Below are 56,109 nucleotides of genomic sequence, written 5' to 3'. Positions count from 1 at the left end.
AGAAGGGCCTAAGTGAGGTCAGGGGAAGAGACTGAGTAAAGGAAGGATGGGGAGAGGGTTAATCCAAATTTAAGAGGGTATGAATAAGCCATATATAAACCTGCTTTTTTGGACAATGGCATACCCAGAAGCCATAGATTTTTACTAGGAACATTTCAGTGCCAGGAATGGGATACCTTCCAGTGAGTTGTTGGCCAGGGAGATCCCTGATGCCCCCAAAACATTATACACCATTGCCAAGGCTCTTGGTTTCCCACCAGGAATAGATGGTAAGACCCTATTTCTGAAGACTCCATGCTTGGGCTGCAAGGTCACTGAGAAATCCTGCTGGAGCTGAGCTGAAAACCTCTGAGTAGACCAGCTGACAGGAAGCTGGAAAAAGCTGCATACAGAGAGAGAAGTCATCAGTGGAGATAACAACAGTGGACACTGCAAGCCTTAAGTTTGGCCAGCCAGGTCAAATAAGCCAATGGGTGCAATAGTGTCCGGTCTGTTATGGGGGAAACCAACTGCTCTCTAATTGGATTAGAGGCCCACTCCACAGGAGGGAATGCATGCCTGGTACTAAAAACCTGTGACAGGGGAGGTCATGAACCCTAAGGGTGTAATGCCTGTTGGTATCTGGCTCAATGCATGTATTATACTCACTAAATTGCCAGTAAGCACTTTTCTTAATGTTAATACCCATATATTAATGCTACCCTCACTTTTGGTTACAGAAGCTTCTCTTTTCAGATGGTAGTTTATCTAGGATAACTCAACAGGCACCATGGTGCTGAGAAGAAGTGATAGAGGAGTGCCCAGCACTGAAACATTTCTATCACACTTTCCAAGGCTCAGGGTCCATTGAGGAAGAGGTGGTGGAAAGAATGTAAGAGCCAAAGGAAGGGTAGAACTCTGTATAGTGTATCCTTCCAGACACAAAATGGCCTGGATATTCATGAGCTCACAGTGCCTGAAACTACCCACATAAGACCCTCATAATAGGATGAAAAGATGATGACATCAAAGTAAAAGAGAGACTAATTGAGAGGGGGAGGAGGTATGATGGAGAGTGGAGCTGCAAAGGGGAAAGTAAGCAGGAGGGATTTATCATGGCTTATTGTCTGTAATTATGAAAGTTGTCAATAAACATTTTTTTTTGGTCCTTGAGTTTCTTTTTTTTTTAATTTTTATTAACATTTTCCATGATTATAAAATATATCCCATGGTAATTCCCTCCCTCCCCACCCCCACACTTTCCCATTTGAAATTCCATTCTCCATCATATTACCTCCCCATTACAATCATTGTAATTACATATATACAATATCAACCTATTAAGTATCCTCCTCCCTTCCTTTCTCCACCCTTTATGTCTCCTTTTCAACTTACTGGCCTCTGCTACTAAGTATTTTCATTCTCACGCAGAAGCCCAGTCATCTGTAGCTAGGATCCACATATGAGAGAGAACATGTGGCGCTTGGCTTTCTGGGCCTGGGTTACCTCACTTAGTATAATCCTTTCCAGGTCCATCCATTTTTCTGCAAATTTCATAACTTCATTTTTCTTTACCGCTGAGTAGAACTCCATTGTATAAATGTGCCACATCTTCATTATCCACTCATCTGTTGAGGGACATCTAGGCTGGTTCCATTTCCCAGCTATTATAAATTGAGCAGCAATAAACATGGTTGAGCATGTACTTCTAAGGAAATGAGATGAGTCCTTTGGATATATGCCTAGGAGTGCTATAGCTGGGTCATATGGTAGATCAATCTCTAGCTGTTTTAGGAACCTCCACACTGTTTTCCACAATGGCTGGACCAGATTGCATTCCCACCAGCAGTGCAGAAGGGTTCCTTTTTTTCCACATCCCCGCCAACATTTATGATCATTTGTTTTCATGATGGTGGCCAATCTGACAGGAGTGAGATGGAATCTCAATGTAGTTTTAATCTGCATTCCCCTGATGACTAGTGACGTAGAACATTTTTTTAGATGCTTATATGCCATTCGTATTTCTTCCTTTGAGAACTCTCTATTTAGCTCCATAGCCCATTTTTTGATTGGCTTGTTTGATTCCTTATTATTTAACTTTTTGAGTTCTTTGTATATCCTAGATATTAATCCTCTATCAGATATATAGCTGGCGAAGATTTTTTCCCATTCTGTAGGTTGCCTCTTTGCTTTTTTCACTGTGTCCTTTGCGGTGCAAAGTCTTTGTAATTTCATTAGGTCCCAGTGGTTAATCTGTGGTTTTATTGCCTGAGCAATTGGGGTTGTATTCAGAAAGTCTTTGCCAAGACCAATATGTTGAAAGGTTTCCCCTACTTTTTCCTCTAGCAGTTTCAAAGTTTCCGGTCTGATGTTAAGGTCTTTAATCCATTTGGACTTAATTCTTGTGCATGGCGAGAGAGAAGAATCTATTTTCATCCTTCTGCAGATATATATCCAGTTTTCAAAACACCATTTGCTGAAGAGGCTGTCTCTTCTCCAATGAGTATTTTTGGCATTTTTATCGAATATCAGGTGGCAACATTTTTTTTTAAAAGATCCTTGCTATGGATCTGAACCTAACCAGGAGACACATTTCAACTAAATTTACACTTCTAAGTTTATGAACATGCCCAGGCCAGGCTGTCTTGGGGCAACTGGCTTAGGATCCTTCTCAGCTGCTCAGATTGGGAGTTTTTTCTTTGTCCTCTTACATTCTTCCTTAAATTAAATCTTTGCAATTTACTCTTCATGTCCATGTTTTTAGTTCTTTGCTAAATGGACAAGGACTTGAGTTGGAGCTGTAATCTCACTAAGAACTAGCATCACTAACAACCAGCTCAGCATAAGCAAATGGACCATTGACCAAATCAAGGAGGTTTGAGTCTCAGAACTTAATATACACCCAAGGAGACAACATGGACACTTGGGCACAAGGGGCTCATGCTGGTTCCTGGGCACCAACAGGGCAACTCCTGCAGTGAAAGTAGATAGTCGATAGTCCCTGGAGCTCTGCACTTGGGTGCCATAAGTGTCAGTGTGAAAACACAGCTCTCAGGGCTGGAGAGATGGCTCTGTGGTTAAAGGCACTTGCTTGCAAAGCCTGATGGCCTGTGTTTAATTCTCCGGTACCCAGATAAGGCCAAATACACAAAGGGGCGCACATGGCTGGAGTTTTTTTGCGGAGGCAGCAGGCTCTGGTTTGCCCTTTCTCATTCTCTCCTCTCTCTCTTGTTCTCTCTCAAAGAAGTAAGTAAATAGAATGGATTTTAAAAATAAACATAGCTCTTGGGCTGGAGAGATGGTTCAGCTATTAATGCACTTGCTATAAAGCCTTAGGATCTGGGTTTGATTCCCCAGTACCTACATAAAGCTAGATGTAACAAGGTAACACATCCTTCTGGAGTTCGTTTGCAGTGGCTAGAGGCCCTGGCATACCCATTCTATCAGCCTCTTTCTTTCTCTCAAATAAATAAATAGATAAACCATTTTTAAAAACCTTATAGCTCAAAGAATATAAATTTATTCTGGAGCCAAATATGTATGACCATGAGCTAGGAACACAGATTTAGGTTATCCCAAATTCCATGTTCCAACATGTAAACAGTTTTTTGAAGGTTTTTTGTTTGTTTGTTTGTTTTGCTTTTTAAATATTTATTTACTTGTTTGAGAAAGAGGCAGATGAAAGAGAGAGAGAGAAACAGAGAAAGAATGGGCAGTGCCTCCAGACACTCACTGCAAGCAAACTACAGACGCATGTGCCACCTTGTGCATCTGGCTTACATGGGTAGTGAGGAATCAAACCTGGGTCCTTAGGCTTCTCAGGCAAACACTAAGTCATCTCTCCAGCCCCTTTTGAAGATTTTAATAATAAAACAAAGAAAATTATAAATTGAGGCACTTTACACTGGTAGAAACATTAGGTGGGTCACAGCTAAGTGAGGAAATTTCTGCTGAAGGCCTCAGATGCTGCTATCTGATGACATTTTTAGCCTCTGAGTTGGTAGAAGCTAGGGGACCTGTATGTACATTCCAGAAGGACTTACGTAATAGTCATCAAGATGTTAGCGCACAGAGATAGGCTAGAAATGGCTATTCAGGGCCTAGGACAGTACAAGATCATTTGGGTTTGCAGCTGCAATATCCCAACCTCTGTAATCATTGAATCCGTGATGACAATCAACTCTGTAGGGTGTTTACTGGAGGAGCAGCTCTCTCCCTGAACTTCAGTAAACACAGCCACGACTTCCTCCTGCCTCCCGGCTGCACAGCGCTGCAGGGGATGCTGGGAGGTGGAATGTTAACTGCAGCTTTCCTGAGATGCCACATATGCTGAGCTGGACTTCTCTGTAACGCAGTTGTCTTTGAGTCACCCATGCTCCTGTAAGTGGTCCCAATAAACTCACTGGTTCAATAAGTTAGTCTTGGGTGGAATCACACCTCAGGTCTGCCATTGGTGCCCAAGGTGGGATGAAGAGATGGCCGCTTATGTTTGTCCAGAAAAGTTAAGACAGTAGTTTGTGTCTAAACAGAAGCTTCTGGAAGGAGAAGTGGGGAGGGGTGAGAAGGAGGACGAGAGCTGATAGGACTCACATTAGCAGACCTGGGGCAGGGGTGGACGGTGCTCAGCATAAGGTCACAGCCGCTTGCCCCTGTTTGCATGACATCCAAACGAGGCAGGCTTGGCTCTGGCTGCTGCACAGGTGTCCTGTGTCATTTCCTTCCTGTGCTGACCAGAGGCATGGTCACCAGCTTCAGACTATGAGGTATTTTCCCCTTTTTCATTTCCTGCCACTGTTTTGAAGCTGAGAGGAAGAGAGAGAAAGAGAGAGAGTCTTGGATCTTGGAGCTGATAACCATGCATTTACTATGAGGACTGATGTCACATATTTATAAGGAAGCATAGCCCACAATTATTAACCTTGATAGCTGAGGAGAGCCAATGTCCTGGAAGGGTAGAAAGAATGTGGGAGATTTTCATTTTGAAGCTATACACAAGTTGCTTTCTACTGCATTGCTCATTGCTCAGAAAGGTGGTTTTGTGTGTGTGTGTGTGGTGTGGGGTGGTGGGGAGAAAGAGATTTTTGTTTGCTTTTTCAAAGTAGGGACTCATTCTAACCCAGGCTGACCTGGAACTCACTTTGTAGCTCCAGGCTGGCAATTGAACCATCCATCTTCAGAACTTTTTCATTATCTCAAGCTAAAACTCATTAAACTGTAACTTTTCACTTCTCACTTCCATCCCTAGGTAACCAGCATCCCACTTTCTGCTCCTATGAATATAACTTCTCCAAATATCTTGGGTAAATGGAATCCTTCATAATTTGTCCCCATGGATCTGGCTTATTTCACTTACCATGACTCCTCCCTGGTATATGTCAGGATTTCCTTCCTTTTGTAGGCTTTTTACTGAAACCATCATATGTATACACAACGTGTCCTGATCATAATCCCCTCCTACCACCCTTCCCTGTCCTCCCTCTTATATCCCTCCCTACACGAAACCCCTTCTTTTGAATTAGTCTCTCTTCTATTTTGATATGTTATGTGAAACTTTTCCTTGTGGAGACATGAACCTCTATTCACCCCAGATAGGGCACAGATGGGAGAACAAAGCACAATTACACCAAAACCAATTCTGGAGAACCATTGAGTTTATTGGGGGTACTTACAGAGCATGGGTGAGGGTGGGTGAAGGAGCATCACAATCCCAAAACAGCCCTAACCTGGAGAAGTCTCACCCCAACATGAATGACAACCTTCCCACAGCTGCTTAGATGGGGCTCGCTGTCCCTTGACCTTTTACCCTTTACTAACTGAGGTCCCAAGATGTCATGCATCATTGCATACAGCTGGCACAGGGGGTAACTGGGATCTCAGGTGAGTAATCTATGCCCTTCCTTACATGGGGAAAATGTTAACAGGTCCAATCTTGAAAGTGTCTTGTGAGTTGTCCCAGCTGCTTCTGATAAAACTGGCAATAGCTGTTTACTGTTTTTAATTCAGTGGGAATTTGCCATACAATATAATGTCATCATTCCCCTCCCTCCCCACATTATGCAGGTCTTGTGGAGACAGGGTAGCCTCTGTAAGGTAATGAATGCAATGGCCACTTCGTGTCTGGGAGACAGCGTTGTGAGCACTCCTCCCCTTCCTTTGGCTCTTACATTATCTCTACCACCTCTTTTGCAATGGTCCCTAAGCCTTGGAGGGTGTGATAGAAATGTATCAGGGCTGAACATTCCACCATCATTTCTCAGCACCTTGGTGAGTTTTTACTCTCCTCAGTGGTTACCACCATCTGAAAAGAGAAGCTTCTCTATAAAAGTGAGAGTAGCATCAATATATGGACATAAATATAAATATTTATCAGGCATATTGTTAGGCATAATATATCCTTTTGGCCAGATAACAGTAGCAGCTTCTCCCTAGGGCTTATGGCCTCCAACAGCCCTAGGCTTTTGACTAGGTCTTCAGTACCAGGCAGGAATTCCCTCCTGTGGACTGGCCTCAAATCGAATTAGAAAGCAGTTGGTTTCCCCCATAAGAGATATGCCACCATTGTACCAGCAGCCACATTTTGTCTGGCTGGCCAGCTATTTATTTTGTAGGGTCCACTGATGGTTAAGCTGTTAATGACTTTTCCCCCACAGCATGCTAGATATCTCTTTCCAGCATTCTGACATCTAGTCAACAAGGAGGAGGCTTTCAGCTCAGCTCCAGCTTGATCTCTTAGGAGCCTACAGCTGAAGCATATGGTGTCTTCAGCAATAAGGTCTTACCATCTAGTTGTCATAGGCAACCAAGAGCCTTAGCAATAGCCTGTGTTGTTTTAGAGGCATCAGGGACCTCCATGGCCAACAATTTGCTGGGAGTTCTTCCACCCTTGGCACTGAAATTTTTCTGTAATAATCTATGGCTTCTGGATGCAGCATTATCCTTCTCACAGGATACTTCTGCCCATATACATATACACACACACATACACATGTGCACACACACACATGCACATGCACACGCCAAGCAACTTAAGGGAAGGCAGGCTTATTTTGGGTTTCATGTCAAGGGAATACAGCCTGTCATGACAGTGGGGACACAAGGCAGCCAGTCACATTCAGTCTGCATGCAGGAAACAGAGAGGTGAATGCTGGGTTCATCTTACTTTCTCCTCTTTTGTTCAGTCCAGGATACCAGCCCATGGGATGCTGCTGCCCATAGTTAGGGTGGGTCTTCCCAGCTTAATAAACCAAATCTAGAAAAATCCCTCAAACATGCCCAGAGATTTGTCTTCTATGTTATTCTAGATCCTGTGAACATTAACCATCCCAGCCCCTAAATAAGTAAACCAATAAGAAAAGTAGGGCTGGAGAGGCGCCTTAATGGTTAAGGTGTTTGTCTGCAAAGCCTAAGGACCCAGGTTCGATTTCCCAGGACCCATGTAAGCCAGATACACAAGGTGGCGCATGTGTCTGGAGTTTGTTTGCAGTGGCTAGAGGCCCTGGTGTGCCCACTCTCTCTCTTCCTCTCTCTCTCTCTCTCTCTCTCTCTCTCTCTTTCTCTTTCTGCTTCCTTTTCTCTCTCTCTCAAATAAATAAATAAAAATTTTAAAAATACATATTTATTTATTTAAAAAAAGAAAGAAGCAGGGCGTGGTGGCGCACGCCTTTAATTCCAGTACTTGGGAGGCAGAGGTAGGAGGATGGCCGTGAGTTCAAGGCCACCCTGAGACTCCATAGCAAATTCCAGGTCACCCTGGGCTAGTGTGAGACCCTACCTCGAAAAACCAAAAAAAAAAAAAAAAAGAAAAAGAAAGAAAGAAAGAAAGAAAAGCAGTCACATCTGCAGTTGACCAAGCCAAACCCTTGGGAATTATATTTCTCATTCCTTCCAGCTCCTTTTCAAATCAAGAATCTGCCCCTTCAGGTAAGGGTTAACCCTTAAGATTACATAAACCTACCTTGTCAGTCACTGCCATAAGCAAATCTTCATCATTTTTTCACCTGAATTGCTGAAGAAACCCATTTTTCTTTCTTTTTGACCTCCACTAACCCATTCTCTATCTAAATCAGAATGACATGGCTAAAGGGAGCCGCATCAATCACTTTCACATGCACACTTTTGCAAAGCTGTTCCTCTGCATACATGGGTTTGGCATTGATGGGATCAATCAACTTCCACTAGAAACTTTTTTTTTTTTTAACTTGTTGGAAGGTTGGGAGATTGCTCAGTGGTTAAGAGCACTTTCTGTGCAAGAACAAAGGCCTGATGCTACCCAAGTTTGATTCCCCAGCACCCAGGCAAACGTCTTGCCATGGCCACACGTCTCTAACCACAGTTCTGTGGGGACAAAGATGGGAGATTCACTGGGGTTTCCTGATAGAAAAAATCAGCGAAGATGGCAGCTCTGGGTTGAGAGACTCCATCTTAAGTAAATACTCAGATAAATGGTGGAAGAAGACACTTGGAATTCTCTGGCTTCCACATGTGTGTGCACACATGTGTGCCTATACTATATACACACTGCATCACATATCACACATACTCCACACACACACACACACACACACACCAAAATTAAAAATAAAAAAGTTGTAGGGGCTGGGGAGCACATACATCTGGAGTTTGTTTACAGTGTCTGGAGGCCCTGGCGCACCCATTTTCTCTTTGTCTCTCTTCTCTCTCTGTTTACAAATAAATAAAATTAAAATTAAAATTAATATTTTTAAAAATGTACCTGACATCATCAACACCTGGCTTGGCAGGTTAGGCAAGCAAGTGCCTTTAACCTCTGAGCCATCTCCTCTTCTGTGGACAGACTTTCAACTGGCCAACTGTAGTGGGGAAAATTGGGGCTAGACAAGACTGACTACAGATTTCAATTTGAAAGAAACAAGAAAGCATGGTTCTAAAGTACGGAGGCACATTTATTTGAACGACTTCCTCTTTGACCTGAAGGAAGCACATATTTCCAAATAATTTTGAACAGTACTATCCTTTTCAAGGCTCACGTATATGAGGCTTCCCAATGCATGTAAAAGGCTAATGTTTGTTTATTTTTGCTCATAAAAAGCTGGTCTCATCATCTCCAAGTCACCTGATATTTTGGTCTCCTGTACCTTTTGTAACTTCCCCTGAATAAGAGGAAATATGGTTGCCAGTTATGTTTAATTTAGTTTAAACAAATCAAAGCAGAGATTTCTATTTCCTGCCTTGCAATAGTGGACGGCAGGCAGCTTCAAAGGGCAAATAACTGTGTTCGTGCATGATTGGGCCTCTGTTGTATCAGATAATAAACAGTTCAAAGTGTTGCATTGTACAGAAGCAAGTAAAACAATGTCAGCTCACGTTTTCTCTAGAAGTTGACCCCCAGTGTTGGGTTTGTCTTGAACCAGTTCATAGATTAAATTTAGATGTTCAGAGAATATATATTTATATAATGCCACAGTGTTTGCTTATCCGGTTTTCTCTAGCTCAGCTAAACTTGTTCTCTGAAATGTTTATCACAGATGCTAGGCAATGGTCAGAAGAGGTCTTCAACTTTATCCTTGGCCTAAACTGGCAGGTTGGGTTTTATGATTGTTTCTTTTGCTTTTGATATGTGTATATACACATAAGCTGTTCTATCTTTTTGATTATTAGAGACCTCTTTTTTTTTCTTTTTTTTTTTGTTGTTTTTTCAAGGTAGGGTCTCACTCTAGCCCAAGATGGCCTGGAATTCACTATGGAGTCTCAGAGTGGCCTCGAACTCACAGCAATCCTCCTACCTCTGCCTCCCAAGTGCTGGGATTAAAGGTGTGCTCCACCACGCCTGGCTAGAGACTTCTTTTTAAGCTTGTTTATTTATTTGAGAGAGAGAGAGAGAGAGAAAGAAAGAGAGAGAGAAGCAGATAGAGAGAGGATGGGCATGCCAGGGCCTCTAGCCATTGCAAAGAAAGTCTAGACATGTATACCACCTTGTGCATTTGGCTTACATAGGTACTGTGGAATTGACCCAAGTCCTTAGGTTTCAAAGGCTAGTGCCTTAAACATGAAGCCATCTCTCCAGCCCCTAAGAAAGACTTCTTAATTTATTTCCTTTTTGTGTGTATGTGTTTGAGGGGTGTGTGCATGTATATATCCTTGTTCACATGTATGTGCATGTAGAGGCCAGATGTTGGTGTCAGGTGTCTTCCATGATTACTCTCCACTTAATTTACTGAGATAGGCTCTCTCACTTGATCCCAGAGCTCACTGATTTGTCCAGTCCAGCTAAACAGCTTGCTTCTAGGAACCCCAGCTCTGCCTCCTGAGCATTCGGGTGCCACACCTGCCTAGCGCTTACTGGCTGTTGCGGGTTTGAACTCAGGTTCTTACGCTCACACAGCAAGTGCTTTCCTAACTAGCCATTGTCCCAAATCCCGGTTATAAAAATGTTTTATATTTTTATTGATCTATTTGAGAGACAGCACGAAAGTGAATATGAAGCCGGGTGTGGTGGCCCACACCTTTAATCCCAGCACTTGGGAGGCAGAGGTAGGAGGATCGCCATGAGTTCAAGGCCACCCTGAGGTGACATAGTGAATTCCAGGTCAGCCGGAGCTAGAGCAAGATCCTACCTCGAAAAATCAATAAAATAAAATGAAAGAAAGAAAGAAAAAAGCAAACTGAATGTGAGTATGTGCACCATGGAACTCCTCAGTGCAAAGGAATTCTCGACGCCTGGGCCACGTTGCGCGCTTGGGCTGAGTGAGCAGAGGCGCTCTCGTCGGTTTCGCCTTTCGAGACAGGCTCTCATGTAGCCACACTAGCTTCAAACTCACTGTGTTTCTGAGGCTGTCCTTTAATTCTTTTTAGGTTTTTCAAAGGAGGGTCTCACTGTAGCCCAGGCTGACCCGGAATTCACTATGTAGTCTCAGGGTGGCCTCGAACTCACAGCAATCCTCCTACCTCTGCCTCCCAAGTGCTGGGATTAAAGGGGTGCGCCACCACACCCAGCTTGAGGCTGGCCTTTAACTCCTAATCTTTCTGCCTCTACCTCCCAAGTGTTGGTGTTATAGGCATGTGCCACCATGCCTGGCTAGCAGCTTGTTATATAGGTTAGTGTGAAGAAAAAAATGCTAAATCAAAACCAAAATCCTTTTTTTGGTGCCATCTTTTCTTGCAGATGCATCAGGTTTCAGAAATCTTGTTTAGATTGACAGCTTATTTCTTACATGCCTTTCTCCAGAATTATGTTCCTGATACCATGGGTAGCTGTGGGGTTTCAGAATCAGGGTTTCTCAGTGCTAGATTGTTCCACTGAAGATGTTAAGGCACCTGGATTATTGAAATAAGTTCATTTAATCAGTGGCAGTGAAGCAGGTACCAGAGACACACAATTCTACTCTGCTGCCAGCCATAGCCTGAAGAGCTGTGAACAGAGACCTCTATTAAAGTAAAGTGTAAATATTTTTTGCAGGGACGAATTCATTATAGCCCAGGCTGACCCTAGAACCCAGTCTGTAGCCCAGACTGGCCTTTCACTCATAGTGATCCTCCTACCTCAAATTCCTGAGTGGAGAGATTACAGCCATGAGCTACTATGTCTGGTGAAAACCATATTGATTTTGCCACAAAAAAGAATTTCAGAGAAGTCAGTATAAAGCAGAGTGGGAGTTTATTGAGATGAGATTTTCTAAAACTATTTTTAACTATGGGCTAGAGAGATGGCCTAGCAGTTAATGCACTTTCCTGCAAAGCCTAAGGACCCATGTTCTATTCTCCAGATCCCACATTAGCCAGATGCACAAAGGTGAGGCAAGCACAAGGTCACACATGCCCACTAGGTGGTGAAAGTGTCTGAAGTTAGATATCAGGGGCTGAGGTCTTGGAATGCCAATTCTCTCTCTTTCTCTTGCTGTCTCATAAAATAAAATAAATATTTTAAATTATTTATATGCAAGAAGAGACAGAGAGAAGACAGAGAGAGAATGGGCATGCCAGGGCCTCCAGCCACTTCAACCAAATTTCAGATGCATGCACCACTTTGTGCCTCTGACTTTACATGGGTACTGGGGAATAGAACCTAGATCATCAGTCTTTGTAGGCAAGCACCTTTACTGCTGAGCTATCTCTCCAGCCCTGAAATGAGATTTTTTTTTTTTTTTTTGAGATAGAGTCTTGCTGTAGCCCAGGCTGGCCTGGAATTCACTGTGTAGTCTCAAGGTGGCCCCGAACTCAAGACCATCCTCCTACCTCTGCCTTCTGAGTGCTGAGATTAAAGGTGTGTGCTAACACACCCCACAGGTGATGAGATTTTTTATGAGCTCATAAACTTTAATAAAAATACTCTTATGACAAAATTTATGATACTAAAATTAATGGTTTTCACTTCTTTAATGGGAGACATCTTGATGAAAATTTAGTAATCCTAACTCTTCTGACCTTGCTTCAAAGTTATCCATAAAGGGACTTGGTTCCAATTTTATTTCATCATCAGGACAAACTGCTACAAGCCACGCTGATTTCCGAGACTCAGAACACTCAGAAGGGATGGTGTGAGAGTCACAGTGAATCGCCCTTGGTGTAGAGTCTACCTCAGTTTGAAAGAGGACTGTGTCCTCTGAGATAACTGTTTTCCTGATGCCGCGTTTATGAGTAGGGTATACAAAATGGTACAAATATGTTTGTATCCGAGATAAGAGTTTTTCCTTAATTTTTGTTTATTCTTATTCATTTGAGAGTGACAGACAGAGAGAGAAAGAGGCAGGGAGAGAGAGAATAGGTGCGCCAGGAACTCCAGCCACTGCAAATGAACTCCAGATGCATGCGCCACCTTGTACCTCTGGCTAACGTGGGTCCTGGGGAATCGAGCCTTGAACCGAAGTCCTTAGGCTTCACAGGCAAGCGCTTAACCACTAAGCCATCTCTCCAGCCCAGAGATGAGATTTTTTTAAAACATGTATTTATAAGTTAGTAGAAAGAGAAGTCCTTAGGAAAAAGATAGTACATACCCAAGTGTAGGCATGGGCATCTTATGAAAGAGTTGCATTTATATCCATGGTTTATGTGGCTTCTGAAATTATACCTCAAAGGATTTCTAAGGAAGTGAGTGAAATGAGATCATTGTGTGGTCCCTGAGGCACGCTGCATGGAGTACAGCTGAAGGTAAAGCCGTGAGTCACAAGGGTAATGGAGAAATGAAGATGCTTTTACTCTGCCATTGAAGTTTATAGTCTTGTTTGTGAGTTTCTCAGGAAATTACTGGCTGTCCTACAGCTGGGAAAGGAGTAAGGTTATTTGTACTTCTATCTTAAGCATGGTTCATTGCTGTTTTAACCTTATTTGAGATATCTCTGTATAAAAGGGTTATTATGTCTATGTAAGTAATCTAGAAATTTTGTTGATTGTGTTAAATCCTTCACTCCAAGCCGTTGACAGGCTTCACCTAGATTCCAGGGTGAGGGACTCTTCCCCCTCCCCAACTCCCCTTAGTTTTCCCTGTCTTTCTCTATTGCCTCAATTTATTTTAGGAACACTTCCTTGAGCTCTGTGGGGGTACTCAGCCTTCTTCTTTCTTTCTTTCTCTCTCTTTCTTTCTTTCTTTTTGAGAAGATAATTTTCTTATTGAAAGACATTCTAACAACATTGGCTGAATGGGGATAAAAGAAACTGAATAAATTAAATTATTCATTTGAGCTCAAACATGGGAAGAGATATGAGATAGATCTAACATTCCCTGCTTTATCCAAGCAGGTTGCTGTGGTACCATATAGTCTGTGTCACTTAATTTCTTTAAATTTATTTTCATTGGTTATAGAAATACTTAGTATGTAAAGACCACATGTTGGTACCATCCTTTCCCTCATCCCTGCCCCATTTCTGAAGGGGTCCTCCTCATTGGGGGTGCAGGTAATCTCCATGGGGATTGTGGATTGTGCATTCTGGGGTCAGAGTCAGTTATGGGGGAAAAGAATGTCTCTGTGCAAAATGTCCCAACTTGTGGCTCTAACAATCTTTCTGACCCCTCTCCTGCAAAAGTCCCTGAGCCATGTTGGGTTCGTTTTAAGTCTACTTCAGTGACGGGCTCTTAGGAGCCTCTGGATCTCTGCTTTGGTAGGTGTTGAATGTCCTCAGTGCCTGTCTCCATCATCCTTGTTCTAATACCAGATTCACTAAGAAAGCAGCACTATTTTTGCTTGTTTGTTTTGTTTTTCAGAGTAGGGTTTCACTCTGGCCCAGGCTGACCTGGAATTCACTATGTAGTCTCAGGGTGGCCTCGAACTCACAGCGACCCTCCTACCTCTGCCTCTCGAGTGCTGGGATTAACGACTTGCACTACCACATCCAGCAAAAGCGGCACTCTTGCTCATTTCCAAGTTTCTCAATCTTCTTGCTCACCTCTGTTCATGCCCTGTCTCCTCTGGGCCATGAGGTCCACTTCATCCCCTGTGCACTCAGCTAGTCAGTGTTAGCTGCTAGCATTTGAGAAGAGAGGGAAGAACTGTGGGCATGTGGTTTTCCTGGGGATTTCTTCTGTGGGGATTCTGGGATTTGAACAACATGTAGGTAGCAGCTTAGCTGGGAAGGACAAGTGTGAAGGGCAGGGATGAAGGAGACTAGACCCAGGTCAGCGTTAGATTCTAGGCAAACTGCCCCCTCTGTATGGGTGTGATAGGCACTGCCTCAATGTGCCCAAGTCTGTGATTTTGGAACCCTTATTGTTAAAGCTCCCTCCTATCAATAAAGGGAACAAAATCCAGTCTTCCATCACCAGCTCCAGGCAGGTAACTGACATTCCAAGTCTCATTTTCCTAAAGGAGGCTCAGCCAGTGCTCCAGCTGCCCAGATCAGGTAGGCTTAGATCACAGGTACCTATCTTCCTCCTCACATCCCACACATCCCATGCAAGACCCCTCCTCCACAGTGCAAGTTTCCTCCTCCTCTCCTCAAGAAGCCTTATTGCCACCACCCTTCGTTTACTAGGCATTCTGATAATTCTTTCCTTTTACTTTGGATACTACCATTCTCTTGCCTGGTATTAAATAAATTTTGTGGCCTTCACAAACAGTTCATCTTGGAGTTTTTAATTCTTAAATTTGAACCTTACAATCAGTACTAGTGGTATGTACAGGAAAGATTAAGTTGGGGCATACGCTAGCCAGGACCTGGGATTCCAGACACACCTACTGTTCCTTGGCTGGTTGTAGAGTGAAGAGGGGTTCAGCAGGTCAGGGTCAGGTCTGAGCATGGGTGTCCAGTATCGCAGTGCTGGATGCTTGGGCTCAGCTGCACATGTGGCACCCTCCTCTCAGGAGCACAGTATAGCGGGGACTCGAAACTGCCATCCACCCTTACATGAGAGACACAGAGGCTGTTGCCATCCTGGATGAAGGTTGCAACTTCCACGAACCATTGGGTTGCTTCACTGGCCCAAGCTAAGATTATGTCCTTATCCCAGAGTGGTGGGGCAGGGCGGGTCCGCCCTGACTACTCTGGACCATGGCAGTGTGGCCAGTTCTTGTTCCTGCTTACAGAAAGTATGTTGGCTTTAAGCAGGGCTCTCTTATCTTTCACCCATCTTCGCCCAGTTTCTGTGAGAGTTCTAATTCCCTGTTTTCACTCTTTGAAAGTGCTGATAAGATGGGAACAGAGTAAATCAACTGCAAAGCTGCATGTTTCCTGGCTTGGGAAGAATAAAAAAACAATAACCTTGGAAATGCTTCCAGATTATTCCACCCCAAGGTAAATTCTTTTATTAAAAATTAAGGTAACTGCTACAGCTATCTTCTTGTTCTTGGGACAAAACACCTGACCAGAAGCCACTCATGGGAAGAAAAGGTTTATTTCGGTTTGCAGTTTCAAGGTGACTTTTGTCATGGCAGGGAACAACAGATAGCAAGGCATCACATCTTGTCATATCAGCTGGAGGAAGCAGCAAGAGTGAGCTAAGCCCTGACAAGGGAATTGGCTATATAGTCCCCAAGCCCACTTCCCCAGTGACATATTTCCTCCAGCCAGGTACCGCCTCCCAAAGCTTCCTCCAGCTGGGGACTAAGTATGAGCCTTAAGGCTCACAAACACATAAGACTGTAGGGAACACATTTTACATTCAAACCATTACATTCTTCCCTTGTCTCCCATAGACTCACTCACGACCATCTCATGATGCAAAATGCATTCAGTCCTTTTTTTTTTTTTTTTCTGAGATAAGGTCTCACTCTAGTTCAGATTGACATGGAACTTATTCTGTAGTCCCAGGCTGGCCTTGAGCTAACAGTGATCCTCCTACTGGGATTAAAGGTATGTGCCACCACACCTGGCCATTCAGTCCAATTTTAAAAGTCTCTATACATCCAGGGATGGTATATGCTTTAATCCCAGCTCAGGAAGCAGACATAAAAGGATTACCATGAGTTTGAGGCCAGCTGAGGGCTACAGAGTGAGTTCCAAGTCAGCCTGGGATAAAGTGAGACCCTGCCTTGGCAAAAAAAAAAAAAAAAGTACCATAGAATTTACCAGTCCCAGTATTGTTCAGAAGTCCAAAGTCTCATCTGAGACCCAAGGCAGTCTTTCAACTATGAGCTCTGTAAAATCAAACCACGAGTTACACATTTTCAGCGTATAATGGCACGGAGTAAGTAGTTCCATTACAAAACAAAGGCATAACAAGGGAGGAAAGACTAGACCAATGTGTGAGACAGAAAACGGGCAGGGCAAACATCAAATCCTGCAGCTCCATGTCTGGCACCTGGGACATGTGAGGTTCTCTGGGCTCCAAAAGGCTCCTTAAGTTTCATCACTGCAGGGAACAATAATCTGTCCCTTTAACTCTGCATTCCCCTCCATCTGTGCTACTTACAGCCTAGGCAGAATCTACTCTGAGCTGCAGCTTTCCTGGACAGCCATTCCATAGTCCCAGCATCTTCAAAATTCTGGGGTCTCTATGGCAACCTAGGCTGCATTTTCACAGCCCCATACAATAGGTCCATAGGATCCGAGACCACCTGAGTTGGCCTCTCCAGGACTCCAGGACTCATGTAACTTGCTGGGTGTGGCCATGCACAGCTGTAACCCCAATCTTGCGGGGAGAAGAGAATGGAGAATATCTGGGGTTCACAAAAACCACAGCTCTGGGATTAGCTGGGTGTGGTGGCACATGCCTTTAATCGCAGCACTAGGGAAGCAGAGGTAGGAGGATCACCGTGAGTTCGGGGACACCCTGAGACTACATAGTTAATTCCAGGTCAGCCTCGAAAAACCAAAACAAACAAACAAACCAACAAACCCAGAGCTCTGGGTTCAAAGAGACTCTCTCAAGGAAATGCACAGATGGACAACAGAGGAACAATACCTGATGTTCTCTTCTGCGTGCCACATGTGTATAGGTGCATGTATCTACACATACATGTGCACATAGCACACACACACACACACACACACACACACACACACACACACACACACACACACCGTACAACCCACAATTACTACAAATGCAAAAAATAATATTCTGGGTTTTTCTTTTTTTGAGGCAGGGTCTCACCCTAATCTAGGCTGACCTGGAACTCTATAGCCTCAAACTCATAGTGATTCACAGACCTCAGTCCCAGGAGTCCAGGGAGTGTGAGATTAAAGGCACAGACACCATGTCTAATTTAAAAAAAAAACAACCATAACATAACTAGGGGCTGGAGAGATTGCTCAGTGGTTAAGGTGCTTGCCTGCAATACCTAACGATCCAGGTTTGATTCTCCAGTACCCATATAAAGTCAAATGCACAAAGTGGCACATGCATCTAGAGTTCGTTTGTAGAGTTAGAGCCCCTGATGTGCCCATATTCATTTTCTCTCTTGTTGGGCCCTAAAAGACCCAGGCGTGAGGTCTAGTGGAACTTCCTGAGCCTAGCTAAAGTTCGGTGACCTGTCTCTGGCCAGCTAGGACTCGGCAAGATGCCTAATGGCTTCTGGCCTGCCACCTCCGCGTGGCAATTGTAATTACCATTTCAGTAGTTAAAGGTTACTATTGGCCCTTACCTCTTCCCCCATCCTAAAATCCCCGCCTTTGTCCCCAACATGATATAGGCAACTGCTCAGAGTAATAAAGCGAGTTGTTTCTGCGAGTTCCTGCATTGAAAAGACTCCCGACTCAGTGTGGTTTTTCTCCGGTGGCCGGGAGAGGTTTCTGAGTCATCTGACGTTCATCATCCCCTCAACCCCTAGGGAGGAATCAGCCAGCCAGCACTACCTGACCGGGAAGGAGCTTGGCACTCTCTTTCTCCTTCTCTCCTTGCAAATAAGTGGATAAAACTTAACATATATATATATATATATATATATATGCATATATTTTAGACGGGCATGGTGGTGCATGCCTTTAATCCCAGCACTCAGGAGGCAGAGGTGGGAGGACTGCCATGAGTTGGAGACTACCCTGAGACCACATAGTGAATTCCAGGTCAGCTTGGGCTAAAGCGAGACTCTACCTCAAAACAAACAAACAACAACCCCCCCTTCCCAAAAAAACACATATCTTGACTCTCATGTGCAACCGTTGTGACCAATAGTTTATCTCTTATAATCTTATCCAATGGATCTCTGGAACCAACTTTCAATTTCATTTAGGAAAAAGAGAGAATAAAAGTCTCTTAGCAGTCTTTTGAGTCTTCAGAGCCATTAAAATTTGTATATACGGGATCTGGGGAGATGACTAATTGGGTAAAGTGCTTACTCTACAAGCACAAGGACCTGAGTTTGTATCCCTAGCACCCATGTAAAAAAAACAAACAAACTGGATGTGGTATGTATGTCTATAATCTCAGCACTTTTGGGAGATGGAAACAGGAAGATGCTTGGGCTCACCGTTGGCTTGATTAGCTACATTGGTGAGGTCTCAGGATCCCTCTCCTTTGCTCTTCCTTCTGGTCTTATTCTGACCCAGACTTTCTCTACTGACATTGGAGTCTGCAGAGCTCTGGTTCCTCTCTGCTCCCCTGCTGGACTGGGGTTCCAGGCACATATGGCCACTCCCAGCTACTTACATGGGATCAGGAGATTTGAACTCTGTAAGACTCAGGCTTCCTCAGGACCTCATACAGGAAGCTTGTGCAGGAAGCCAGGAAGCACCCTGAGTCATCTCTCCAGCCCATATCCTGGCTTTTTCTCGTGCCTCACTGGGAAGCGGCCCTCAAGGAACTCAGGAGCAGTGTTACCCCTTTGTGGGTTCCTAGTCTTGTTGAAAAGTTTATGAAATTCCAACTTCAGTGCCCATAAATGAAGCTTTATTGGGACAGTCACACCTTCTGTTTTCCTATAGAACAGGCCTGCTGGGTCTGCAAACTGAAGTTGTGTTGTGAGTTAGATTATGCAGCCTGTAGACCTGAAAATAATTACTGCCTCTCCCTTTCTGGGTGGGTGGAGGCTTGGTGAGCCCAGGCACAGAGCTTCTTGCCTTCTTTGATGACAGTAGCTAGAGTGCATCTCAGACAGCTGGCTCAAACCTTTATGTTAACCAGAGAAAGAAGGGTGGGTTCTGGGAGGGGCAGTTGGCAGGATTTCTAGGGAGGGCTTTGGTCAGATGCTGCTGAAGTGTGCTGCTCCTGACATTGTCCTGGCTGAGATGTGTAGAGCTCATCTGCCTACTTACCAGGAGGATGCTCTGCTGTGGACACCCAGGCTGGCGCTTGCATGATGCTGGGAGATCACTTCTTGTGCCCCCAGAGAGTCATTCCCCTCCTCCACTGACCTTTCTGTGCTGGTAGCTGCATTGTGTGATGATGGCATTGCATAATGCAATTGGAAGACTGGAGAGGTGGCTTAGCGGTTAAGGGCTTGCCTGTGAAGCCTAAGGACCCCAGTTTGAGGCTCGATTCCCCAGGACCCACGTTAGCCAGATGCATAAGGGGGTGCATGCATCTGGAGTTTGTTTGCAGTGGCTGGAGGCCTCTCTCTCTCTCTCTGTCACTCTGAAATAAATCAATAAAAATAAACAAAAAATTAATAAAAAACAATTGGAAGAGTACTATCTTCCCAATGTGGCAGTCTGACATTTCTTTCTTTAAATATATATATATATATATATATATATATATATATATATATATATATATATATATATATATACATATATATTTTACTTATTTAAGAGAGAGTGCAATCAAATCTGGGTCCTTAGTCTTCACAGGTAAGCGCCTTAACCACTAAGCCATCTCTCCAGCCCTAGTTTAGCATTTCTATGGGAAATAGCACTCCCTCCCCTCAAGACAATCTGAGAGTCTCTTTAGCCTGTCACAGCTGTCTCTTCCCAAAGAAAGCAGGTCTCTGTGGAAGGGCCAGGACAAAGTGGCACTTTCTTTTTTTTTTTTTTTTTTTAATTTTTAAATTTATTTATTTGACAGACAAAGAGGGAGGGAGAGAGAAAGAGAAAATGGGTGTGCCAGGGCCTCTAGCCACTGCAAATGAATTCCAAACACTTGCACCCTCTTGTACATCTGGCTAATGTGGGTCCTGGAGAATCGAACCTGAGTCCTTTGGCTTTGTAGGCAAACGCCTTAATCACTAAGCCATCCCTCCTGCCCTAAATTTATTTTTATTTGAGACAGAGAGATGGAGAGAGAAAAAGAGAGAGAGAGAGAATGTGGTTGCATCAGGGCCTCTAGCCACTGCAAATGAATTCCAGATACTTTGTGCACTTGGCTTATGTGGAACCTGGAGAATTAAACCTGGGTCCTTGGGCTAAGCAGGCAAGCACCTTAACCACTAAGCCATCTATCTCTCCAGCCCCCAGAGTGGCATTTTCTGACTGCCCTTTATGGTCAGGTGAGAAGAAACGATAAGAATGTTGACAGGAGTGGAAGGGTTTATAAGGACAATTTTTTTTTTCAAGGTAAGGTTTCACTTTAGTCCAGATTGACCTGGAATTCACTATTTATTCTCAGGGTGGCCTTGAACTTATGACGATCCTCCTACCTCTGCCTCCCAAGTGCTGGGATAAAAGGTGTGAACCACCATGCCCAACTAAGGACAATTTTTTTATTTGCTTGTGGTAAGATACACAGAACATAATATTACTCCTGACATTTTTCAACTTTTTTACTGACAATTTTTTTTGCGGGGAGGTGTTTCAAGGTAGGGTTTCACTCTAGTCCAGGCTGACCTGGAATTCATTATGTGGTCTCAGGCTGGCTTGAAACTCACAGTGATCCTCTTACCTCTGCCTCCCAAGTGCTGGGATTAAAGGCATGTGCCACCATGCCTGGCTCTGACAATTAAAAAAAAAAAATTATCTGGGTGTGGTGGCTGTGAATTCACTGTGAGTTCAAGGCCACCCTGAGACTACATAGTGAATTCCAGGTCAGCCTGGACTAGAGTGAAACCCTACTTTGAAAAAAAAATATTCGTTTGCAAAACAGATAGAAAGAGAATGAGCCCGAGCCTGGGTCAGGGCCTCTGTCGCTGAAAACCAATTCCAGACGCATGGGCCACTTTGGGTCTTGGGGGATCCAACCCGGACCACCAGGCTTTATAAGCAGCTGACAGGTGAACCATCTCCCCAGCCCACGGACAGTTTTTGTATATGTACAAAATGTATTTTGATCATAGTACCCTCCCATCATTTTCTCTGGCTCCCACATTCCCGTGCTCCTTCCATTGAAACCCTTCCTCCTTCCAGCAAGTCCCTCTACTATTTTGGTGGTTACTTTATTTTTGCCTTCCTTTATCGTCCATGACAGTGTTTGATGGTCCCAATACCACACATTCAAGAAGCAGCAGTCTTGAGCTCTCCTCTGCATGCTTATGTTCTTTCCAGTATCTCTTCTGCAATGTTCCCTGAGCCATGGAGGTTGTAATGGACATGTCTCATTTAGTGATGGGAGTTTAACAGCCTTTTCTTCTTAGCACTTTGATGAGTCTGAGCCTCACCAGTAGTCACTGCCATCCCAGTGTAGCATTTTCCAGGTCAATTTATTTCCCTGCAAATTTCATTATTCCGTTTTTTTCTTTACAGCTGAATAAAATTCTATTGTGTAAATGTACCACATCTTCCTTATGGATTCCTCAGTTGATAGGCATCTAAGTTGATTCCATTTCCTGGCTTGCTCTTTGAATGTTATTGGAGTTGAAGCCAACTGATTAAGAGGGTTTCCTTTGTGGTATTTTAAATAGATGTAGTTCTTAACTGTTGATTTTATATTCTGATTCTTCTATAGGTTCAGAATTGTAGGGTGGAATTTTTGAAGCAAATTCCTTAAACCAAGTAAGGCGTATTGGTCTTAAATCTGTTTTGTTGCACTGCTTTTTAAAAATTTCAAAAAAAAAAAAATAAACACATTGGCCTCATTTTGTATCCAGTAGGCATTTTATTCTATATTATTTCTTTAAGCAAGTGCCTTTCACCGGTTAGCCATCTCGCCAGTCCTTCCTGTATTTCTTCAGTGCTCACTAGTCAGCTCTGAGGTGCAGGCTACGTCCTGGACTGAGCAGCTGATGCAAACTGAGCTTCCAAGTAACAACTCGGACCCTCCAGCTTTTCCCCCAGATGAACTTCTGCCAAAGTGCACGCCCGTGGCAGCTCCACCTCCACTGCCTTATTTCAGATGCTGGACCCAAAAGGGGGCTGTGGGCACATGATGCCCCCTGACAATTTTTTAAATTAAAAAAATTAATTTTTATTTATTTATTTGAGAGAGAGAGAGAAAGAGGAAGAGAGAATGTGCACTGCAAACAAACTCCAGACACATGTGCCACCTTGTGCATCTGGCTTACCTGGGTCCTGGGGAATCAAACTTGGGCCCTTTGACTTTGCAGGCAAGCGCCTTAACTGCTAAGCCATGTCTCCGGCCTCCCTTGCCATTCCTTAAACATACATCTCAGAGGAACTGAGCCCATTCACGCTAAGGGCTAACATTACCACCCATCTCCTGAACTCTTAATCCTGGAAAACTGAAACTGCTCCCAATAAAAGCAATGTCACCCAGTTCCTCACTCAGCCCAGTCACTGAAAGCCATTATTCAACTTTGTAGATACTGTCTAGATGTGAACTCTAACAGTACTTGGATTTTTTTGTGACTGGCTTATTTCACTTACCATAATGTCCTTAAGGCTCATCCATGTTGTATTCAGATATCAGAAATTTACTCCTTTTAAAGGTTAAGTAACACTCCTATAAACTCACCCCATCTTTCCTTACCCATTTATCCATTAACAGCTTCTATCTTTGAGCTATTGTGGATAATATTGCTAAGAACAAAGGAAGATGGTAGTCTGGTCCCCCTGCCGCCTGCACCGCCGCCGCCGCCTCGCCAGGACCACCGCCGCCTCCTGCCCTGCCGCCACCGCCGCCTCGGGACCGGCTGTATGATTAGGCCACAATCTTCAATGAGTAGACATATTCCTCAGTTCTGTGGTGTTCTTGGTCACACATTTATGGAGTTTCTGAAGGGCAGTGGAGATTACTGCCAGGCACAGCACGACCTCTATGCAGACAAGTGAACTGTAGAGATACATTACTACTCCACCAAGAAGCCCCCATAAGAGTGGTTAGCCTGGACACAGCAGTGTTGAAGTGAGATCCACAGCTTTAACAAGAGCTCAGACCTGGATGGGGTAAACCTCAGTGCACTTCTTTGTATTGCCTCAGTATTACTGGATTGAAGAGTTGCTGCTTCTTGTTAGGAGGTTCATTTCATTTCCCATTTCTCTCAGCTCCATACTCAAAAGCACTGAGAAGTTCAAGTGGAGTATATTGAAGTAGACTTCAGTTTTTTTTTGTTGTTGTTTTTTGTTTTTTGCTCCATTTCTGAATTCAGTTTTTCTTTTTAATTCTTTCATAACCCTATTGGGTGTTTTTCTGGTTTTGTTTTTTAAACTAAATTAACATGGCTCGAATGAACCGCCCTGCTCCTGTGGAAGTCACATACAAGAACATGAGATTCCTTATTACTCACAATCCAACCAATGCAACCTTAAATAAATTTATAGAGGAACTTAAGAAGTATGGAATGACCACAATAGTAAGAGTATGTGAAGCAACTTATGACACTGCTCTTGTGGAGAAAGAAGGCATTCGTGTTCTTGATTGGCCTTTTGATGATGGTGCACCACCTTCCAACCAGATTGTTGATGACTGGTTAAGTCTTGTAAAAATCAAGTTTCGTGAAGAACCTGGTTGTTGTATTGTTGTGCATTGTGTTGCAGGACTTGGGAGAGCTCCAGTGCTTGTTGCCCTAGCATTAATTGAAGGTGGTATGAAATATGAAGATGCAGTACAATTCATAAGACAAAAGCGGCGTGGTGCTTTCAACAGCAAGCAACTTTTGTATTTGGAGAAGTATCGTCCTAAAATGCGGCTGCGCTTCAAAGACTCCAATGGTCATAGAAACAACTGTTGTATCCAATAAAACTGGGGTGCCTGATGCTATTGCCTTGGATGTGGAACTTCAGACAAGACCTGTTTTGTCATACATAATTAGCCAACATTTTGGCTTGGTGAATAATTCTAATGAAGTCCATAGGAGTGTTTTCCCAGGCTATACGCTTGACAGAATTGCAAACTCTAAGTTTGGGTTATGATCAACTTATTTGGACACTTAGCAAAAGATTCTTGCTGGTTAGCATTTAAAATGTGATTATTATTTGTACCAATTGACCTTTCCTAAAATCATGTGGCCATGGGTGTCTTTAAATGTTCCCTGCGGCAGAATCTTGTCAGTACATAAGACATGTAGGACAATTAGTTGCCAAAGCGTTCAGCACAACATTGTACATTTTTAGTTTCACACAGAACCAACGTTCAGGAGCTAAGGACACTAGACCCTGGGTGGTTCATTCCTTCAGTCATTTCAAATGTAGGGTCTATATAGATAGTTTTCTGCTCACTTTATGTTTACATTTCCCACACATCAGATTTGCTCAAGTGTTGATTTTTTTTTTTAACCAACTCTTTTGGTGATTATTTAATGTCATTCTGTCTTTTATGCTGTTATGGAAAAACCTCCATTTTGAAAATCTGCAATGTTGAAGAAGCACATGTCTTTAATGTCTCCAGACAAACAAAAAGCCTTATAGTTAATTTAATGTTTGCACTCTGAGGTGCACATGAACAGGGAGGGCCTGAAGAAAGAATGGGAGAGAGGCTGTTCAATATCTCAGTCAGATGTTGCCTTTGTCTTGTATAGCAGAGAATGTGCTCTTTAACTTAGTAAATGTTTATAAAGGTAGAGATGCTTTGTTGTAAGCAATTCTTAATCAAAATTTCTGAAATGCTTAATTTTTTCCATATTTAACAAAAGTTCTTTACCAGCTTTTTTTTTTGTTTGAATTATGATTTTCCTCTTTCCAAACTTGCAAAAAAGTGGGGTCTGCTAACGAACTGAGCAGACATCTAATATTTTATATGCCTTTTGAGCTATGTAACTTAATAATTGGATACTTGATAATTTGTTTTATTATGTAATTGATAAAATGGTGACGTGTTTTAATGTGAGTTCAACCATATATTTATACTCTCTAGGAATGTGTGGCTGTAGTTCTGTGGGAGAAATAATTTGTCAGTGTTCACCAGCTTGTAAAAACTTAGTGCAAGAGCTTAAACATCTAAATAAATAATGAAATGCATTTATCATTTAAAAAAAAAAAGAACAAAGGAACACAAATATATCTTCAAGTCCCTGGTTTCAGAGTGGTTTTTTTTTTTTTTTTTCCTCCAATGTCAGGTATGGAATCCAGGGCCTTGTGAATGCTAGGCAATTGTTCTATCACTGAGCTACATCAGTAGCCCAATGCTTTCCATTCTTTTGGATATACATCCAAAGGAGGAGCTTTGGGTTATATAGTAGATCTATTTTGAGCCCAGGCTGGCCTAATACTCCCTACACAGCCAAAGGCGTCCGAGCTTCTAACCCCGCCTTTGTAGGAGAGGTGTGCTGCCACTCCTGGCCTGTGTGGCACAGAGGCTCTAATGCCGGCTATTTGTGCATGCCAGGCAAGTACTCAGCCAGGTGGGCTGTATCCCAGCTCCTGTTTGGCCTTTTCAGGAACAGCCAAGCTATTCTGCACCGTGGCTGTACCACTTTACCATCCCACCACTAGTGTGCAAGGGTTCTGATTTCCTTGTGCCCTCCGAGCACTGGCAAGTTTTTGTTTTGCTGATACTAGCCACGCTCATGAACGAGAGGGGCTTTATTCTATTTCCCTCTGCCTTAGATGACAGGTCATGTTTACACGCTGCTCTTGTCCCCATTGAGGGGTGCTGCCGCAGATGAGTACGCTCACGGAGCTCACATGTCATTGAGAACTGGAATAGTTCCAGGGTACTGGAAAGTTCTTTCTCACCCTTTCCCAGCAGCCCCTCCCCATGCATCTCCAAATTACTGTCACACAGAAGAACAGTGCCCATCTTTGCCCTCCATGACCTCCACAGCGAGGACAGGAAGACGTTACATAAATCAGTGCCACTTCCTCCCATGGCGGTCTTCCTCAAGGGGCCTGGGGAGCAGAGGCTCTGCGTTTGCAAATGTATCCCAAATGTGCTACTTCTCTTTGCACAGGGCTTTGTCCAGCCCAGGCTTCTGCCAAAGGCCCACTGTGTTGCCTTTGGAAGGCCCAGCACAGGATGTGTCCTGTGCTCCATGACAGTTGGCTGATAGCAGGCCAGGTGCTTCCTGGAGGCCAGGAGCGCTGGGGTCCCGTTGACAATGCATCAGCTGTGTTTACAGGGCCTTTTCTGTTACAAGGCTGATTGCTCTGTTGACCTGTTCCCAGCCTCTCCCCCACCCCAGCTGCTACAAGGTGGTCTATGCTCAAACCCTGTCTGCAGATACAAACCTGTCACCTTTCACCTTCTAACTGGAGAACTAGGGAAGCCATCCCATTTAACCTAAAAGCTGCACTGTCCCCTCTCAGGTTAGTGTGACCAGATTAGGGAGAGCACTGTTGTGGGGTGAGTCTCCCCTTGACCTTGGACTTACTGAATGACAGCAGATCTGTCTGCCATCAGAGCTTCATTCTTCTCTTTAATCTTCAGAATATAATTATTTCTGCATGGTATGTGGGACAGAGCAGTGAGCTTGCCAGATAATGGGGAAAGAGTCAAGTGATGATGATCCATGCATAAATATTTACCAAAAGGCAGGGAGGGGCCCGGGTGGGGGCGGTCGCTCTGAGGAAGGCACACCCAAAGGATGGGAAGGGTTTAGTTAGTGACATAAATGAAGCACTGAGTCTGAGACAATCAGAATGTGGCCTGTCACCACGGTGACAAACGTGGAAGGACCCGCCAAGGTAGTCCTACACCAGCAACAAGGCTCCAAAGTGGCAGCGTTACCCCTGGCTCCACTCTTCCCAGTGGGCTAGGAGGCCTGACGACAGTGGCATGGCTCATACCTAAGGACAATGATGTGGCCAGCTTCCGGGGATAGCAAGGGCAGAAGGGACACAGAAAAGCCCACTGCTAGAAACAGTGACATCTCGTTAGATCCCATGGCTTAGATGTCGACGTCAGAGCTTCAGTGTCTTAGTCAGGAAAAGACCATTTTCTATTTTACTTCTCTCCCCGAAAAAATTATCTCTCTCTCTTTTTTTTTTTTTTTTTTTTTTTTTGCTTTTTCGAGGTAGGGTCTCACTCTAGCCCAGGGTGCCCTGGAATTCACTCTGTATTCTCAAGGTGCTCAGAGTGGCCTTGAACTCACCACGATCCTCCTACCTCTGCCTCCTGAGTGCTGGGATAAAAGGAGTGTGCCACCATGCCCAGCTCCCTAAAAATTTCTTACATTAGTGTGTTTGGTTTGCTGAGTGGCTCCTTTTCTCAGGATGTCAGGTCAGATCATGTCTGCCACTCTGAGGGGCGTTGGTCACCTCTGCCATGTTCAAGCTGCAGAACCTCAGTGTGTCTTGCTTCTGGACTTGGTTGGCACTCTGTGTGCTGAGTTTGTGCCTTGGTGGTCGTCTCCACCTAGTTCCACACAGCATCCTTCTGGGGCCAGCACCTCACACCCAAGCCTTTGGCTATAGCTCATGGATTCATCACACATCCCTTAGAGTTTAGACTTTCAGAGCCAGGGATGGTAAATGGAAGGAAGCTGAAGTGAATAAAACCTGGTTGGAATACAGAGAACAATGAACTGTTGGAGTTCTGTTTTGACCCAACTCATCTTTTTCTTTAAAAAAAAATTCAGGGGCTTGGGGAGATGGCTTAGTGGTTGAGACATTTGCCAACAAAGCCAAAGGACCCAGGTTTGGTTCTCCAGTACCCATGTAAAGCCAGATGTACAAGGTGGTGCATGCATCTGCAGTGGCTAGAGACCCTGTTGCAACCATTCGCTGTATCTGACCCCTCCCCTCGTAAATAAATAAATAAAATATTTTTTAAAAATTTCAGGCCCAGTACTTGGGAGATGGAAGTAGAATTTCCCTGGATTCTAGGCCAGCTTGAGGCTATAGAATAGTTCCAGGTCAGTCTGGACTAGAGTGAGACCCTTCCTGTAAAAAACAAAACAAAAGAAAATTTGGTTGTGACGTCAGATATGGTGGTACCTATCTGTAAGCCCAGCACTTGAGAGGTAGAGGCAAGAGGAGCAGAAGTTCACGTCCATCTTCAGCTACCTAGCCGGTCTGAGGTCTGTTTTGAGACCCCATCTCAACAGAACAAAACCCAACAACAGTAACAAACAACAAAATTTATTTTTATTTTATTTTATTTTTGTGGTTTTTCGAGGTACACTCTCTTTCTGGCCCAGGCTGACCTGGAATTCACTATGTAGTATCCTGAAACTCATGGTGATCCTTCTACCTCTGCTTCCTAAGTGCTGGGATTACAGGTGTGTGTCATCATGCCTGACTATTTTTTTTTTTCCCAACAAAATTTTAATTGTGGGCTGGGGCTGAGATTGTTTCAGTGGATAAAGTGCTTGCTTCACAAGTCTAAGTACCAGAATTCATATTTCCAGACTCCCCATAAAATGGTTTTAACTATAGTGTCTGTAATCCCAGTGTGCAACTAGAGAAAGAAGGGAGGCAGAGATAGGAGAACCATCGAGAAGCTCCAGGGACAGCTAGCCTGGCCAATACAGAGCAGTTAACAATGAGAGATCTTGCCTCAAACAAACAAGGTAGAATGCAAGAATCAATACCCCCTGAACTTTATGTACATGCATGTGCAAACCCATGCTCCCACATACACACACACAAACACCACACACATAAATACCAAATTTTTAAAACTTTTTATTGACAACTTCCATACATATAGACAATATACCATGGCCAAAATCCTCTCCCACTACCCTTCCTTTTTCCTCTCCCAAATCCCCCTTCACTGAATTCTTTCTTCTTTCCAACTAGTCTCTTTCCTTTCTTCTTCTTTTTTTTTTTTTTCAAGGTAGGGTCTCACTCTAGCCCAGGCTGACCTAGAATTTACTATGTAGTCTCAGGGTGGCCTCAAACTCATGGTAATCCACCTGCCTCTGCCTTCCAAGTGCTGGGATTAAATGTGTGCACCACCATGCACGGCCATCTCTTTCCTATTTTGCTGTCATCATTTCCCCCCTCCTGTGATGCAGCTCTTGTGTAGGAAGCACCAGCCACTGTGAGGTCATCAATACCATGGCCACTTTGTGTCTGGAAAACAGCATTGTAAGCACTCCTCCACTTCCTTTGGTTCTGAAATTCTTTCTGCCATCTCTTCCCTAATGGTCCCTGGGCCTTGGAGGGTGTGATAGAGATGTCTCACCTAGTGCTGAACACTCCACTGTCACTTCTCTCAGCACTTTGGTAAATTTTAAGTCTCCCCAGTGGTCACAGCCATCTGAAATGAGACGCATCTTTAGCCAAAAGTGAGAGCAGCATTAATGTATGGGCATACACATAAATATTTAGAGGGCCGTTTGGTGGGCATAATAGATCCATTTAGCCAGACAACAGTGGTAGTTTCCTCCCTAGAGCTTATGACCTCCCCAGTCATAGACTTTTCACTAAGTTTCAGTACCAGGAAGGAATTCCCTCCCACAGAGCAGGCCTCAAGTCCAATCACAGAGCAGATGGTTTCTCCCATAACAGACATGGCTCCATTGCACCAATTGCTATATTTGGCCTGACTGACCAGCCATAGAACTTTCAGGGCCCACTGTTGGAGGCCTTGACCATTTTTAAGTGCATGTGTCATTCATGGGTACATTTCTGTTATACCAATAATCACCAGAACTTTCCCTCTCATGCCAATAGTAGGCATCTTTTAGAAAATGAAAGGAAGGGTTGGAGAGATGGCTTAGCGGTTAAGTGCTTGCCTGTGAAGCCTAAGGACCCCGGTTCGAGGCTCGGTTCCCCAGGTCCCACGTTAGCCAGATGCACAAGGGGGCGCACGTGTCTGGAGTTCGTTTGCAGAGGCTGGAAGCCCTGGCGCGCCCATTCTCTCTCTGTCCCTCTATCTGTCTTTCTCTCTGTGTCTGTCGCTCTCAAATAAATAAATAAATAAATAAATAAATAATTTTAAAAAAAAGAAAATGAACAGAGCAACACTCTATTATTTATAAATATATATATGTATAATATAATACATATATTTATTTATATATTATATATACTTATATATATATATAATATTCTATTATATGTTGTTCTACTATTTAAAAAAATGGTTTCTAGGACTGGAGAGATAGCTCAGTGGTTAAAGACACTTGCAAACTTGATGGCCTGTGTTTGATTCCCCAGTACCCACATGAAGCCTGAAGCACAAAGTGTTATGTACATCTGGAGTTCATTTGCAGTGGTAGGAAGTCCTGGCGTGCTCATTCTCTCTCTCTCTCTCTCTCTCTCTCTCTGTCTGCCTCTTTCTCAAGTATATAAATAAATTTTTAAAAAAATCTGAAAAGGTCGGGTCCAGGTAAGGGAGTCTTGTTGCTTAGCGCCCAAGACATGTCTTTGCTTTCAGAATATGCATTGCGCAAGTCTCGGCTGAGTGCCCGGCTCTTTGGTGAAGTGGCCAGGCCTACTGATTCGAAGTCCATGAAAGTGGTGAAGCTATTCAGTGAACAGCCCTTGGCCAAGAGGAATGAGACTTACGACTGGTATCCAAATCACAGCACTTACTATGCACTCATGAGCACACTCCATTTTTTTGGCCTCTACAGAGATGAGCATCAGGATTTTAAGAATGAGCAAAGGCATCTAAAGAAACTCCGTGGAAAGGGGAAACCAGGAAAAAGAGAAGGGAAAAGAGCCACCAAAAAAAAAAAAATAATGTCAGCTCGTCAAGAAAGAAAATTTCCTGCTCAGTGACTAAGAGAAGAAAGCATATATATTGGCTTTTCATCTATTAGAAGTATGTGACCTTCCTCAGTGACCACCATCCCCATGTTGAAATCCAGTTCATTTAAACTGGGACTGGTTTATTGAACGCATTCTAATTCTGCAGAAATAACTTGGCCTTGGTTTTGTATCCTGAGATTTACCTAACTCTTCAGTGGAATGAATGAACGATTGTTTAGTGACTTGTTTGAAGTCAGAATGGGATGTAGGCGGAGGGGAAGGAAAGCCTCATGAAGTGAGTGTCGTCCGCTCTCTCCCGTGCTCCATGGCTTCCCTCCTCACCCAGCCTGAACCTCTCCTTTCATTCTGTCATTGAACCATGGTCTTCACCACCAAGCTCACACATGTGGCCACCTCCGCCTGCTCCCATGAGAACCCAAATGGGATCAAAAGCTGTTCTGGGAAAGAAGAGTGTGGATACCCACCATGTATAAGAGACTGGAGCTATGGTGTACAGTGCTTAACAGAAACCATCTTTAGCTCTGGAACTGTCAGTTTTGTAGAAGAGACTGATATAAATATAATATTAAATGGTACAGAGAGAAAAGCTGCACTTAGTTGGTTTTGGTCTTTTCAAGGCAGCTTCTCAACTGTAGCCCAGGCTGGCCTGGAATTCACTATGTAGTCTCAGGGTGGTCTCGAACTCACAGCGCTCCTCCTACCTCTGTCTCCCGAGTGCTGGGATTAAAGGTGTGTGGTACCATAAAAAAGAAAAAAATCTTCCAGGTTGGAGAGATGGCTTAGTGGTTAAGCACTTGCCTGTGAAGTCTAAGGACCCCCCGTCCAAGGCTTGATTCCCCAGTACCCACATTAGCCAGATGCACAAGGTGGAGCATGCATCTGGAGTTCCTTTGCAGTGGCTGGAGGCCCTGGTGCTACCATTCTTTCTTTCTTTTTTCTCTCTCTCTCTCCCTCTTTGTCTGTCTGTTTCTCTCAAATAAATAAAATAAAAATAAACAAAAAACAAAAAAATTTAAAACAAACCATCTTCCAAAACAGGTGTGGTGGCACACACTTTTAATCCAAGCACTCAGGAGGCCAGGGTAGGAGGGCCATCCTGAGACTTCATAGTGAATTCCAGGTCAGCCTGGAGTTGAGTGAGGCCCTACCTTGAAAACATAAAACCAAGCCAGGCATGGTGGTGCATGCCTTTAATCTCAGCACTTGGGAGGCAGAGGTAGGAGGATCACCTTGAGTCCGAGGCCACCCTGAGAGCACATAGTGAATTCCAGGTCAGCCTGAGCTAGAGTAAGACCCTACCTTGAAAAACCAAAACCAAAACAAACAAAAAACCCAAACAAATAAAAAAAAAATCTTCCAAAAGTCCTATTTTTTTACGTTGTGTCCTTCCCTCTCAATAGTCATTTCCCCCCTCTCCATGTTTACCATGGTGGCCTTGATGGGCAGGGTGCAGGGCTGGTGATGGCCACCCAAGTAGACAGACATTGGTCTGTTTAGGTTAATAAATGTGAAAGATTTTGAAACTCATGGGTGGTATCAATACCTTTTGTTCTGTGGTGTTCCCTCCATATCCATACATTGAGGGAGCAATACAGTGAGACAGTGGCTTTGGCATGTCTGGCATCTTAGAAGCCATGCTCTTTCTTTATATGAGCTCTTTCCTAGCATTGGAGTTACAGGATGGAAAAGCTTGGATATCCGTGGTGAGTGGGTGCTGAAATCAATCTCTTATGACTACTCTACTATTCTATTATTTTATTATATACTGTAGTTTTTTGGTTGTTTGTTTGTTTGTTTCTTGAGGTAGTGTTTCACTCTAGCTCGGGCTCACCTGGAACTAACTCTGTAGTTCCTGGCTGGCCTCAAACTCAGAGCTATCCTCATACCTTTGCCTCCCAAGTGCTGGGATTAAAGGTGTATACCACCATACCTGGATGCTGTATACTTTAAAAAAATTACTTATTTATTTATGAGAGAGAGTTTGGGTACTGCAAACTTGCCACTGCAAACAAATTCCAGGCACATGTGCCATTTTGTGTATCTGGCTTGACATGGGTACTGGGGAATTAAACTTGGGCCAGTCAGCTTTTCAAGCAAGTGCCTTTAGCCACTGAGCCTTACTGATACTTTTGATTGCTTCCTTTACTTATCTTTTATAATTATTTTATCTCTATTTGGTATGTGTGCATGTTCATATGAGTATGCAGGTGCACACATGCCACAGTGTGCATGTGGAGGTCCTCACCCTAGGCATGTTAGGGTTACAGAAGTCCACCATTCCTAATTTATTTTTTTCAAGGTAGGGTCACACTATAGCTCAGGCTGGCCTCGAACTCATGGTGATCCTCCTACCTCTGCCTCCCTAGTGCTGGGATTAAAGGGGTGTCATCATACCCGGCTCACCATTCCTACTTTTATGTAAGGTCCGAGGATCAAAACCCAGGTACTCAGACGTGAATGGCAAATGCTTTATCCACTGAGCAATCCTCCCAGTTCATTTCTTTTCTTTTCTTTCCTTATTTGTTTATTCATTTATTTATGCAAGAGAGAGAGAGATGCTCCAGGACCTCCAGCCACTGCAAAGGAACTCCAGACACATGTACCACCTTGTGCATCTGGCTTACATGGGTCCTGTGGAATCGAACCTGGGTCCTTAGGCTTCACAAGCAACATCTTAACTGCTAAGCCACCTCTCCAGCTTGTCTTCTTTCACAAGGGCAATGCAGAGTGAAGGGAGCTCGGAATAGTCACAGCAGACTCAGCCATGTGATATATCTCCAGCCACAGTCCTGCAGCTCCAGCACTTTCCCAGCCTGGGCAGCCTCCAGCATCTGCAATCTGTGGCCCACAGATTGCCACTGGTCTGGGCTTTTAAAAAAGTGTATATTCTTCCACTGACTCCTTCCATTCTATTACACTCTTTTCTCAGAGTGAGATTGACCTTTCACTGATGGAAATGGATGTGACACTTAGAAAAAATTCTTCTCCACCATTGGCCACTGTCATTTAAAGAGAGGGAAGGGTGTGCTTACACCTGGAAATCAATGGTTTCACTTACACTTCTGTGATTTGGATCTTGAGTGTCACCCAAAGGGTACATGTTGAAGGCTTGGTCACCTGCACCTGGTGCTAGTAGGTGGTGGAGGAAATTTTCACACATAGAGCATAGGGAAAGGAAGTCAAAACATGGGTGCATGCCCTTATTGAGGATATCAGGATCCTGGACCCTTCCTTACCCTCTGTTTTTGGATCCCAGCCACCATGAGGTGAGCAGTGTCCTCACCGTGAGCTGTCCTCGTGACAGCTGGGCTGCCACAAGCACAAAGCACCAGGACCCAGTGACCATGGTCTGGAACTGTAAGCCCAAATGAGCCTTTCCTTATATGTTGTTTATCCCAGGTATTTTGTCACAGAGACACAAAATTGACTTACCTTGACATAATGTCCTTCTCCCTTTTCTTTTCCTACTTTACTATATGGACTGGGAGAGGGCAGATGGCATAACATCTTGCCCAGGGCCATCCTTTCATGGGATGACTGCATCAGCAGCAGCATTGTCACAGTGGCTGGCACACATCAGGACAACAGGCTCAAGGCAACTGAGAAGCACTTGGCTTAGGAGGCCATTGTTGTAATAAGGTGCTTTCCAAATACATTAGCAGGAAGTCACTCCCCAGCTGCCGGATGGCTGCCTTGATGGCAGCAGTCTGGGATGAACACTACGCGCTGTCTTTGCCCCATTCCTCAAGGAGCATGTGTCATTTTAAAGAAGGAGATAGTATCATTTAACCTACAAGTAAGAAAGCAAGGAGGAACTATCTTGTTATTTTAAATACTGTTCAGATGTAATGTGTGCTTTGGAATCCATGACATCACTGATTACCATGACTTGATTTTTATTGTAGTTTAAAAATGTATCATAAGGGCTGGAGAAATGACTCAGCAGCTAAAGGCACGTGCTTAAAAAGCATAGTGAATTCCAGGTTAGCCTGGGCTAGATGAAGACCCTATGTTGAAAAAAAGTGTATCATAAAATTTGCTATCCTGGGCTGGAGAGATGGTTTAGTGGTTAAGGCATTTGCCTGCAAAGCCAAAGAACCTGGGTTTGATTCTTCAGTACCCACATAAGCCAGACACACAAGGTGGCGCATGCATCTGGAGTTCATTTGCAGTGGCTGGAGGCCCCAGAGTGCCCATTCTCTCCCTCCCTTTCTCTCTGCCTCTTTCTTTCTCTGAAATAAATAAACAAATTAAAAAAAACCCCATCTTTAAAAAGAATGCTATCCTAAGCCTTGTACATATATAGTTCTATAGTGGTAAATGTATTTGTGACCTTGTCAAGGAGATCTCTAAGACCCTTTTATCTTGCAGAACAGAAATGAAATGCCCAACAGATAATCCTTCTTTGTCCTCTCCCTGTCTATGAGTAATGTCGCTTTGTCTTTTTGAAGCAGGGTCTCTCTCTAACCTAGAATGACTTGGAATTCACTGCAGCTCAGGCTGGCCTAAGTACAAGGGATCAGTGTCCTTACTGCAGCCTCCTGACTGCTGGGTTGGAAGTGGGCGCCAGCACGCCTGGGAAACACAGCTTCTTTAGATATGTCATTTAAGTGTAAGCATGCAGGTGTCATTTTGAATCAGGCTTGTTTTGTTTAGTATAATGCCCTCGAGGGTCATTCATATGTAGCAGTGAATAAATTTCTTTCTTTCTTTTTTTTTTTTTTTTGGTTTTACAAGGTAGAGTTTCGCTCTAGTGCAGGCTGACCTGGAAATCACTATGTAGTCTCAGGGTAGCCTCGAACTCATGGCAATCCTCCTACCTCAGCCTCCCGAGTGCTGGGATTAAAGGCGTGTGCCACCATGCCCGGCTAATAAATTTCTTTCTTTTAAAGACTGAATGATATTCTCTTTTTATATATATATATCACACCCTGTTCACTCATTCATTCACTCACTCATTTATCTTATTTATTTATTTTTTTTAATTTTTGAGGTAGGGTCTCACTCTAGCCCAGGCTGACCTGGAATTCACTATGTAGTCTCAGGGTAGCCTCGAACTCACGGCGATCCTCCTACCTCTGCCTCCCAAGTGCTGGGATTAAAGGCGTGCGCCACCATGCCCGGCTTCTTTTTTATTTTTTTTTATTTATCTTTTTTAATATTGTATTCTTTTTAAAAATATTTTTATTTATTTATTTGACACAGACACAGAGAGAAAGAGGCAGATAGATAGAGTGGGAGTGGGCACCTCAGGGCCTCCAGCCACTGCAAACGAACTCCAGACACATGCGCCCCCTTGTGCATCTGGCTTGTGAGTCCTGGGGAATCGAGCCTTGAACTGAGGTCCTTAGGCTTCACAGGCAAGCATTTAACCGCTAAGCCATCTCTCTAGCCCTAATATTGTATTCTTATTTATTTATTTTATTTGACAGAGAAAGAGGAAGAGGGGGAGAGAATGGGTGCGCCAGGGCCTCCAGCCACTGCATATGAACTCCAGACACATGTGACCCCTTGTATATCTGGCTAACATGGGTCCTGTGGCATTAAACCTGGGTCCTTTGGCTTTGCAGGCAGATGCTTAACCTCTAAGCCATTCCTCTGGCCCATTCATTTATATCTTGATGGACACTTAGGCTGCTTTAACCTGTTGGCTATCCTGAATAATGCTAATATGAATTTGAGATCCTGTTTTGGTGTATATATGCAGGTATAGAATTACTGGATCATATAAAATATGTTGTTAATAAAAATAAATAAATAAGCCGGGTATGGTGGCTCACGCCTTCAATCCCAGCACTCGGGCTGCAGAGGTAGGAAGATCACTGTGAGTTCAAGGCCACTCTGACACTACATAGTGAATTCCAGATCAGCCTGGACCAGAGACCCTAGGTCAAAAAATTAAAATAATAATAAATAGAATTTTTGGATCATATAAGTAATTCTTTGTTAAACCCTTTGATGAGCTATTGCAATGTAAGCACAGCTGGACCATTTTACATTCCCATTAACAAAACCCAAGCACTGAAATTTCCTACATTCTTGCTGTGCTTGTAGTCTTGAAAATAGTGATCATCCTAGTGGACGTGAGGTGGCATCTCTGCTGCTTTTGATTTCCATTTCTCTGTTGCTTAGTGGTATTGAGCATTCATTTATATGCCATTTGTCCATATGCTTGTGTATTGTCTTTGGAGCAATACTATTCAAGTCCTTTGCCCATTTTTGAATTACTGACCTTGTTTTTGTTGGAGTGTTATAGGAGTTGTGCGTGCAGCTGCATTCGAAGCCCTTGAGAGACATAATTTGAAAAGATTCTCTCTCAGCTTGGTGTGCCTTTACTCTGTTGAGTCTCTGGATAATCTAAAGTTTAAAAATTTGATGTTTTCCCTGTGGTTTGACTTCAGTTAACCATGTGCCCATGGGAACTGAACTCTAAGAGGTCTCTGTACTACTTGTATTGTGAAGCTGAGATCACTTTTGATCAGTGTTTCTTGATTTTTCTTCTAGCCTGAAACTCTTAGATGTATAATTTATGAGAGTTCTCTTATCAACATGAATATAAATGATTTCTCAATTAGGAGGGTTTGGTTTAATAAGTTTTCCATGAGACTGGGCCTCATGTAGCCCAGGTTTTCCTTGAGCTTCTAAGTAGCTGAACCTTGAACTTCTGACCCACTTGACTCTACATGTGGAGCACTAGAATTAAAGATATGTGTGTGACCATGCTCAGTTTATGAGGTGCTGGGCCTAGAACCTAGGGCTTCATGCATGTTATGCAAGCATTCTACCAACTGAGCTACCTCTCTAGCCAAAATGATCTTAGTATAAGAGGGTTAGATTCACTCCTTTTAATTTCTTTTTGAAAGAGGGTCTCATGTGCTCCTGTTTGGCCTCAAAGTCCCTATGTAGCTGAGGTTGACCTCCTGCTTCTCCTGCCTTTACCTCCTAAATGCAGACATGTCCCACTACACTGCTTTTTTTTACACTGCTTCTTATCATACAAAAACAAAACATACATTTAAAAGACATCTTATAAGTAAATAAATAACTAATTAATTATGTGTGTGTTCATGCATGTGAGTGCAGGTATGTGCATGGCACAGCACAAGCATTGAGGTCAGAGGAAAACTTTTCTGCTGGTTTCCCTCTTTCTACCTCATTTGCAACAGGGTCTCTCTCTGATCTTGCTCTGCTGTTGTTCTTTTGCTGCTGGGAAATTCTCTTATCTCTCCATCTGCATGTTGGGTTTACAGAAGCTTGTCATGGCCTCTGGCTTTCTACATGGGGTCTGGGGATCCTCATGCTTGAGTAGGAAGTACTTTATCCATTGAGCCATCTCTCCAGCCCTGAAAAGCTTTTAAAGAAAGTAGTTTGATAGCTAGCTATGGTGTTACACCTCTATTCACAGGAATAGGAATCTGAGGTAAGAAGATTTTGAGTTCAAAACCAGCTAGGCTACAAAGATCCTGTCAAAAATAAAAGTAGGGGCTGGGTGTGGTGGGGCACACCTTTAATCCCAGCACTAGGGAGCAGAGGTAGAAGGATTGCTGTGAGTTCGAGGCTACCCTGGAACTACATAGTAAATTCCAGGTCAGCCTGTACTAAAATGAGACCTTTCTCAAAAATCCAAAAATAAATAAATAAAAATAAAAGGAGAGCTGGAGAGATGGCTTAGCAGTTAAGGTGCTGGTCTACAAAGCTTAAGGACCCAGGTTTGATTCCCTAGTACCCATAAGCCAGATGTACAAGGTGGCAATGTGTCTGGGGTTCATTTGCCATGACAAGAAGTCCTGGTATGCTCATTCTTGCCTAGGCAAATTAGCAATTCTGTGTCTCAAAATGAAAAACAAGGAATTGTGGTTCTAGTTCAGTAGTAAGCACTGAACTACCATGTATGAGGCCCTGGGTTCAAGCCTTAGCACCACAAAATAATTGACTTGAATTGAATGATTGGATTGCTAAAAAGAAAACATCTAGGTCAGGGGAGATGGCTCAGTTTGTAAAGTGCTTGCCTCATGAGCATGAGGACCTGAGTTTAATTCCCAGAACCCATACAAAATGCCTACATGATGAGAGGCAGAGACAGGAGGATCCCTGGTGCTCACTGATCAGCCAGTCTGGCCTAATTGGTGAGCTCCATGTAAACAAGAGAACTTGTCTCCAAAAATGTGGACAGCCCCTGAGGAAGAACACCTGAGGAGGTCCTCTGGCCATGTGTACCTGCACACACACTTTAAAAAAGGTTTTATAGTAGCTGAACGTGGTGGTGTATACCTTTAAACCCAGCATTTGGGACTATGAATTCAAGGCTATCCTGACACTACATAGTGAATTCCAGGTCAGCCTGGGCTAGAGCAAGACCCTACCTCAAAACCCCTCCTCAAAAAAACTATAAAAGCATTGTAAATGTTTTCACTAATCATAAGCCTTCTGAGGGTGCCTCATGGTCATTGCTCAGCACTTGGTGGGCATGTGGGCCCCAGGTTCCATCCTAGGCTTGGGTGTACCCACTTTCCTGTGGGGGTTATATTGACAGAGTTGGTAATGTACTCATGGCACATACCCCTTGACAGATAGATAATGGAAGAGTTCTCTCTAGAGTATTTCTGAGAAATGTTCTTTCCTTCTAAAATGGCAAATTAAGGCTGGGGAGACAGTTCAGCAGTTAAAGGTGCTTGCTTGCAAAGCCTGCTGGACCCAGTTTATTTCCCTAGTATCAACATAAAGCCAGATGCACAAAGCGGCACATGTGCTTGGAGTTTGTGGTGGTAAGAAGCCCTGGCATGCCCATTGGCTCTCTCTTTTGCAAATAAATAAATAAAAATACTTAATAAAAGATAAAGGGTCAGATTATGGGGGTCTTTTGTTTTATTTTTGAGGTAGGGTATCAGACTGTCCTGGAATTCACTATGTGGTCTTAGGCTGGCCTTGAACTCCTTGAACTCACAGTGATCCTCCTACCTCTGCATCCCGAGTGCTGGGATTAAAGGTGTGTGCTGCCATATCCAGCTCCAGATTATGTTTTTTTTTAAATTATTTATTTATTTACTTGAGAGCTACAGACACAGAGAGAAAGACAGATAGAGGGAGAGAGAGAATGGGCGCGCCAGGGCTTCCAGCCTCTGCAAACGAACTCCAGATGTGTGCGCCCCCTTGTGCATCTGGCTAACGTGGGACCTGGGGAACCGAGCCTCGAACCGGGGTCCTTAGGCTTCACAGGCAAGCACTTAACCGCTAAGCCATCTCTCCAGCCCCAGATTATGTTTTTAATATCTGTATGACGAGAATCTTTTTTTTTTTTGAGTGATAACTTAGTGTCAGAGAATAAATAAATGCTACTTTTTCTTCTTGAGTTATTTTAAATATTTAATAATTTTATTTGTTTATTTAATAGAGAGCAAGAAAAGAGGGAGAGAGAGAATGGAGCAGGCCAGGGCCTCCAGCCACTGCAAATGAACTCTACGCATGCATCACCTTGTGCATCTAGCTTATGTGGGTACTGGGGAATTGAACCTGTGTCCTTAAGTTTCACAGGCAAGTGCCTTAACCACTAAGCAATCTCTGCAGCCCCTACTTTTTCTTCTTCATGGCACAGAATTCTGAGGAAGTACTTCAATGTCAGGAAACATACCCTTGAGGGTGGCAGCTGTGCCATCCTCAGAGGATGTGAAGGAGGCTGCCTGTTTCTCATTTCTCCATTCCTCTGAACATTCAACTTAAAGATGGCTCCTAGGGACCCATCTCACTTTAGATGGATAAACTCAAAGTGACAGCTGAGCTTCATGGCATATGGTGATGCACTGTGTCCAGTCCCTAGGCTATGGAAAGAGAAGTGTGGACCACAGTGCCCATTGCTGGGCTCTCGCAGGGCTCAGCATACTTGGGACATTTTGTGACTCTGTGGTATGGGGGTACATGTTTGTAATCCTGGTACTTGAGAAACAGAGGCAGGAGGATTATAAATTCAAGGCTAGCCTGAGATACATAGATGGGATTAAAGGCATGTGCCACTATGCCCAGCTCATCCTTCTTCCTTTCATATGGTATTTGAAGTCCTGTGAGTAGCAATTGTGATGTTTGCCTTTCTAATGTTACCAGGGAAATGGAGGTTGGGTCTGCCCTTCAATGACCTCAAAGCCTAATGTCTGCCTAGGCACCTATCACCAGTGCTTGGGAAGCTGAGGTGAGAGGGCATCACGAGGGGCTGCGGGAAGCCAAGGTGAGAGGGCTTCACGAGGGGCTACGGGAAGCCGAGGTGAGAGGGCTTCACGAGGGGCTGCAGACACAGCTCAGAAGTTAAAGGCACTCATCGGCATCGCCTGCTCACCCAGGCTCCATTCCCCAACCACCTACATAAAGCCAGATGGGCATTTGCTTGCAGTGGCAAGAGACCCTGGTATGCCCCCCCCACAACATTCAAAAACACACAAATAAATAAACAAATCAAGATTAATTTTTTCTAAAAAAGGGGGTCACCATGAGTTTCAGGTCAGAGAGAGAGGAAGAAGAAAAGGAGGAGGAGAGATGGTGAAGGAACAGGGGTGGGGAGGGGAAGGGAAGAGAACGGAAGAGATGAAAGGCATGGAGAGAAAAGAGCAAATGTGAGTGTAGGCCAGCCTAGGTTATAGGATGAGAGCCTTTTCCAACAATTAAATAAATACATAAGCCTGGTGTGGTGGTTTGATTCAGGTCTCCCCCATAAACAGGTGTTCTGAATGCTAACTCCTCAGCTAATGGAGATGTGGGAATTAGTACCTCCTAGAGGCAGTGCATTTTGGGGGGCAGGCTTATGGGTGTTACAGCCAGTGTCCCCTTGCCAGTGTTTGGCACACTCTCCTATTACTGTTGTCCATCTTATGTGGGCCAGGGGGTAATGTCCACCCTCTGCTCATGCCATCATTCTTCCCTGCCATCATTGAGCTTCCCCTCAAATCTGTAAACCAAAATAATCCCCCCCTTTTCCAAAAAGCTGCTCTTGGCCAGGTGATTACTGCCAGCAATGTGAGCCTGACTATAACACCTGGTCATGGTTAGACATACTGTTAATCCCAGCACACAGGCATCTGAGGCAAGAAGATCAAGAGAATGGAGCCAGTTTAGACTACATAATGAGTTCCAAGCCAGCCTGGGTTACAAAAACTCTGTCTCAAAAAACAAAAACAAAACAACAACAACAAAGAAAAATGCATAAGCTGGATGTGGTGGCACATGCCTTTCATTCCAGCACTCAGGAGGCAGAGGCAGGAGGATCGCCATGAATTCAAGGTCAGCCTGGGAATACATAGTGAATTCTAGGTTAGGTCAGCCTGGCTAGAGTGAGACCCTACCTCGAAAAAAAACAAAACAAAACTAACTTTAAAATAAAATTAGTTTTTTAGATGGGCCTGATAAGAAGAGGTTAGGACACACTCAGAGGCAAGACTACATGAAGATGCAGGAAGGTAGCCACTGACAAGCTAGAGAGAAGCCTTGGAAATGGGCCAACCATATCCACGCTTCACCTCAGACTTTAGCCTGAAGAACTGGGAGAAACTAAGTGTGTGTTGTTCTCACCAGACAGTTGGCTGCACTTCATTATGGCTGCTCTGGGAAGCTGATACACCCGCCTGGGCCACACTTCTTTCTCCCAATATGAGAGCATGAGTCACTTATTAACTCCATTAGCACTATGTCACTGTCAGTGTGAATGCAAAACTCTCTTGGTTCTGTTGGCAAGTGGTTCACAGTCATGAGCTCCTCATCCGGTCGTAAATGGGTGTGTTTCTTGTTGAAATGCCACTTATGGCCCTCTGTTTCCCGGCATCCTTGGCACCAGCCCAATTTATGTTCTAAATAGGAAAAGGCGGCTTGATTTAAAGAGTCAGTCTTCTCAAGTGTCACCTTGATTTATGGGAAAATGATATTAAACAGTTGAATAACAATGGCCCACCATTCACCTCCGTGTGGCCAGGAGGCTAATAAAGTGCACACATTTGTGTCTGTTGTGATTAAATCAACCTGTACAGCTCTTCTTCCAAGTGGAGAAATGTGTCATGTTGTTCCAAATGTGACTTTACTTGGTGGCTTGTGTTAAGTGGTTCCAAAAAATGAGCATGTATATTTTCTCTAGGGAAATTCTTGTATATTATTTTAGCTCAAAACATCTTCTGCACACAATGGCTAATAGGGGATTTGAAAAATCAGGATCTGTCCAGCTGGCAGATCTACTGTTGTAAATGTGGCCCCCTAAGTGCCAGCCCAAGCAGGATTGGGGGAGGACATTTTTCCTGTCAGTTCAGGTAGGTAGCAGTAGCTGTTCCCCAGGCTTCAGAAGAAAGCCCTGCTTGAGGCCATTCCTGTTTTGACTCCCTGGAATTCAAAGATAATTTTTAAGCCTTTTCCCTGCTGGAGTTGAGGAGGTCCAGATAGTGGTTTCACAAGTGGTACCATGCAGAACTCCTGAGGAAGCCTGCTGCAAAAAAAAAAATGACTTCATTAGAGGAGAATTAATATTTGCTTCCTAATTTCCCCAGGGAAGGCTAATCTTTAGAAGCACAGAACTCTGGAGGCCAATAAAATTGAAAGCAAAAAGAAATGAGATTGTTTCATTGTTGGGACTGAAAAAGAGTTTGTTTTTCTTGCTATTCTTTTTCCCTTCAGGAAAACTCTGGGTTGGGAGCCCTTATAGATTATTTTTGCACCCCTGGTTCTGGCTTTCCCCTTATTGTTCCTGTTGCCTTTTTAATCACAGTGATCTCCATCAAGTTCAATGCCCACCATGTTTCATGAGCTCTTCCTGCTCTGCACAGGGGGCACCACCCACTTGCTTCTGCCCAGGTTCCCATAGGGATTTTCTTTTTACCTTCTTATGTCACCAGCCACACTGATGACCCTGAATCCAGCATGGGGTGCTGATGGAACCTGGACCCGCACTGTCTTAGCTGGCCTTTCCCTAGCCTGAGGCTTGGTGGCCAGGCATCCTCCATCTTCGGTGAGGACATGCACAGTCATACCCCACCTGTGTCCCACCACAAGGGAAGCATGTATTAGACATTCTGATCTGAAGATGCAGCCATGAGAACCGAGGCAGAAGAGACATGACACAGTAGCTTGGCGAGGCAGGATCTGCCTTTCTCAAACCCTTGGCTCTTCACCTTCAAGCTTTCTTCCCAGCCTAGCAGAGGTGGCCTTTCCTCCTGCTTAATAAGGCCTGGGGAGATGTTAATTCTAAAGCATAGGGCAATAATTGAATGAATTCAGAAATTTGAATCCCAGAGGCAGAAGAAGGGGCAACAGGGGAGCCCAGGCCCTCTAACGATGAGGAGCTCAGAACCCCAAAGTGTAACTTCATCCTCCATGCCATCAGCCTGACACTCCCAGTCTGAGCTTAGTGTGTATCTCTATAGGTTGCTTCAAGCTGCCCCTCTTGGGATTGATTCTCTCGTGCTCATAGAACCATGTGTGTGTGTGTCTGTGTGTGGTAGCAAGTGACATTCCGCTGGAGTTGTATTTTAAGGCCCTGGGTTCCGTTGTATAGTAATAACTGGTTGTGCAGGTGGTCACTCAGAGGTGAGGGAGCCTAGATGAAAAGCAGTAGATGTAAGAAGAGCAATTTAACCGCATGTCACATATTCCCCCCACTCACATGAATGCACGTCTGTGTCTCCAGGGGAAGGTGTCCACATTGGAGAGAGCTTTGGAGCAGGAGAGGCTCTGCTGGACATTGCATTATAGGTGAGAGCTGAGTTCAAGTTGGTGAAATTACACACAGGAGGCATGTGGATCTGGCAAGCACATGCAAAGGGTTGTCAAGGCAGTTTGGTAGGCTTAGGCAAAAGGACACCTTCCTGCTTCTTCCCACTTTTGTGATTCCTTACAGTGAGCTTTGTGGTACATGTCTCTGGTTTGTAGCCAGTGCCAGTGCCAGTGCACTTTAAGAAGCAGCTCACTCCATGTGCTGCATGGTGTGGAAGAAACTTGAAATTCACTCTTGTCTCAGTGCACAGCAGATTGCAGCAAGAGGGTTATTGAGGATGATGAGGGAGAACCCTGACATCTTGACTCCTGCTTTCAGCCTCACTTTACTATTTCCTTGGGCACTGAAATTTAGAAACCATATGTTTCCTGCTTCCTATACCATCATTAACTACCAATAACTCTTCAGGGAAGGATGGGGGCCTCATGCCCTCCTCTATCACCCATGACAGAATGTTGATGGGCCTAATATTGTATGGGTCATTGCAGGTAACAACAGTTGCTGTGAGCTCATGAGTACCACGGCCATGTCATGTTCAGAAGATGGGGTTCCACAGCTAGCCTCCTCGTCCTCTAGCTCGTCCATTCTTTCTGGCCCTTCTGCAATGTTCTCTGGGCCATAGAGTTGGTGGTATAGATGCCTCATTTAGCATCTATTTGGAGGGTAGGGAATTACATTTCATATGGAAACTTGTCTTACTTTAGTGGTTATAGCTGTCAAGTCATCTTTCCTTAAGACTTGCGTTCATCAAAATGAGAATGTCTTTTAAGTCACAGAGAAGACCAGTGTCCCTCCAAACTGGCATACTAGAGCAGAGAGATCTGCTACAGCTGTGGCTTTGGGCCCTGGGACATCAGGAAGTGGGAGGGCAAAGTCTCATGACTGTGTGCAGAGGGGCCACAGGTCTCTTGAAATCCCACTTCAAGCTAAAGTGTCTTTGGCAGAGAAGGAAGGAAGAGACAGCACCCAGGGAGCTCCATTCCTCCTGAGCCCCAGTGATGAACGTCATCACAGGCAGATGCAGGGACACACAATTAGGGGAATTATTTGGTACTTTCTCATCTGAGACCCTTAACCAGTAAACACTGGACCTTTGTCCCATGGGAAGTGTGGTTTTCTTTAAACTTTTGGCAACAACTTTTCTACCCATTCATGCTTCTGCTTAAAAACACCTACTTTACTACAAGAGTCTCCCTTATCCATGGTTTTGCTGACCAGAGTCTGTTAGCTGCAGTCTAATATTAATTAAGAAAATATTTCCAAGCCAGGCGTGGTGGTGCACGCCTTTAATCCCAGCATTTGGGATGCAGAGGTAGGAGGCTCACCATGAGTTTGAGGCTACCCTGAGACTACATAATGAATTCCAGGTCAGCCTGGACTAGAGTGAGACCCTACCTTGAAAAAACAAAACAAAAAAAAAAAAAAAAAAAGAAAGAAAGAAAGAAAATATTCCCAAGAGCCAGAGTGATTGCCTAGCGGTTAAGACATCTGCCTGCAAAGCCGAAGGACCTAGGTTTGATTCCCCAGTACCCACGAAAGCTAGATGCACAAGTCGGCGCATGCATCTGGAGTTTGGTTGCAGTGCTGCAGGCCCTGGTGCACCCATTTTTTTCTCTCTCTCTCATAAATAAAAATTTAGAAAAACAAAATATTTTCTAGCACTTGGGAGGCAGAGGTAGGAGTATTTCCATGAGTTCAAGGCCACCCTAAGACTACATAGTGAATTCCATGTCAGCCTGGGCTAGAGTGAGACCCTACCACAGATAAACAAAAAGAAAGAAAAAAGAAACAAGAAAATATTATGCAGGAAGTTCATGGAACAAGTGGTCTATATGCTTCATGTTGCGTACTGTTCTCAATAGCACAATGAAGTCTCGCACCCACTTCATCCTGCCCAGGACGTGAGTCACCCCTGTGTCCTCACATGTGTTCACACTGGGCACCACTGGCCTGTCAGGCGCTTGGCAGGCGTCCAGGCTGGCAGATCAGCTGCCGTGCTGTCAGAGTGCTCAGTAATGCCCCAAAGTGCAAGAGTCTGGAGGTGGACAATTGGATATGGAAAAGACCTCATCATCCCTTTAAGTAAAAAAAGACAAAGTTCTTGACTTAATACCAGGAAAAATGTCATATGCTGAGATTGCTAAGATCCATGGCAAGAAGGAATAGTTTATGAACTTTGAAGGAAAAGATCAGCTCATTTTACTGCCACATTGCAAACTACAAAAGTTAAGGGCATGGTCTATGATAGTGTCTTATTTACCTGAAACAAGCCACCCACTGGTATGTCCATACAGGAACAGATGGCAGTGTATAGAGACCTTACGACTCTGCTGAGTTTCAGGCACCCCTAAGGGTCTTGAGATGTCCTTTCAGATAAAGGGACATTGAGCTCACATTCCTTTTCCTTCCTTCTTTTTATTTTTATTTCTTTTTCTTTTTGGAGGATGGGGGAGAGACAGGGTCTTCTCGTTTAAGGTCTCTCAAGCTGGCTTCCAATCCACTTATGTGGCTGAGAATGGCCTTGAATTCCTGATCTTCCTGCCTTTAAATCCCTGCTCCCCAAAGTGCTGGGTATTATAGGCATGTGCTGCCACCATCTCCTAACACACATTCTTTCCATATAGCTCAATCCTACTTTCCTCAGCTAACACCAGACAATACTTCTGTTCTTTCCTTGTAAGTCAAGATGGCAGATTGCCAGCCACAGACCAAGTAAGACAGTGTGTAGATGCAGCCTCAGGTGCTCAAGGGCATCAGTTAGGCCTGACAGGCCACAGAAATGGCTAGCTAGGGCTCTGTCACAGAGTATGGGGAGGGAGAGTGCAGCCTGCAGTCAGTACCCATGGGCCTGTGGCACTCTCTAGTCTGGCATCTGAGAGCCTGGGCATCACACGACTGCCTGGATTTGGCATGGTGAGCCTTCCCGTGAGGGTGTGGCCACTTCTTTAACTGAACCAGGTTCTGATGACACTGCAAAGCAGAGGACTAGGGTCCTGAAAGGTCACTACAGCTTGGCCTCCTCTTCCTTTTCCTTTCTAGAGAGAGGCCATATGCGTAGGACTTGTCACCTCTCAGCCCCTGCCCAGTGTGCAGCAAGCGGAGGTCTGAACATGACTTCCTCAGGCTGTCTGAGTGGAGGCGTTCTGACTATAGAGGGCGCTATGTCCCACTGTGTCCACTGCCTCTTTACTCTGGCTCTCCTTCCTGCTAGCTAGGTAGGATCTATCTATCTCAGAGGGATAATCACATTGCCATTGGATGACTCCTGTCCCTATCCCTGGCCTGGATTAAAGTCACTATGTCAGCTTGACACAGACGGGACCTCCACACATTCCTGTTCTTGCCACTTGGCTCCTTTCTCTTCTTGGTTTACGGACTGAGCAGGGGGTGTACTTGTAGAAAAGGGGGCTCTTTTCCCTGAAGCACCTGCTTAGCTAGCTAGTACCCAGTCCTCATGGGGGTTGCTAACCTACTGACCTCTGGCCTCAGAAGCAGTATTTACAGTCATTCCTGTCTTGGAACCCGGGTTTCCTGAAGATGCACTAGGGCAGACGTGGAGCCTTAAGTATCCTGGTGAACCCTGTAAGACCCTAAACCTGCCACTGCCTACCACCTACATTCATAGACAACCAGCATTGTAAAATGTGGGCTCTGTACACAGGGTCTCCATCCTTCATGCCCCAGGACTGCTTCCTTTCCCAAGGCAGTGCTCAATCCAACTTTACTAGTTGTTTTTCTCATTGCTGTGACAAAATATCTGATAAAAGCAACGTAAAGAGACGTTTACTAGTTTGAGTCAACAGTTCATCACTGCAGGCAAAACATGGCAGCAGGAGTGTGAATCAACTGGTCATGTTGCCTCCACAGTCAGGACGCAGAGAGAGACGAATACTGGCGCTCTGCTCACTCCCTCCTGTCTATTCTGCCCAGGACCCCCAACCCATAGAATGGTGCCATCCAATACTGAGGGTGGCTCTTCCCTCCTCAGTTAAACTTTTCTGGAAACAACCTCACAGACAGACCTGGGGTGTGTCTCCATGGTGATTTTAACTCTAGTCAAGTAATGAAGATGAATCATTACACCACCCATGAAGCAGGCTGCAGAATGCATCATGGATGCAATGGCTTGATAGCGGTTTGTCCCCTCCAAAACTCATGCTGAAAGGTAATGGCTGATCAGGTGTGGTGGCTCACAACTGTTATGCCAGCACTTGTAAGGCTGAGGCAAGAGAATCTCTGTGATGGAGAATTTCTGTGTGGAGGACAGCCTGGGCTATAGACTGTCTCAAAAAAACAAGAAAAAACATAAAAGAAAAAAGAGGGGTTAGAGAGATGGCTCGGTTGGTAAAGTGTTTGCTGCATAAACATAAGGACCTGAGTCTGATCCCCAGGACCTACGTAAAATGCCAGGCATGACAGAAGGTGGAGACAGGGGGATCCCAGAAGCTCACTGGCCAGCTAGTCTAGACTAATTGGTGAGCTCCAGGCCAATGAAAACCCACCTCAAAGAAGAGGGATAGCATTTCTGGAGATTATATCTGAGGTTGTTCTGGTCTCCACATATATCTGCACACACAGGAATATGAACACATATATGCATGGGGAAGGATGAAATGAAGGGAGGGAGAGAGGATGGAAGGATGAAAGGAAGGAAGAAAACAGAAAGGAAGAAAGGAGAGAGGTAGAGAAAGGAAAGAAAAGATAGAGAAAAGAGAAGTTTGATGGCCATTGTGGAAGAGCTGCAATTGAGGGCCGAGAGAGGTTGGGTCATGGGATGCAGACCTCACCAAAGAAGGGACTACTCAGTCAACTTCTTGTTGCTGGAACAAAATATCTGACAAGGACTGAAGAGATGGCTCAGTAGTTAAGGCACTTGCCTGCAAAGCCTAATGACCCAGTCCTGATTCCCCAGTACCCAGTAAAGCCAGATGCACAAAGTAGATCATACACCAGAGTTCGTTTGCAGCAGCTAGGGGCCTTGACATGCCCATTCTCTCTCTTTCTCTTTCTTCTCACAAATAAATAAAAATTTTAAAAAGAAAAAATACCTGACAACAAGTTCCTTTGAGGGAGAAAGGCTTATTTTCAGCTCGCAGTCACCATGGCCAGAAGGCATGGGAGCAGGAGCGTGAGGCGGCCGCTCACATTCAGCACTGCAGGATGTGGAGGAAGAGAGTGCTCGTGCTCAGCTACCTTTCTTTTCCTTCTTTCTTTCTTTTCTTTTGGTGGGGGGGTGTTCAATTTTTTTTGAGGTAGGGTCTTTCTCTAGCCCAGGCTGCTCTGGAATTTACCATGTAGTCTCAGGGTGGCCTCAAACTCACAGGAATCCTCTTACCTCTACCTCTACCAAATGCTGGGATTAAAGGCATGTGCCACCACACCCAGCTCAGCTAGTTTTCTTTTCTTTGCTTTCTTTATCTTTGTTTTTTTTTTTTTTTTTTTTTTGGCAGTGTCTCTAGCCCAGACTATCCTGTATCTCACTCTGTAAGACAGGCTGGCCTGGAACTCATGGCAATCCTCCTACCTTGGCTTCCCAAATGATGAAATTATAGGTGTGAGCACTCAGTAGCTTCCTTCTTTTTGTACAATACAGGGCCCCCAGCACATGAAATAGTGCTGTCCATAGTTAAGATGGATCATCCTACCTCAATGAACCTAATCAAGGTTGTCTTACGTTGCCTGGCATAGTGGTGCACACCTTTGATCCTAGCACTCAGGAAGCAGAGGTAGGAGGATCACTGTGAGTTCGAGAGCAGCCTGAGACTACTGAGTGACCCTGCCATGAAAAAGAAAAAAGAAAAAAAAAAGTGTGCCCAGAAGGTCATCTAATCTACATAATCCCTCACAGGTGATCCCAGGTCCTATCAAAAACCATCACAAAGACTAACACCTTTTTCCAGGACCTGAGTTCTTGCTGCCCCAGCATGGACTGCTTGTGCTGCCAATGGCTGGAGACATGGGTTAGTGGTTAAGCGCTTGCCTATGAACCCTAAGCACCCTCGTTCAGGGCTCAACTTCCCAGGACCCACGTAAGCCACATGCACGCATTTGGAGTTTGTTTGCAGTGGCTGGAGGCCCTGCCACACTCATTCTCTATCTGCCTCTTTCTCTCTCTGTTGCTTTCAAATAAATAAATAATTTTTAAAAAGTCTCGGGGCTGGAGAGATGGCTTAGCGGTTAAGCACTTGCCTGTGAAGCCTAAGGACCTGGGTTCGAGGCTCGATTCTCCAGGACCCATGTTAGCCAGATGCACAAGGAGGCACATGCATCTGGAGTTTGTTTGCAGTGGCTAGAGGCCCTAGCGTGCCCATTCTCTCTCTCTCTCTCTCTCTCTCTCTCTCTCTCTCTCTCTGTCGATCTCAAATAAATAGATAATAAAAATTAAAAAAAAATAGGGTCTCTTTGCTACTACAAATGAACTACCAGACTGCAAAGGAACATTGGAATTGCTGCCTTCTCTGAATCTTTCTAGAAAGTATTCTGTCTCCTGTATTTAGTATCCTACTCAGCCCTAGGACAGCTCTGCAGGGTTTGTGTATACAGAATAACCTGGCTCCAAAGGGAGGCCTGGGGTCAGGCAATCCTTTCTCCTTACTGAGGACCATCCAGGAGCATCTGATCCCAGCTTGATGATGTTGGATCTGCAGGGATCTTGAAATGTATTCTCATGGCGTGGAAAGAAATCCAGAGCCCACAGGGACTGTTATGGGGATGGGAGGCAGGAAGGGGGCAAGGCGGCTGCTCATGGCAAGTCCTGCTCAGTTAGTGAGCCAGCACTGCTCTCTAGTGGACAGGCCATGAGCCACAGGGAGTGGTCGGCTGACCTGACCACAACCAAGAATGGGTTGACATAATTCTCTGCATAGCAACCCATGAGCCACATGCTACCTGGATCTGTAAGTCTGTAGCATCCTGAGTTGCCCTGTTAATTAAAGTTCCCAGAAAACCTGTGTCAGATTCTGCAAGGTCAATGACTGAACTTTGTAATTATGGAAAGTTAAGAACCAAATTAACTTGGACTATTTTTAGTACCTTTGAAAGCCATTCATTGTCCACTGCCATGTCAGACCTAACATCCTGTGATTATCAAAACCTTTAAAACGTATTCTTTTTAATATTTTACTTTTATTTACTTATTTGAGAAAGAGAGAGGAGCAGAGAGAGGAAGAGAAAATGGGTGTACCAGGGCCTCTAGCCACTGCAAATGAACTCCAGACATATGCACCACCATGTGCATCTGGCTTATGTGTACTGGAGAACTGAACATGGGTTCCGAGGTGTTGCAGGCAAGTGCCTTAACCACTAAGCCATTTCTCCAGTCCCATAAAATGTATTCTTTTTTTTTTTTAATTTATTTACTTGAGAGCGACAGACACAGAGAGAAAGACAGATAGAGGGAGAGAGAGAGAATGGGTGCGCCAGGGCTTCCAGCCTCTGCAAACGAACTCCAGACGTGTGCGCCCCCTTGTGCATCTGGCTAACGTGGGACCTGGGGAACCAAGCCTCAAACCGGGGTCCTTAGGCTTCACAGGCAAGCACTTAACCGCTAAGCCATCTCTCCAGCCCTATTCTTAACAAAGCTAAAAGCCTCTTCCCAGGGGAGGAACTTACCTACAAGGATGTCACTCAACTTTTCAAAAAGAGAGGGAGATAGAGGTAGGGTGGTACTGTTCTGGGTTTGTATTTTTTTTTTTTTTTCTCCTGAGGGAATTTTCCATGCAAACAGAGGAATCATTCAGAAACCAGGGATGGAGGATGAGCTTCCGAGCTAACAGACACCATTTACAACCTGCTGAGGTGATACAGCATCTTGAGGCCCCACAGGGGAAAGAGGAGCTCACTTGTGGTGTGGCCATTATGCACTGAGGGGAGGGAAGTAACCCTGCAGCTGTGATCACTCTTTCACCCAAAGTGACCTAAGTCTCCCAACCTCGGAAAGGGGCCCTCAGCTCTGTCCTCTCCCGCCCTCTGTCCATGCATGGCCATGCTTCCCAGGAAGCTCCAGTCTGTCCTTTGTTCATGCTCTCTGTGGCCCCTGACCCCATCTCATGCTTGCGCAGGAAGGTCTCTTGGCTGCTCAGCCACCTCCCCAGGTCCAAAACTTAATTATTCTTTTAAAATGTTCATTATTATTTATTTATTTATTTGAGAGAGGGGGTGGAGAGCAGGAACAGAGTGACTTCGGGCATTGCAGGGGCTTTTGTAACGTGCTCAAGGCACACACACCACTTTAAGCATCTGCTTTATGTGGGTACTAGGGAGTCCAATCAGCAGGCAGGCTTTGCAAGCAAGTGCCTTTAACTGCTGAACCATCCCCTGAGCCCCAAAACTCAATTCTTGATGTAAAATTAAGTAGCCACATCCATCTCATTGCAATTTGCAAATTATAGGTTTTGTTGTTAAGAAATGGTAAAATTATAACTACACCAAAAATTGTTTTAAAATAGATTATGATTTATTATCACTAAATATTTGTCTATTTTATATACCTATGTAACCAGGGTTGTGTAAAAATTCACTGGGGTAGGAGGAAGGGGGTCACAAGTGGAAAAAGTTTAAGAAGTCCTGGTTTAAAGCTCACAGGAGGACAGGTGTAGTTCTCTGCAAATACTATGCTGTTTTATATAAGGGACTTGAGCATCTTTGAATTTTGGTATCAATAGAGGGTTCTGGAAGCAGTCTTCCCAGGATGCTGAGGGGTGGTGTGTGTGTGTCTTTATTATGGTCATCACAGCTCAGAAGTTAGAGACTTGGCTACACCCACTGGAGGGAGCTGGCGAAATCGTACCAGACTGTTGTGCTACAGGTTAAAGTCACTGTGGCGGGGAGAGGAAGCCTTTGGCGTTAGCGACCACCAGGAGGCCTTGAGGAGGCACAGTCTGGACTGAGTGGGAGCTTTGGAGCAGGGTCAGGCCTCCTCTGGGATGTGAGCAAGAGGACACGCTCCTGCTCTTCATTTATTCATTCATTCATTCATTCATTCATTCATTCATTCATTCTCTCCCTCCCGCTCTTCCTCCCTTTTCTCCCCCAGTTTTTCTCACTCTCCAGGTCCAGGCTCTCAGAGTCCGGGTTAGACGTTGCTGAGGGCAGGACAGGATGGCTGAGGTCCTCTGCTTTCAGGCGTGGCTGACCCCAGCTTTGCTCACGGTCTGCGTGCGGCTGATTGGGTGTTGTCTGCGCCTTTGTGGGACGGTCCCTACCCACCCGCGCGCGCTGGGGGGATGCTCGGGAACACCCCGGACTGCAGCCCAGCAGATCTGCCTGGCCCCATCCCTAGCCCCTCCCTGACCCTGTCCTTTCGTCCCGTCCCTAGCTACTCCCCCCCCAGTTCCTGTCCCCCCAACCCTAATTTCCCAGACCCTGTCCCCCTCGCCCTGCCCCTAATCCCTCCCTGTCACCTTGCCCCGCCCCTAGCCTCTTCCTGCCCCTGCCCCTTGGCCTGAGCCCCCCTCCCAGTTCCCTCTGTCCTGGCGCTTGTCCCGTCCCACGCTCCACAACCGGTTGTAACCATGACTTATTTGTATATTGAGGTCACGGGGTCCCTGGGGACAGGGGTTGTCTGCCACTGCAGCCTTCCTTGGAATGGGCCCCATAGTGTAGACACTCCTTTGCCAAGTCAGTGACAGGAGCAGAAGATCACTTATTACTCAAGCCTTCCTTTTAATTTAATTAATTTATTTATTTGAAAGAGAGACAGAGAGGCGGGGGGGGGGGGGGGCAGCGCACCAGGGCCTCCAGCCACTGCAAACGAACTCCAGATGTATGTGCCCCTGTACTGGCTTACGTGGGCCCCAGAGAAGCGAACGGGGATCCTATGGCTTTCAGGCAAATGCCTTAACCGCTAAGCCATCTCTTCAGCCCCACACTTTCCTTTTTGTTTTCAAATTTTCTATAAAAAACGGTATGTTATACTAAAATTATATTAAATTTTGGTTTAGAATGTGAATATGTTTATGATTACATAGGCCCAGGTAGGAAGATCCTAAATTAGAGGTCAGTTTGGGTGACATAGGGAGACCCTGTTTCAATAAAAATAAGGGCTGGGGAGATGGCTCAACAATTAAAGATGCTCACAATGCTTGTTAGCCTGGGTTCAATTCCCCAGTACCCACTTAAAGCCAAATACACAAAATGGCACATGCATCTGGAGTATGTTTACAGTGGCAAGAGACCCTCATGTACCCCCTCTCTCCTCCCAGATAAATAAAAATAGTTTTAAAAAATTAAAATAAAGTGTGGTGTGGTGGTGCATGCCTTTAATGCCAGCACTTGGGAGACTGTGGTAGGAGGATTGCCATGAGTTTGAGGCCTCCCTGAGACTACAGAATGAATTCTAGGTCAGTCTAGGCTAGAGCAAGATCCTGCCTCAAAAAAGAAATTAAAATTAAGGGCTAGAGAAATGGTTTAGCAGTTAAGGAACTTGCCTGCAAAGCCAAAGGACCCAGGTTTGATTCCCCAGTACCCACATAAGCCAGATGCACAAGGTGGCACATGCATCTGGAATTCATTTGCAATGGCTGGAGACCCCGGCACATCCATTCTTTTTCTGCCCCCCCCAAATAAATACATACTAAAATTAAAAAGTAAAACTGGGTGTGGTGATGCAAACCTCTAATCCCAGCACCTGGGAGGTGAAGACAAAAGGAGGGCAATCAGGAGTTCAGGGTCATCCTGTTCCACATAGCGAGTTTGGGGCTAGTCTGGCCTACATGAGATGGTTGTCTCAAAAAACAAGTTCCTTCCAATAATTAACAAAATAAAAATAGCAAATGTGGGCTGGAGAGATGGCTCAGTGGTTAAAGGCCTGCTGGTCTGAGTTCAGTTCCCCACTACCCACATAAAGCCCGATGCACAAAGTAGTGCATGTATCCGGAGTCCACTTGCAGTGGCAAGAGGCCCTGGTGTGCCCATTTTCTCTTTCTTTCTGCTTGTACATTTCATATATGTGTGTGTGTTGTTTGTTTTCTTTTTTAAATTTATTTTATTTATTTATCTTGAGAGAGAGAGAGAATGGGCGCATGAGGGCCTCCAGCCACTGCAAACAAATTCCAGGTGCATGCACCCCCTTGTGCACCTGGTTTACGTGGGTCCTGGGGAATTGAACCCAAATCCTTTGGCTTTGCAAGCAAGTGCCTTAACTGCTAAACCATCTCTCCAGCCCTATTTTTGTTTTTTTGAGG

General features: G+C 44.6%; 2 protein-coding genes across 2 annotated transcripts; both read left to right on the top strand.

Moving 5' to 3' along the window:
• The first annotated feature begins 23,751 nt into the window (after positions 1 to 23,751).
• LOC123454147 (protein tyrosine phosphatase type IVA 1-like) lies at positions 23,752 to 24,470 on the top strand. The gene has a single exon (XM_045132646.1). The coding sequence runs from the start codon at positions 23,811 to 23,813 to the stop codon at positions 24,330 to 24,332; it is 522 nt and encodes a 173-aa protein (XP_044988581.1). The 5' UTR covers positions 23,752 to 23,810; the 3' UTR covers positions 24,333 to 24,470.
• A 6,370-nt stretch (positions 24,471 to 30,840) lies between these two features.
• Positions 30,841 to 31,152, top strand: LOC101598844 (28S ribosomal protein S33, mitochondrial-like; the record flags this gene model as incomplete). The annotated part of the gene is made up of 1 exon (XM_045132106.1): positions 30,841 to 31,152. A coding segment is annotated over exon 1 (312 nt), but the record flags the coding sequence as incomplete, so codon positions are not given.
• Positions 31,153 to 56,109: the final 24,957 nt, after the last annotated feature.

This window comes from Jaculus jaculus, chromosome 13 (genome assembly GCF_020740685.1).
Source record: "Jaculus jaculus isolate mJacJac1 chromosome 13, mJacJac1.mat.Y.cur, whole genome shotgun sequence".
NCBI lineage: Eukaryota > Metazoa > Chordata > Mammalia > Rodentia > Dipodidae > Jaculus > Jaculus jaculus.
The sequence above is the reverse complement of the archived record's forward strand: the minus strand, read 5'-3'. Positions and strand labels throughout refer to the sequence as shown.

What these genes read in the sequence shown, in the direction of transcription:
- LOC123454147 (XM_045132646.1), top strand. Translation starts at nt 23,811, where the DNA reads ATGGCTCGAATGAACCGCCCTGCTCCTGTGGAAGTCACATACAAGAAC.